The 72,089-nt window shown below is 37.0% G+C and overlaps 4 protein-coding genes across 6 annotated transcripts; 2 read left to right on the forward strand and 2 right to left on the reverse strand.

Annotated features, from left to right (window-relative positions):
• The first annotated feature begins 1,269 nt into the window (after positions 1–1,269).
• Positions 1,270–4,790, forward strand: LOC147858734 (coiled-coil protein). Of its 2 annotated transcripts, none has more exons than XM_087326226.1 (6): positions 1,270–1,715; positions 2,462–2,583; positions 3,191–3,282; positions 3,364–3,450; positions 4,194–4,298; positions 4,380–4,790. In XM_087326226.1, exons 1-6 carry the CDS (start codon positions 1,324–1,326, stop codon positions 4,389–4,391), a joined length of 810 nt encoding a protein of 269 aa, XP_087182352.1. In that variant the 5' UTR covers positions 1,270–1,323; the 3' UTR covers positions 4,392–4,790. The 2 variants fall into 2 exon arrangements, with proteins under 2 accessions (XP_087182352.1, XP_087182353.1); XM_087326227.1 differs by having other exon boundaries at positions 4,386–4,790.
• A 1,089-nt stretch (positions 4,791–5,879) lies between these two features.
• On the reverse strand, positions 5,880–15,916 carry EMB3144 (AAA-type ATPase family protein). Of its 2 annotated transcripts, none has more exons than XM_087325605.1 (17): positions 15,666–15,916; positions 14,698–14,953; positions 13,491–13,866; positions 13,148–13,406; positions 12,663–12,794; positions 12,493–12,567; positions 12,263–12,388; positions 10,718–10,827; positions 10,539–10,617; positions 8,569–8,706; positions 8,382–8,493; positions 8,031–8,194; positions 7,837–7,942; positions 7,682–7,758; positions 6,549–6,692; positions 6,218–6,445; positions 5,880–6,140 (listed from the first exon to the last, which is right to left on the reverse strand). In XM_087325605.1, exons 1-16 carry the CDS (start codon positions 15,846–15,848, stop codon positions 6,311–6,313), a joined length of 2,472 nt encoding a protein of 823 aa, XP_087181731.1. In that variant the 5' UTR covers positions 15,849–15,916; the 3' UTR covers positions 5,880–6,140; positions 6,218–6,310. The 2 variants fall into 2 exon arrangements, with proteins under 2 accessions (XP_087181731.1, XP_087181732.1); XM_087325606.1 differs by having other exon boundaries at positions 5,880–6,178; positions 15,666–15,915.
• A 13,780-nt stretch (positions 15,917–29,696) lies between these two features.
• On the forward strand, positions 29,697–32,099 carry LOC147858736 (small COPII coat GTPase SAR1A). Its single transcript, XM_087325847.1, has 3 exons — positions 29,697–30,052; positions 31,037–31,168; positions 31,621–32,099. The coding sequence occupies exons 1-3, from the start codon at positions 29,924–29,926 to the stop codon at positions 31,939–31,941; spliced, it is 582 nt and encodes a 193-aa protein (XP_087181973.1). The 5' UTR covers positions 29,697–29,923; the 3' UTR covers positions 31,942–32,099.
• An 11,627-nt stretch (positions 32,100–43,726) lies between these two features.
• On the reverse strand, positions 43,727–53,665 carry LOC147858737 (putative 2-carboxy-D-arabinitol-1-phosphatase). The gene is made up of 7 exons (XM_087325567.1): positions 53,428–53,665; positions 52,527–52,708; positions 52,070–52,189; positions 51,796–51,895; positions 51,571–51,710; positions 51,378–51,457; positions 43,727–44,007 (listed from the first exon to the last, which is right to left on the reverse strand). The coding sequence occupies exons 1-7, from the start codon at positions 53,579–53,581 to the stop codon at positions 43,884–43,886; spliced, it is 900 nt and encodes a 299-aa protein (XP_087181693.1). The 5' UTR covers positions 53,582–53,665; the 3' UTR covers positions 43,727–43,883.
• Positions 53,666–72,089: the final 18,424 nt, after the last annotated feature.

A 72,089-nucleotide genomic window follows, 5' to 3' on the forward strand; every position in this document is an offset into this window, starting at 1 on the left:
ATTGGTTCATCGGCTTATTGTCTCGCGCTTCTTGATGGTGTCAAAATCCATCTAGTTTTTCATGTAAATCGTCTAGAAGGACTACTTGGTTCTGACGACAATACAATTGCAACTGAAACTCTTGTTACTTCTGAAGATTTAGCTTCTAAACCACATGTACCAAAGAGAATTTTTGATGTTAAAACAAAACATTTGCGTTCTGAAATAATACGAGAATTTAAAATTAAATTGATGGATAAATCTATAAAAGATGCTACATGGGAAGGAGGAAATTTATTAAAACTAACTTTGATACCTTTTTATTGCAAGAATGCAATGGTTTAAAGAGGGGGGAGTATGTTACGGGCATGACCATAAATTATCCCGTGGTAAGATTGTATCGTAGTATTCTATACACGTGGATAAAGTGTGAGGGTTAAACAAGAGTGTAAAGAAGGGTGATTACTTTTAATCCTAGGAATTTAGACAACCCATAAGGGCCAAGTGTGAACTTGCTTGGGGGCCTTAGGTCTGACTATAAATATGAGGCCTAACTACCCTCATTTGACACATTATCGACTACGTTGAGACTTTGATCTTGTGGTGATCAACTATTGTAGAGAGCGCGCCAACACTAGGTATGACTCGATGACACAACGGTGGTATGGGACACCGATCGAGGCTCGAGTCCGTCTCGATCCCTTCGCTCGGGGGTGATCGGGTGGATCAACAACCTTCTTTCACTCTCTCCTCGATTTTTTTAAACTCATATTTCCTTTATCTATTGCTTACATTAGGACTAAGCTCTAACAAGTCAGGCCAGTCGTAACAAACCGAGAAAAGGGTGGTTGTTTGGGCAGGCATGATTGGAACGATCCGATAGAGTGTTTCGAGGATCGATACGCAAAAGCCAAGGGGCTAATCAATAGGAGTTTTGGGCGGAGCGGACATTCTGAGTGGACATTCATTTAGGGCAAATCAATAGGAGTTTTGGGCGGAGCGGACATTCCGAGAGGACATTCATTCAGGGCGGTTGTTTAAAAGAGTAGTTTCTACAGAATATGTACATACACGTATTATTGTTGTTGTTGTTAATTGGTCTATCTATGTGCATTAGACATAATATATATACATACATATATGTATGAACTCGCAATTATTATCATAATAATTTAGAGTTAAAAGACTTTTGGGGAGTAATGAATCCATTGCATTTGCAAGACTGCAGAGGAAGGAGGTCAGAGGTTCGATTCCTCCCATCTCCACTTTCACAATAACACACAGTCTATAGCCCAAACACACAGAAACAGAGAAGACAGAAGAAAGAAGAAGAAAGAAGACGATATGACGGGCTTCCTTCCAGCCCGATCCGCGGCTTCGGAAGGAGCCTTCTTCTATCAGACCTCCAAGCAAGCCATAGCCCGATTGAAGAAGCTGCAGAATCATCAGATCCCCCCATCCCAAGTATCCTCTCCTCCATCTCCATCTCCATCTCCATCTCCTCCACATGCCGATGTATTGCCCGAGATTCTTCGTCATTCTCTGCCCCTCTCCAGTGCTGGCCATGGCAGCGATGACTTCCTTCCATCGCCTTCCTCTCTTGCCTCCATATCCTCTTCTTCTTCATCTTCAACATCATCATATTCTTCCCTTTCACAGTCTCAACTGTTTAATTTAAGCAACCCTGTCGTTGGTTTCTTACCATCTCTTCCTCAGGCTTCTCTTGGCCGTCGCAGGTCTTCCTCTCTCTCTCTCTCTCTCTCTCTCTCTCTCTCTCTCTCTCTCTCTCTCTGTCATTATTGTTTTCATCTCATATTAACATTCTCTTTGAGAAGTTCGGTTTTCATTCAATATTCTTTTGAAATATCGAAGGCAATGGTCTTGATGAATCAACTTCTCTGCAATTCCATCTCATAAGAGAAATATTGGTTTAAGCATATTTCGTTTTGCTTAATCTTGGTTTTGAAATACCGAAGGGAATAGAAATAGAAAGTTGTACTGATGGGGTGGAACGTCTCTAATATCCCTCTCATAAGCGACACAAAAATCTCATTCTGTTTGAGATTCATTCGAAATATCAAAGAAAATGATGATAGAAATAGCGTAATGGCATTGAACTTTTTCCATTGTTCCAATAGACCTTGTTTAGCGGAACAATTAATGAAATTGTCTGTCTATTGGACTCTATTGTATCATAGGAACCTCATTATTGACTTCTGTTGATAAATCAAGCATGACTGTGTTGACTTCTGTTAGCTGCATAAGAAAACGCCGACTAATAACATAACATAGTCCCTGCTATATAAGAATGATCCTTTTGTTAGACAGGAATAGGGATTCTACATCTTGTATCTTTCTCTATTTTCGTGCTTTTCATAAACATTTTGTGAGAGAACTTATTCAATTTCTCAGCATCTTCAGTTGATGAAGAAAGCTGTCCATTTGTTTCAATCTATTGATGCAGAAAATGATGTTTTTGCAGATGGCAGCTTTCAGGCGACGATGTAAGTGTCCTCCCATCCACTGCCAATGAAATGAGGCCAAAAGGTCACCCCACAATTAGCGATGCTAATGCAAAAGCTTTAATGGAAGGTTACTCTGCAGGTATATCAGATCATGAACTTTAACTAACTGGTTTGTATTAATTTTATGAGTAACCTCTCGTCGAGATAAGAATGGTTGGCGGATACACCTTTTATACCATCATTACAGTACAAATAGAAGCTCATCCATTATTCAAGAACAGTGTTGCGCTTAATGGTTTCATGGATTCATTGTAAGAGTGATGATACATAGATGTTAAGCCTGGTCACTGTGGAACATGCATATTGATGATACCAAGTATGGTGAAGAAACTGGGATAGTTAGCACGATAAAAGATGTGGAGTACCCTTTTTACTGTCATAAAAGTGTACAATTGATCAAAGTTATTGCAGTTGTGCGTTCAAGACACTGTGCATGGGCTCAGGATTAGGCAACGTTATTCATTTTGCCTCAACAATGTTCATCAGCTTTATACCAACAATAAAACATTTCTCACAAAATACATTGGTATATTTGTGAACCTTGCCATGTGATCACGTCTTCATACATACAATCCTTATACTACACAATATTCATTGTTTATCTTCAGAGGAATAAGTTCAATTTGTTTTGTTTTGTGATTAGTTATATCTTGGTTGCTGATTGATTGTTCTGTTCCTTCTCACAGTTTTGAAGTCATTCTTGGTCGCTACAGCGCTCCTAATGGGAGGTACAACGCTGGCAGCTGGAATTGTAGCTACAAAACTTGAAATTCATTCGGTAATGCATATTTCCTTTTGTATTCTGGGCATTGTTTTCTGCGCATTGTTATGGACCTTTAAATTTTCAGTTGGTCTACAGATTGATGATATTCGTATAAAAGGCCAGGAATTTATGCGATCCCAAGTTGAAGGGATCCAACGGAGCGTTGAACCTTGGAAGCGATGGGTTTGTAGACTTCTTTGTTTGCTATATAATTAATGTCAGTGTTTTAGTACGAAATAATAGATTCTAGTTGCTCAATGAACATTCCATCTATGTGATTCCATGTGCAAATGGAAGTTCATTGAAATACTGGAATTTGTGGCTATATCAGTTCTTTTATGTTATATGGACCCTTGGCTGTTATGCCTATATTGCATCATTTGGGCAAAACCTGTATTTTTGTTACACCGATCCTTTTCACAGGAGTTGTGACATGATGCTACTTGTACTCAAGAAATCCATCATGTGACATGTTTCTTGTTACTAAAGATAACTAAGACATAATGGTAAGGGTTAATTTAAGGAAACCACATTTCTTAGATACTGCGATACAAAGGTCATATAAGTATAGAGAGTATTGGATATGCAGGGGCAAGTTGGTGGCATTAATCTTGTATCTTAGATACTGCTATACGAAATCCATAACACTATAGTGTATTGGACATGTAGAGACAAGTTGGTGGCATTAATCTTTTGATATTGTAGTCTAGTTTCATATAGTTTTTCTTGCTGAAGCATGATTCTAGTCATAAATCCTACATCATGCAAAACATGCAATAGTGTGATGAAGATGCTCAACTTTTTTACTTCTTAAGGTCAGTCTATTTCATTATTCAGATATGGACAGGGTAAGGTTTCATTTGAATGTTTGTACTTCGATATTTTGTGAATAGGACCTGAATATAAGTAACCTGAACATAATGCAGGCTCAGGTTAAGAATGAACAGTGGAACATGGATGATAATAAACGGAATGTAATTAGTGCACCTTTCGTTGAAAACTTGGGATTGAAACAGCTACTCAAAGATGAGGTTAATTTCTTTCAGCTATTAAAGTAAATAGGTAAAAGATCGATATTTTGATGATACTAATGTTTATGGTCATTTTGCTAGAGTCAGGAATGAAGATTGTGAAAACTGGCCCCAGTAACTTGATATGATGACCTGACCTTGATAACGACAAAAATTTGGCTAAAAGTAATAAAAAAATCTGTTATTTACAATGCCAATGTAAATATAAAGTCAATATAGAGAGGTATTTATATAGTTAAAAACTTGTACCATTGTGATCTAGAAATGGTGTGGGTGGTTTCAGAATTTGTAATGTAATCCTCACAGCTCAGTGATTTCACTTGAAGTGCTATGATATCTGATTTCAGTAGAAATCTCATGTTATTGGTTTTAACTTGTGATCTTCATGCTAGATAGGTGTTTGGAGAGTTTAACACATTAACCAGTGTAAATATAAAAGTCAACATTTATGTAGGTATTTTTATGGAATTGAACATTTTTTATTCATTGTAATGGTTGGTGTATTGTTTCTCATATATTCAGAATATATTTTCATTGTTATATAATGTCCAATTTGAGTTGAAGGTTTTGGTTTTCTTAAATTATATATTTGTATAAAGAGTTTATGTGTAAATTTTACATGTTGCAAATAAACTCGTTTAATAAAATCTGAGAATTGTTCTGTATGGTTAGAAAAGACGTGTCATTTGTACGCGTTTCACATGATATTGAAATCCTGGAGTACAACATTCCAGAACCTGGATAATTTCACGTGATGTAGAAATTAAATATTTATATTATACTTCAAGAATAGAAATAAGTAAAAGTAAGATTAGGTCTGCTACACGTTTTCAACATTAATGACATTTCCGAATTGTGGATAAGCATTAGATCCTGTTGTATACATTGGTCAGTCGTGTAGCATTTAGGGTTACTTTACACCATTCAACAAACCATTTGCCTATAGGCTATAACCATCATGTACAAAACATTTTGGGATCATATTCACTTTGATTGAGTTCAAGAATGGAAATCTCATTTTTTGTAGGTCTTTGGGTTCTATATAAGCTTTACTTCTCTGGATTCCCACCCATACAAGGATTCAATGACTTGCAAGAGAAGGAACACCAACCAGAAGAATATTTTAGTCAAATTTTGCTTAGAGAAATATCCAGATGACTTGCACGAAAAGGAACACCAACCAGTAGAATAGTTTAGTCAAATTTTGCTTAGAGAAATGTGGATATTTCAACACTGACCATTGAATCAATTGAATATTTCAACCAATTGAATATTTCAGCTTAAGAAGTCGTTTTGACAGGACAAGCAAAATGTTCACCCAAGGCCAATATTTTGTTTTTGAAGGCTTAGCTTTCTGATCTTCCACAGGCCAAAGGAAAAATCATGACTTGCAATAGAGATGGAATAAAACAAGAACACGTTACCGTAGCGATTCTTACATTTATTCTGCTCAAAGTTGCATCATTGAGAACTAAGAACTTGATTCCGTAATATTTTCATCAATCATAATTGGTTTGTGAGCCACAATAACACAACCATTGCATAACATGCAGGAGGATATGAATATAATGGAAAGCAATATAGAGATCAAAATATCACTTCCGAATACCTTAAATAACTCAGAAAAATATATAGCTGGTGCACTTGCATTCATTACAATATATAAACACATGCAAGGAAAACAGCTTTCATTTTTCTCATGAACATTGAATCATGAGTTAGTTTTCCGAGATTCGCCATGTAGTTCATCCTAGAAGTAACATAAAACAGTGAATCTACTATTCTTCATTGTAGTTTACAAGCACCACCGGTCTTAGGATTCTTATTGAGTCCACAGAAACCCTAGAAAAGAGGATCACTATACAAGGGTCAGTTTCATCCTTCTTTAAAGTATGAGAAACAGAACATAGAAAACTAACCTTCGCTATATGGATGATGGGTGCTGGATTGAAAGAATTGAGGATAGGATGGAACCAAAACATTTAAAACATTGCAGAACCTATTCGGAAGTTTCACAAGAAGTGCTGTGTGCTCACAACTTCTGGGATTTCTTCTTCGGCCTCTATATTCTTCTGCCTGAATCCTTCTACTCTCTTGGCGCGAAAAGCATCCATCTTTTTCCACATTTCCTCGTTTATAACCCTAGTCTGCAAGGTTTAAAATACATGATTTTGAATCAATTTAATCCCAAGAAAAACAGATCATTGTCAATATGGAAACTCCACTTTCATCATTATTCAAAACTCATACATGCATCGGCCTTGGAGCTCCATATGTCACAAAACCATTGTTTCCTGGCATGAAAGTAACTCTCCCTGGAAGTGAAGCTCCATAAACACCCCATCTTCCCACATAAACTAGTGGTGCATATTCATCAACTGGAAGAGGCTCAGGCTGAAAAGAAAGGAAAATCCAATGTTCTCATTGAGGTATGACTGTAGACCAACAAGCATCTTAGCACATTATTCTTCTTATATTTTTCTCCAGACAAACCTTCCACCCCAAGTCTATATATGCATATCACGCTAAATAGCTACCACTAAACGCAAGAAAATGTCACAAGAAAACCTTCCACTCCAAGTCCATTGTTTCACAAGTTTTGTGAAATATCATATAAATTGAAAATACTTAGTATATTTATATGCTTGTTTAGCATATTCGTGCATGTAGTATATATGTATATTGCATGCTACATGCTACAGAAAAATCAAATCTATTGATTTCGTAAAAAAGAGATAATCGAGAATTGTTAAAAATTGTGAGCTTCTGAATTGGTTAAGAAAGATGCAAATTAACATGTCGTGAACATCAGATCATGCCAGCAAGAAATAAAGAAATATAGGGGTGTCGGACAGTTATCTGAGACGAATCTTACCTGCATTGTGAAAAATGTCCAAAGCAATGTGAATTACCAAATGACTGAAATGTAGGAGACCTAATCCTAGCACTATTATGGCTGATGCTATCAGGTCTACAATCCTGAAATATAATAGTACCTAGATCTAGTTAGTAAGTGGGAGTGGGTCAAGAGTATAAAAGTAATTGTGATCTATTCAGAGGGGTTTCAGTCCAAAATGTGTCATCATCTGGCCCTTAATCACTCTGAGTTCTCTCACACAAAAACAGACTAAAAACCTCACATTATTATTTTAGGATTGTATTCGCTTTGCAGCTATTGTCGATGCAGAAGTTCAATAATCAATTTAGAGTTTGGCAATGAAAAACAAAGAGAGGCTTCAAACTGAATATTTGAGCAATCTGTAAATAAAATAAACGCAGCCACTATGCAAAGAAGTTTTTTATTCATCAACCGATAAGTTACGTAACCATAACTTAGACATGTGAAAAAGTTGCTCAAGGAGAAATGATATATACTCATTGACCTGAGGAATGCGTGGAGCAGCATTGAAGATATTCCATATTTCATCAGCCTTAATATCAAGGTTCTCCAAAAGATACTCTGCAACATCTCAAGTCCAACTTTATAATCACCCAGTACTTAATTAGGACAAAAATCCTTATCCAAGATAAAATGAACCTGCAATAGTTTCCACAGCTGAGCGATATTCCCTCAGTACAGCATCACACTTCTCAAATGCGTACCGCATGTATTCATCTCTCAATGCTTGAACTTTCTGACCAAGCTGAGTTTCAAAATACCCGTGTTTAAACATTGGAAAAAGATCAAAATATCTCTTTTTAGAGTGTATTTACAATAATTCTTTCACTCACATGTGTCACAAGATCTCGTTCTGTCCTATAGTGAAGTTTTCCTAGGGACGTCATACCAGTTTGAAGAATCAGGTAATCAGCCATTGATCCTGCTTCTTCAAGAGCAGTGCCTGATATCCATGATACATTTTCTTTGCCAAAAATTTGCTCCTCAATTACTCTAGCTGGATGACAACCATGTGAACATAACTACATTATTATTGGAATTCTCTCTCTTGCATCCATCCATCCTAGATGGATATTATTATAGTGAAAGGTGAAAGAAACATACTAATAACCCACAAGTTACATATAATGTACCTGCCTAGTTGGTCAATTCAAAACGGAGAAGGAAAAGATAGAAGCACTCACAAGCATATGCTCTAACTATTGAACTCACGATATCTGCCTTCTTCACATACACTGAGCGACGTGGTTGTGCATAAACCATGTTGGGAGTGGTGTCAAAGAAGCGAACTGATGTCTACAAAATATAGCAAGATGTCAAAAAATGTAGACTAGTATTTGAATATAAAAAGGAAACATGGCTGAAAATCACCTCCAAGAAAGGTCTGTTCTTATTTGGGAAATAGCATTCTAACACAGCTATAGCAGCCTCTCTATATGCCACTCTGATTCTTGCTTCAGGTGAGACACCAAGCTCATCTTCTTCACCAGTCTTGAACTGACCTCCTTGCTGAATTGAAGACAACAGAATTTACCACATAGACTATAAATTTGACCAGTGTGCAAAAACTAAAAAGACTGGTGATATCAATGGTAATTCCTGATTCTTCTTAGAACAGAAAATGAACTGCAAAAAGTATTCAATTGATGTTGCACAAACATGTAAAAATCCAATCGCAATGTTAATTGATAAACAGATAGATTTATTAGAGCCTCTGAGGCCAAATATGGCTTATAGGATGAAGTTAGAAAGAGAGACCTGAGATGAAATGTTATATTAAAGTCAAAATGACATATCCTCAGGAGGTATGCCATTTTATCTCCCTGTCTCAATTTTAACTTATGGGAATTACGTTTTTACATCTGACCAGTGGCATGTCTACTCCATGGGATAGATGAGTATCCATGTAGCAGGGTCATAGTGTATGAAGCCAGCCTTTGTCCTACACATATTATGTTCTCAACAAAAGCCAGCTCTGATCAAGTCATGATCAGGCTATTGGATATAACGTAATGTGCAGGTAGGGCATGGACGTGGGGATATCCAACCACATGTTCGTGATCAGGGATGCCACAGTATCAGATGTGATAAAGAGACTCCAACTCATGCTTTTATCGTATTATCTGTGATATTATGTCTGTACCAGGGTCAAGTGAACCGTATTTGCCCTGATGTCCTTGAATTTCAGGGTGACATGCACATCATGGGCAGGGGCACTCCTGTTGCAATACATGTGTGGCATGCACTTCAACCATGGTCACCTCTGGCTCGCAGTCTACCTTGCTTCAGAGATTTCTCCACCTTGGATGACCCACGTTGGAGATCTTTTCAAGGAAGAAATTTCAGTCCATCTGAACTCAGATTGTGAAGTCCTTAGCTAGTGAGAATATATGGAACCTTGGGCTCTGTGGTTCTCAAAAGATGAGACAACAGTTTAAGATGTTATCTTTCATTCAGTATCTTAGGCCATTTGGCCTCTTTCTTCCTTTCTCTTGATATAACCAGACTGATCAGTATAGAGTCTAAATGGAGTTGAAAAAACTGGGCGCCCTTGCTCCGCCCCTATGGTTGAGTGAGCTTGTTGTAGTAAATCCCAAGAGAGATGATTATGATCATTTATGATCATCTATTGAGGCCAGAATGATCCATGGAACCATTTTACAAAGTACTCTCCCAGAACTAAGGGGGTAAACTAGAAACTGAGAAGAAATGAAAAAAAAAAACTATTAAAGTTTCACTAGACATCAGATTTGCCAGCCATAAAAGTGAAATCTGCTCAAATTTGTAGCAACCATGCAAAAAAAACACCGAAGTCATGGGTTGGTTAAGGGACAGTCCCATGTATGAATCCTTGAAGAAGTAACTCACGAAAGACCTCTCCAATTTCAGAATATGTCAAGCGCTCATGTATTGACACATTAAAGGCCTCCTTAATTTCAGGCCAAGCACAGCAGCGCCACATGTGCTTCTGTTTCAAGCTAGTTAACACTCACTCAATGGGTCACACATTCTCTTTTTCCTTCAATATTTTGCCAGCCATCCATTTCTATTTTCAGCATGGGAAAAGACCTATACATCAGCGTGATGTCAAAATTCCAATCTGGAGAGAGAGCAAAAGATTTTATTATCACCCAAGCAGTTCAAAATATGACCCACAGGGCCAAAGTGAAATATTTTCAGTGTGTATGGAATTTGTGAATCTCAATCTTTGAGAATTTTATTAATGAATGTTGCAAGTGATGTGCACATTGTGGCACAGATAAATACATAGGGATAGATGAGGATTGAACATGCGGGGAAAGCAAACTTGAATGTGATCGTTTGGTGGGGAGGGAATTTACCCTTAGCAATGCCTCTGTCAGTTCCTCCTTCTCAATATACATTTTATCCTTTCTGACAGCCAATATGGATGCCTCATTCCTGCATTACAACCCCATATTTTATCATCATAAAACTAACACCTCCTACATTAAAAAAAAACTGCTAAAAAAATATAGAAGTACAAAGCTTGTGCACTTACAGAACATTCTGTAGTTCTGCTCCACTAAACTCTGGAGTCAATCCAGCAACCTCTTTCAAATGCCTCTCCTTCTCATCCTCAGATCTCCAACTTTTATTTTTGGCGTGAACCTTAATGCAATAAAAGAAAACACATTCCACTGGATTAGATTCTCAAAAAAGGAATGGGATTATTATTCTAAATGTTCAAAAGAATCCTAAACAAATTTATTTATGCAACATTCACATAACCCTTTCCATCTCAAAGCAACAAACTTAAAGCAGCAACAATGTTATCTTTCCATCCCAAACTCCCTTAAGCAGCAAAAAAGTTTCTTCAAATGTTATTGCATCCACGAACATTTTGTCCTAATATCAGTCTCAGATCTCAAAGTTTCATATCAAACATCTTTGGGCTCTTCTTAGCTGTTTCCAAACCCTTTGATTGTTGGCAAACCTGGCCCCAGTCCCTAATTCCCATCTCAATCTATCTCTTTGCTCAACGTTTTAAAATCTCCCACCTACACATCTGGAGAGAGTGCTTGTACTGATTGTTCGTTCCATGGGGCATATTGAGACCTCACCAACGTTAACATATCTTCTGATAGCTGATTCTACCCATGCATTCAATCAATGGCTACTTAAGAATTAGTTTACACTTTTCTAGCCAAAAACCAAAAACTCAAGTTTATAAAAGCAGGAAAACAAAAATACATGAATAATTGCAGAGAAAGAAAGAACCAACAGGAGAGGAAAAGTAGTCCTAGGGCATTTATGATTCCAAGGATGCCAAGCTGTCAATCCATGAAACTGTGAACTTCCTGTGAGCTAACTCCTGGGAAGATATATATTCTTCAAATTTGAGTAGCATTGCTTAGGATAAATTCAAAAGGCTCAAATCCAAAAGCGTGTACTTAGAGCTACAAATAGAGGGTCAATGTAATATATTGCCAAACTAGGTCCAAATTCACAGTAACAGCATGTGTGTAACTTTACCACATGGGCCAACGAACTAGAGTGACATGCAAGGTCAAGCATGGAAAAGGCTGAGACAAAGTTTTCGCAGATGGGGGTCCTTTGAAATAACTATAGAAGATCCTATAGGCGTAGACAAGCGTCATCTACTACTTACCTGTTCTCCTCTTTGTTCCTATTATACAATAGTCAACAGCCAGGAATTTCTTCATCATCTGGCGCCCCACTAAAGAAGTAATGAGATTTTCCTCCCAAGTATTGTCATCCTTGGCATTTCTCTTCTTTGCTCCTATTATCCAATATTCTACAGCCAAGAAATTCTTCCTCACCTAGCGTTCCTCTAATGGAGTGATGGAACCTTTGTTCCAAGTATTCCCATCCTACTTCAACACATTGCTAGAAAGTAATGGCATTCATCAATAATATAGAAATCTATCTATCGTCTAGTCCTCATTGAAATTTTCCCTCCATGCTAGATATTTAGCTGCAATTGAGTATTCTCATTGGTCTAAATGCATAAACCAAAACAAGTGTTGTCTATTTCTCTGTTATCACACAGAAAGAAAACCAACAAAGGGACAGAAGTACAAACCCGCAAAATGGAAAGTCTCCCTTCTTCTGTTGGAAGGCCAACACTGATTACTTTATCAAATCGCCCCTTACGCAAAAGTGCTGGATCAAGCATGTCAAGTCTATTTGTTGCACCAACAATCAATACCTGAAAAACATTCACATACACATACAGAAGCAGAAAACACCTTTTTTATGGCAGGTTTGGCATTATTTTCTTTATAACCACTTCATACGTTATCAAAGCTTCACCTGTGCATTTGTTGTCTGGAAACCATCAAGTTCTGTCAGAATTTGAATTAACCCTTGCTCTCTTTCCACTCCACCCTATTTTGACGATCATAAGAATGTCACTATTATTTGAAACTCTGAGACATGAATGTTTAACAATGTAATAAATTTGTCAAACCAAAAAAACATACCCCGCCTACATCTGGTCCTCCACGTTTTGCACCAATGGCATCAATCTCATCAATAAATATGATAGATGGTGCAAATTGACGAGCCCGACTGAAAAGATCCCTGACACGAGCTGCAGCAACACCTACAAACATCTAGAAGGCAAATTTGTGTAAGTCCATTGATATGCAACCTAATGCATAGAAATGATAATGGACACTTAGGATGTTGCAAGCATGCATTTGTATTGTGGACAATAGTGAAACCTCTAAACCCCAGTTTTAAAATAGCCACATAAAATAGAGTCAACGCATTCATAAATATCCTTACATAAATATCCTATTTTATGTGGCTATTTTAAAACTGGGGTTGACTCTATTTCATAAAGGCCTTTATGAAATAGAGTCAACGCATAAAATATAAAGGCACTGCATTCATAAATATCCTTACATCAATCCATGAAGGAAGAAGAGAGGGAAGATGCATCACATGAATTCTCCAAACTAACCTCTACAAACTCTGAACCGCTGGCAGAGAAGAAAGGGACACCCGCTTCCCCAGCTATAGCTTTTGCCAGCAATGTTTTGCCTGTTCCTGGTGGACCATATAAAAGAACACCTTTGGGGCAATAAACACCTAGCCCAGCAAATTCTTTGGCTCCCTTTAATATGCTTACAACCTCTTGAAGCTCACGCTTCACATAATCTTGGCCCGCAAAATCATCAAAAGTTATACCAGTGCTTTCTTCTGCTGAAATAAACCTTGCCCTGTTACAACAGTTCATTTAGGTAACAATTTAGATGACATAAAAATAGTAACAAAAACATTGGATTCAAACCTGGTACACTTACCGACTCTGACCGAGAGAACCTAGGTTATCATCACTCAAACCAAGATTAAGCCTCTTTATTTTTGGTCTATCATTGGGATCTCTCAGCTTGTATATGGGGTATAGCAATTTTTTTAGCCATTTATATATGACATATGCAAGAAACACCCGCATTGACCACACAACAAGAATGATGAAGGTCGGCTGAATCTCTGCTATCATTGACTTGTTGTTGATGATATTTACATCAACCAATTGTTGATGTAGCTCTTTCCAAACATCACTCCAAGCATCTAATGGCATCTTCTCAATTTTATGGCGCTTAAATACAACATTATACCCAGTTTTATTTAGTGTTGTAGAAAGTTGTGTATCTTCGCTGACATGTGGAAGTATAACTACAAACAATACAAATGAACCACAAAATCTTCTTAGACTTTCACTGTAAGAAAAAGATAAACAAAAATATATGAGAACATTGTTTACCAAATGGGCATATGCTATTATTCTGCAAACACCCAATGATAAATCTTACATTATGAATATAAGTACAAACAAGAAATATCCACTACAATTGACTGCATGCAGAAAGTAAACTCCATTCAAGCAGTTAAATATACTCTCAATTTATTAGAAACAAGTCATATTATTGGATTCCAGCTGAACTAAGCAGCAGATTAAGGAAAGGGAAATAATTGCGAATAGTGTCACAACCCATGTACATTTTGACACTTGAATTGTGGCATAGTGAGATTATGCTGACGCATAACAAAAGCTCCATCTAAGTTTGTATCTGATATCCTTCTTTTGGATGCACCTTATACGAACAAAAATATATTATGAAGAAGGCTTGGTAATTGATGGAAGAAAGTACTTATACTATCATCAAATACTTGTTTCTCATGTTCTCTCGTTTATGTGATTACCATGAGGGAGAGACTGTAGAACTGGTTTAAATTTTGGTTATGAGGTCATTGAACCAAGTTTTCCTCCAGAACATATTCAATCTATGTGCATAAGAAAAAGAAATCCAAGGAAACAAAATCTTATCTTTGTAAAGGCTAATATGAGGCCATATCAGATTCATTTCAACAAATATGAGGGTAGTCGTAGGTATATAGCAAAGTCATTTTATAAAGAAAATGTGATAAAGATGAGGATAATGACTTCATTTTCATTGGCAACAAAAACATAACTAAATTAAGACTCTTCAGGGATGGAATTGTCACCTGCTACATCCTTTCCTGCATTGGCATATTCCATGAACTTGACTCGCTTGGCTTGTAGAAGTTTTACAAAGTCACTAAACATGATGTCTTCAGCTGGCTCGGGCTCCCAATAAGTACCCTTCCCCTTGCCTTGAAGTTTTGATAGAAACACTCCCCATTCGCTGGCTTGGACAACCTCCAATTCATATTGTTGGTCCTCCCTTTCTTGCAGCTTTTTCAAGTGTCTGATATGTTCTACTTCCTTCTTCTTAATAGCCTGAAAAATGATGAAAAATTGCAGCATTGGCTATGTCTGATTTCATAAGTTCTTTAGATTTGATTTCAGCTGTCATTCTCTCTAAAGAATCTTATATTTATTTACATATGGCGTTCAAGGGCAAGGGACTTGACATCCACCCATGTGGAACATCCTCAGACTGTCCCACTAAACATGCATTTCATACTTGTATACCTGAAGCAAGCACATTCTTTGGAATTAGAGCATTCATGCCCCCATTCTCGTATTATTCACCTTAAATTGTGTATCCTTTCCTATTATCACCTCTCTTCTACTCCACTCTATCTACATTGCGGAGTCTCAATTGTAACACTCAAGAGTAACATTATAGAGCCTTTGCAGACATGTTCAATTGAAAAAGTTTATTTTGGCACTCAAGTTAAATTTTGACCTATGATGAAAAAGCCATCAAATATAACTTCATAAACCAAATGAAACACCGCATATTTCCCAGCGAGTCTAATGCTGGTGTATTCATGTTTTAGGACCTTTTTAGTTTCTTTTTGTGTCTTTTGGCACCTGGACGTGGAATGTAATGGATACAGGGTACTCAAAAGAGAGGACGTTAATCTCCCTCTCCTTCACACACACACACGCACACACACGCACACAAACAAACAATATACTAAATGAAGCAAATTTCATGTAGAATTTTTTCACAAAAGAAGAATATAAAAAAAGGGGGTTGCACCTCAAAGAATTTCCTAGTTTTCTCTGTATCTTTGCTACCCACACCGAGGCAAGCTCGTGCGGCTGAAGCTCGAGCACGGCGGAAGGGAAGCTTGGGACGAAGAAAAGACGCAGAGAAGCGTGTGGTTCCACAGAAGCATTCAGAGCTGAAGCTTGGGACACGGAGGGAGTCGCCACTCTGCATCTTTCTATCACTCTCTCTCTCTCTCTCTCTCTCTCTCTCTCTCTCTCTATATATATATATATATATATATATATATCAATTTCTTTCTTTCTCTCTCTCTCTCTCTCTCCACCCCCTTTCACGAAGACGCCATTAGAAAAGGGAAGAAAGAGAAGAGAGGAGCAGCAGCAGAGGAAGAAGAAGAAGAAGAAGAAGAAGAAGAAGAAAGAGATGAAGATAATGAATGAATACTTTGGTGAGAGAGAGAGAGAGAGAGAGAGAGAGAGTCTGTGAGAGGCTTGAAGAGAGAGACTATGGAAAATAATAATTACATGGAAATGCCCTTCCTCTTTCCTTCCTCCAAACAAAGTTTTTTACAAATTCCACAATTTGCCCCTCACCTTCCTTGCCTTCCTTTCCTTTCCTTTCCTTTCCCTTCCTTTCCTTCCCAATCCGGCCGCCACGTTCTGTACCCATCCACTCCAGGTGTCCGTCCGATCCGATCATCAAATGGGCGCCTTATCCATATATAGGCGGCCACCAATGCTCCGCTCCGTTTTCATACCCATCCCCGACTCGCCCTCCAAAAGCGAACCGCATCATGATTCGATTCGGTGCAACCTTGTCACGCGCTTCCCTGGGTCAAATCACTGCTGATAATGGACACCCTCGATTAGCAATAATATGACCGTGGATTTCATCACTAATGCGGGCTAAGAAATGACACGGATTAGGGCTCCGTTTATCTACATTTAATCTAAGATAGATGGAAATGTTTGGTCCAAAACTTAAACAAAAGCGTTGTGTCTACATACATCCGCAATTCAATGCCTGTCATGCCTTTGATTTACAAAATAAAACATCCAGTTTAGTTATTTATCTTTAAACCATACTAATTTACAACCAAGACATCTTAGCTTCGATAATAACCATAAATCCTCAAATCTACAAGCCTTCATAAAACAAATGCTTCTCGGAACAATACATATATTCTCTCAATCTCTCTTACATGGGCACTTTTTAGAAGTATCACATTCAAATAAACTTCACAAAAGAGAGGTTTTTTTTTATCTATACGTCGTATGAGCTTCAATTTGGGCAAGCTACGATAGGAATTGAATCTTGCAACAAGACAAATAATGTCATATAAAAACTAAACAACATGCATAAACATTTATAATAAAAAAATGTTTTTTGTAACTGGTTGCCAAAATGCTTTTATAATAAAAGTGATTCGTTCTTTGTCATCATGAGATGAAGTTGAGTGATTGTGTACATGTGATGTCAATACCAACAATATTAATGCAGATATATGATATCGACACAATCATGAGATTAATTTATGGTCGAAGATGAAGCAAGTGATAATTGAGCAACATTGGCGCACGCTTTTATGAAATTGTTCGCCATGCATTAAAAGATGTTGACATGATATGGCGTGTGCAAAGGGAGAAAAGCACCAAAAAGTCAAGTTTTACAATAGGTTGAGATTTTGGTCGAAGTGATCACCAAAAGAAAAAGAAGAAGAAGATTCAAATAACAACAAAGCATCGCGCAAATGGTAAGTGCCAGGTCAAGGGTTTAATTGTTGTTGAAGACAACAATGGTGAAAAGGTGATCTACAAAGCATAAGTGACGATCATGAAACGTACGATAGAAACAACATATTCATGAGCATTTTGTCGAAACAAGGTGTTGATGCAAGGATCTGAACAAGCACATGCTCAAAAGGAAAAGCTGCGATGCAGGTTAAAAATAGATAATATTATTTTAATCATACAAATGAGCTCATTGTTAGGTTGCCAAAGCGCCTAGGCTTGTTGACCAGGGTAGTGAATCACGAAAGTCCATGGGAGGCCTACATCAACCACGTGGCTTCGTTGTTGATCATTAACTCACCACACCAAAACTCAAGGATACCTCCCCACAAATCCTTCTCACACCAGGATGCCAAAACTGTTGGATACTCCCCAAGAAAGCCTTCTCTCACCATACGTAAAGGGAACTCATTTTCCCTCAACTAAAGAACTTCAAGGCTATTTGTCAATACTTTGGCAAGAGACAATATTCAAATTCCTACTTCCAAATAAATGGAGCCACTGTTGTTGTAGTCCTTACAAATTTGTTAGGGAAAATCAAAGCATCGAATTTTGTTTTTTTTTTCTTTTGAGGAAAAGTGAAGAAGGTTGGGCAACCCATTGAGGTTGGGATTTCAATTCATCTTTAAGCTAGCCCTCGCTTAATTGTATTTAGGCAAAACCCCTCAAATTCGCCTCTACGAATCCCTTATTTGTCCCTAGGTTGAGTCTCCTAAATCAAACCTAGGAACCCCCTTGAATCAATTGACGACCAATTTGGGACCGATCCTAAATCAATTGACATATTGCTACCATATCCCCTTAAAGTTGGCAAGTAATAGACAACTACTTGTCAATGAGAAAACAAAGGAGTAGGCAACGAGTCTATAACCTGTCGGTATGACACTTGTTGTCATAGCCATTTCTCATCGTCATTCCCCAACCCACGACGCTAAGCCTACCCCCCAACAAACCTTACCCACGACCCACCAGGTAGGAGAGGGAGGGAACTTTATGTTCTCAAAATATCCTATAATATCAATAAATTACAAGCTTCACTACACTTCCTCACCCCTAATTATCGAACAAACATTGAAAAAAACCACAAATGCGCATACACATTACATTCACCCCTATTTCTAACGCACGTAACCACCCAAATATTAGCACATTCATATGCATATAAGGAGCTAGGAGGAGTCTATAAGAGATAAGAATCATATAAACAAATAAGTATAGCTCAAGTAGTAAGAGCTAACCATTGGAATGGTAAATGGGATAAGGGTGATCTATAGTGCACAATATATGGGAATGAAGTACGTGGTAAAAACAAGAATGTGATAGTTGAGTGTCAAGGTGAATTGCTACAAAACTAGATGGAGATCGCGGGATTCAGGATTGGATGTTACAAAAAGGGAACATTGTTATTCCAATGCATAACATCACAACACATTCAGTGTATATGTTGTTGCAACCTGTCCCATAGTTTCACGAACATGCAAATGCATTATGGAACCTACACAAAACACAATCTTGGTGGAAAAACAAGCCTACAAGCTTATGGAGCTTTGGTCAAGCTTATGGAGCTTTGGTCAAGCTTATGGAGCTTTGGTCTTCCACTTAAACAATGGGTTTTCCTATGGAGATGCCTATTGGGTGTGCTCCCGACTGGGTTGAATATTCAAAAGAGATCGATAACCTCACCGCATGGTGCAAGATGTGGTGGACGATTGGAAACGGTCCCACACTTATTTTGGACATGCTCATTCACTACAACATTTGTACAAAGTCTAAGTAAGTGCATCTCTTTATCACAGATTTCCTGGCTGAAGGTTTGGTAAACACTTTTGGCTATTTGGACAAATTATGTGCCCTATCCAACAATGCCAATTTTCTCTAATGGACACAATTTTGGGCACTATGGACCATTTGGACAACCCGCAATAATAAGGTTTTTGATCAAAATCAACTGCATGAAGTTAGCTTCTTTAAGCAAACCCTCAGGCAATCTCTATTTAATTGTCTACAACTTGGAGACATCACACTGCAAATTTACAATCTTTACTTTGAGTGCTTTTAAGCTCTTTAGTGGCTAATCGACACTTGTATATTTTTCTTTATTCTTTGTGGGTTTTCACCTCACTTTGAGGTTTCCCACTAGTAATAAAAGTGTTACTGAAAAAAAAAAAATTGCTACAAAAAGAAAACTTGCTATTTTGGTAAAGGGAGAGTTTGAAGTCTATAAAAGGAGAGGAGAGCTCATTGCCAGGGATCAACATTTTGGGAAACATGCCCGCCCAAGTTTCGTCATTGAACTCTTATCCAAACATAACATGCATTAAACTTTTTTTTCTTCTTCAAAGATTTTCTTCAAAAAACACCCAAAGGCTACAACTTGAGCTTGTTTGCCCAGAAGCTTACAATTTTATTTATTTATTTATTTCCAAAACAAAATATACTTTTTATACCAAGCATCATATGCATGTGAATCATCACCATTGCTCCCAACATGTTAGGAATAACTAAAATCCAGCTCCCAAAGTGAGAGTTTCCCTTCCTTATCTCTCAAGAAAAACAATATTATGAGCAGTAGATCCACCATATTGTGATGCCAATGCATCTCCCATATTTTGATACATATCCATCAAAACATATGTTATACTGTTGTGTGAATCAATCCTTGGGAATATCTGACAGACCCAAGGAAAATAATTGATAACCTAAGGCAGCCAAGCCACAAGCATATTGAGCAACATCCTGATAAAAAAACAGGAAACCAGCTTCCTCAAGGCCACATCAACCATCTCGATGTCGCCGATTATCACCAAAATCTTGTACATCAATAGTCTCACCAGCTCGTCGATTACGACCAAAATCCTGTATTAACAACCACAAATGAGTCTAAAAAAACTTTTCCTCACCTCCTCATGATAATATGCTTCAAACCCCACACCGTCATCACTCATCCTGATCAAAAAATAGGAAATTAGGTTCCTCAAGTCCACATCAACCATCTCGTTGTCGCCGATTATCACCAAAATCTTGTACCTACAAAAACAACATGAGTGTACTCTCCACCTCTCCTCATGAAAATATGCTTCAACCCCCACCAACATCATCATTCATCCTTATCTAAACCAAAAATATGCTTCATTGTCCGCATTAACCATCTCGGAGATTACCGCGAAAATCGTCTTACATCAATAGTCTCACCATCTCGCCGATTACCACCCAAAACTTGTACTAATAACAAAAAATGAGTCTAAAAAAACTTTTCCTCACCTCCTCATGATAATATGCTTCAACCCCCACACCATCATTACTCATCCTAATAAAAAAACAAAAAATTAGTTTCCTCAAGTCCACATAACCATCTCACCATCGTCGATTATCACCAAAATCTTGTACCAACAAAAACAACATGAGTGTACTCTCTACCTCACCTCATGAAAATTTGTGTCAACCCCCACCAACATCATCACTCATCCTTCCCTAAACTAAAAAATATGTTTCATTGTATGCATCAACCATCTCGAAGATTACCGTGAAAATCGTCTTTCATCAATAGTCTCACCATCTCGCCGATTACCACCAAAATCCTGTACTGACAACAACAAATGAGTCTAAAAAAACTCTCTCACCTCCTCATGATAATATGCTTCAACCCCCACACCATCATTACTCATCCTAATCAAAAAACAAAAAATCAGCTTTCTCAAGTCTACATCAACCATCTCATCGTCGCCGATTATAATTTATCACCAAAATCTTGTACCTACAAAAACAACATGAGTGTACTCTCTACTTCTCCTCATGAAAATTTGTTTCAACCCCCGCCAACATCATCGCTCATCCTTATATAAACTAAAAAATATGCTTCATTGCCCGCATCAACCATCTCAGAGATTACTGCCAAAATCGTCTCCATTCCTATATGCCGCAACCACCTCCTCCATCTTAACTCATGTTCTTAACTACGTCCACTTAACATCAGCACATACTTCTAGCATGATATGAATGATGACTAGACTCATTGAATTCTCCTTCTTTTTCGATTAGCTTGCAATTTTTTATGTACAATGATGTACAGTAATCTTAAGACCAATGGTAAGACCAAAGATAGGACTTTGTAGAAGGTGTTATGATTTGTTGTTGCACACTGCCATGATTTACTGATATTCAAGAGGGTCCATGGAAGTCGATAGTGCCGTTAAGGCCCTTTAGTTGACTCCGTAAACAGGGGCAACTTTTTCCATGAGTGAAGAAGCTTCTTCCTTCTCTTATTCACAGTCTTTGGGGAACCATGCATATTGTCATACTAGCCACGGACTACGGCCAACAAGTTCTCCTACGTCTCAAGCAAGACATCTGAGAGATGTTGATATGCCGCATCATAAAGTTGGTTGCATCGACATTTCCATAATGCCCATAACGTTATCGTAGTCACTATTTTCCAAAGCTAGACAGATCGCACATGCTTTCGAGGTTGCTGAAAGGGGCTAACTAATATCAATCTTCTATTATGTACCATCATTGCCTTCTAAACACCGTCTGCCTCATACAACATCAAGCTAGAATGTATGCATTAAACATATTACACCCACACTCATGCACTAAGATACACCCTTTGACATATACATTCACATAAACACTATTACATATTTGTCACATGAACACAAATGAATGTGTCATCTCAAGGTGCACAACACCAAGATCATGTCTATTGGTTGACGAAGTTTTACCTCCACGTTGATGTTGTGAACCAAAGGATTCAGATCACAATTGTCACAAAATAATGCGCGTGTATGAATGTGAGGGGGGCCATTGGAGACCTAAACTAGAGAGGATGGGAATGTTGAGACTTCGAGGATAGAGTGTTCAATGATGTCAATGGTTTCTCAAAGAGTAAATTCATTTCATTGGACTTCTAATGAGAGTGTAAGCTTTCATGCAGGTGTATATAAATTTAATTATGAAAATATTTGTGACTGTGTATATGCATTGAGCTCAAACGTAAGGATGTGAATGCATATGTTGACGTGAGTAAGTGAATGTATTAGAGAAATGATTGACTAGGTGACATGGCAGGTGTGGTTAGTTCGTGCCGGGTGACGTCAGCTAATGTCACCTGCCAGCATGGCGTGGAGTACCAAGGATAAGGGAAGCATCGATGACTAGAATTACAACAACATAAGGTATAACGATGGATCAAAAAACAAGTAATGAACGGTCAAGGCATGGACATTGTATAACGTGCGTTAGTAGACAATACAACAAACCTTTGCAACCAATAGTAGACGTCGGCAACATGAGCGATTGGTGATCTAAGGAATCCTTCGATCAAAGGCAAACAAGAATCGAGCTTAGCCTTTGAATAAAGGTTAGAGTCAAGGGAAATTCTTCAATTGAAGGCTATCGTCTAGGATAACCCTTCCCTTTGAAGGCTAGACTCAAGGGTAGCCTTGAGTCGAAGGCTTAAGGTCTTCAAAAATTATAAATTTCTCCCTTCCTTTGTTTGAGGAAAAACTTTCCCCAAATTTGTGATTTTTCCTCCTCTTCGAACATCGTCCAATGAATGGGACACCGGATTTAGTTGGTGTAGCTTCGACTCTTATAGTTGGTGTAGCTTTGACTTCCTCGTAAAGAAATGGATCTTCTTGAGGTTGCCCTGGCCTTCTTTCAACGTTTTTGCCTCTCGAATGTAGCCAAGTATGTGATCATGAATGCATGATGCTAGGTAGTATAGTACACGACTCGCCACTTGCTCCTAAGCTGGGTAGTCGGCATGTGCCGGGTTGGGTTGATTTTCTTGAGTTCCTTCGACATAGCTCCAATATCCTTGGTTGACAAGGTATTGGTGCATTTTGTATTCCCAATATGCAAAGTTCGATGTGTCGAGTTTCTCGGTGGGAAGAGCGCTTCCCATCTAAGTGTTCATGGTGTCATTTTCTTCTCCGTTGTTGAATCGGTTCTGTTTGATTCTCAACATTCCTACTCAATAGTTGGAATCACGCTATCACAGATTTCCGTGAGCGTGTGTTGAAACGAGGTGGGACCACCGGGGTCTCGGACCAAGGAGCCGATGAGAAAAGATGGTTGTCCAAACCGGATTCCAGACGCATATCCGAACCGGTTCGATCCCCGGATGTCGGACAGTGAGCGCAGGGGCTCAGAGATGTATGTTGCTTCAGACCAGTTGACGGATAGCAACGAGGAGCTCACAAGCTCACGCACATGGAAACACGCGCTCAAACAAGAATAGAACATACACAAGAAGACGGAGAGACATTGCAAGATTAATGATTAACCGAGGGAAATAGGAAATTACAATTGGCTCGACCATCAGTAGAGCTTCAAACTCTTCATGTGTATGCACACACTCAGAACAACGGGCCTCCGGTCGGGAGCTCACGGGTTTCCTACGCGAGCAGATGACTCCGCCTTCTTCCGGGAATCAGCACAGAATAGAAAATGGAGGGAATGTCAGGGCTTGGATCTCAAACCAACAACACTTTGTTCTCCTCCAACGCGGATGCCTCTCTACATCTGGCTGTTAAGGCAACCACTTTTCTCTCAAATTTTCCCTTTATTCTCTCCCTTAAGTACCCTTTTATTCCTCTATTCGTGTGACCATAAAGTAACTATCAAATCCTTACTACCTAGTATTCCTCAACACTCAACTATTACTATGTTATTTACACACGTTTGTACACTAAAACCTATTTCATGTGCATCCGTGCACACCCCCATTCACACGCTCTCCGGCTCCCTTTTTCACAGTAGCCGGAATTCCCCACGACAACGCTCCGAAAATTCCCTCATGATCATTGCCACAAATGAGTTCATGATGAGTTTTCACAAATCTACTCTAAATTCGCATAAGTTTACACTTCACCTCAGATTTTTGAGCCAAATTTTTTGTCGTGTTTCTCGTTCGATCATGAATAAATTTCAAGAAAGGATTTGGACAAAATAATTACTTGTGAATAATAAAATAATATATTACATTAATGTTCCCCATTTGAATAGATACAATTAGGTAATTTTGATTCCATTACATGGAATAACTTATGAGGTAGAATGATGTAAGAGAATATTTATTTACGAGTAGAGCTTTGGTGCAACAAACGACAACAACTTCATTGCCTCTTGACATTGTTGGTCTTGCATCCCTCTTGCATGCCCTCTTGATTTGCAACCCTGAGTTTGTCTCGTGCCCTTTTGTCATACCTTTGCCCTATCCTTCAATTTTTTATATACTTTAAGACTAATGCATTTCTTGTTGTAGTTCCCCAAATCGCGGTCACACCATATACCCTATTGGTAGTAAACCAAGCAAGAGTGGTTCTCAATCACTCGTGAGCCTCTCGTTGTGCAACCCTAACATCACAAACTCTCAGTCACACTTCTTCTTTTTCTTTTTCTTTTTAAGAAGGTTCACCTTGGTATTAATGGAAAGATGTCGAAAGGCTACAACGAATTCATACAATATATTACAACCCTCATATCCACATCAACAACATGTCAAGTATCAAAAGCCCTCATGTAGGGTTGTTCCAAGATGGGGGGTTGGAAAAAGCCATCTTGGTGGAGCATATCTCCACTTCATTCTTTCTCCAAAAGAGGTGAAGACCTCAACGTTTTTCCAAAATTCTCGAAACTATTGTTGTTTACGAATCACAACCTTAGGCTCACCAGTTCTTGAAACTTCTTCAATGTTTACTTTTAATTAAGCTCTAAGAAGAGTTTAAAAGTACACATATACATATGAATAAAGACATACAATATAAGTGTTAATGTTGAACTTGTCTTGATTAATATAAGGGTTCTGAAAACACAAACAAAATGAGAGGTGATTAAGGTATGGGTCATTTTTTATTATGCTTAATCACTCTACTAAGTTAAGGGAAAGATTAAGGAAGGGGCATGATAGAGCTCAAGCTTAGGTTATACAAGGAGAGAAAAACTCAAGAGAGAACAAGAGCTCCAAAAGTCACCAAAAGTGACGTTTATAGCGTTTTATAATGAGGTTTGGTCTTTTTCACGTTGGGGACCGGGGTGATCCTTTAGCCTAGAGCTTTGAAGGGACTTTTGTTCTATTCTCTCTAATGTTTTGTTGAGCTCGGTACCTATGTTAATCTTGATGTCTTCATGAATCATGTTGCATAGAACGGTTATTTAACAACCAACAGATACAATTGATCGTTTTAAACCACTCATGTCTCTTAGGAACCTTTATTGACAAACTACTTTCCCTATTTCAAGTTCCTGGTGGTCCTTCTCACATTTTATACACATGCATGTAAGTTAACGACAATGTGTAAATGTGTACACACAAATTGGGAAGCTATAATTACACACAACCACACTACTTTACCCATATACGTGCATAGATGGATTTACATGATTAAGCACTTGGGTTAGCATGAATAATAAATAATTGAAGCATGATGTTCAACCCTTTGTATTTCTTTAGATTTAATTTTATGTGATCAAGACTATTTTATGACTTCGTTTGATTATAAGTTAAATTTTGAGGAGACTTAGGGTTAGAATTAAAAGTTTGGGCTAGTGGTGATTAACATTCCTCTCGTGACTAAAAAACCATTGACACTTAATCATTCTCATGATGCCGACAATATGATAGACATTGATGCATTCCCCATCTCACAATCTCAATGTAGAGAAAGAGCTCCACCATAAAAGATGTGTGTCTCAGGGAAATCTCTCTCTCTCTCTCTCTCTCCCACTCTTGTATTGGATGCGATTGTTTTCATTTAGTTAATAAGAGTTTGTTGGTGGTATGTAGTTTTCTTTTGGTATTCTTTACTTACTCAAGTGATTATTTAGTTTTGAGAATATAGATTAAGTCTCTTTGCAAGCATGTATAATTGGCTATTTAAGGTGCTTGAGTCAATGTGAGATTATAGTTCCCTAGGTGAACTAGTTCACCCCATTAGTACACACACAATTGACACCCATTATCATTTGTCTTGCCAATGATATGGTGTTTTGCCAATCTAAAATTCGTAGCATCAAATAGACAAGGCATAATTATCAACCCTTTTACTGCACATACGTATTCACCCCTAGCCACATTTGCTCATGCACAAAGCACATGTGAACATTACGAATGCTTGAACATCCTCCCTATCATTGTTGGTATCTTAAGAAAAATACTTTCAATCTATGCATATTTCTTGCAAATATTTGGGTTTAAGGAGAACCACACATCAATCTATTTTTTGCCTCCCTTAGAGCTACTGTTTGCTTTACAAAAACAACTTCAACATTAGGATTAATATTCGTCAACTATAAAAACATAAGCTGCCAAGAAATGGTGATTGAGTGCAATGAAAAGACTTTGAAAATATCCATCAACTATAAAAAAATTAAGATGCCAAGCAATGGTGATTGAGTGCAATGAATATCCTTTGAATTAGCAAACACTTTAAGTACATAGTGCCATGCATTTAACTACATGTTCGTGATTACATGTGTGTTATCTTCTCTAACTCTCAATGTTTGCTCTTCAAAATTAGCTCAATAAATAGCATTATTGCAGCTTGTTTCCTTTAACACATTGACTTCAAGAATGCATGTGTTTTCATCCACCGTCTCCAAACCCATTAGCAACCTTATTGTCACTTGATTTAGAAAATCCCAAACATAGAACATCCTAGCACGAGAAATATTCAAACTTCTCCACATTTGTTTGTTCAATTTCAACTTTGTGATCCACAAAATTGTTGATTGTGACATCTCCTAACTTTGATCCTCCCAAATATGTGTATGTTCTTCTTTTCTTTCTTTTTTCCAAAAAATATGTGTATGTTCTTCGGTTCAACATCTTTCAAATTGTAGTAATTCAATTTCATTGTCCATATAGACAATGTCCTCCGTATGAAAACGAAGCGTCGAGTGCAAAACTTGAATAAAAAACTCATAATAGAAGAAATTAAAATCCTTGTTGGAGATGTTTTAGAGCTTGCTCTCGAAATTGCTCAAATTCTTCCAACCATCTTTCTAAATCATCCACACCTTCATGCTAATGATGTTCTCCCTCACATGAAGTAGATGTGAGATCAAACCATCCATATTAATTGTTCATAGAAGTTGAAAAGAACTTTGAAATGGTTGGAGACAATATTTGATAAGGTAATCCACGATTCACTCGTAATCGTTGATGTAAATACCATCATGCGATCAATTAACAACTCTCATGTAATTTTGGATAGATTCTTGTACAGTTCAACAAAAGTTATTAGCATAATGAGCTTAATTTTGAGATCACAAGGCCTTGCTTAAAGTTAACACTAAAAGAAAATGAATTGATTACATCGATAAAAGAAAGGTAATAACTCGTAAAATGGAATGGAACAAGCATTGAAACATATTTAAAATATTTGAAAATACCAAGAGAAATGAGGACATGCATTGTGGAAGTTGCAAGAACCAAATATAACATGTCAACCATTACCATCTACACCACACACACTTTGTGTTGTGGCCCTCTTAATTAATTGTTCAATTGAAGAGGTTTTTTGTATGATGTTGATTTTCTCCTCCCTTATTTAATGTTTATATGTGAGTTGAAAAGTCTCTAAACCCATTATTAACATTTCTTCTTTATTAACATCTAAGTCTAAAGACAAGTAGTGGGTAATTGTGAATCCTCGAGTTGTGCTTTATATCTCGAAGGCACATGCATGTGCTCACATTCACACATGCCATCTATCAGACCTAGTAGCCCAACACACACAAACACATCGCTATATGCTTGCACATACATGCCACCTACTAACTTATATGGATCACATTGGTCATCTTAAAGCAAAGATGCATTGACAAATTAGAAAAAAGGAGGATGAGAAAAAATAAATTTATCAACTTTAAAGGGAAATGTTCTCTGCCATAAAAGAATAAGTTAGAGCATGGCATTGATGAAAGGCAAGTATGACTCGATGCATATGGTCGAGTAGTCACTCTCACAGTGACTTGACCGATGAAATCCTACTAGATACGGTCACGAGACATTATCTTCCTTGATTATGAGTTTCTCATAACTCTCACTCTTAACACTCAAAACCTGAACAATCACAGAGATAGACCTCTCTCATCTCACATATAGACAAAGCAAATTCCTTTGACAAATGACTCTTACAACACCATTCTCTCTCATTGTGCACATAAAATGCCACTTACGGTAAGAAATCTTATTAGGACGAAGGTTTACATCGAATTCCACGCGGAGAATGTCATTAACTTGGATATGTGCTCATAAGAGTTCATGGGAGGTTCAATGTGTTCTCACGAATGCCACTTAACAAGATAAGAAAACACATAAAATGCGAATCAGAATTGAGTATATGGGCAGAGCGAAATTGCTGTCGTTCAACTGGACAAGCAAGATTTCGAAAGGGGTTCACATCTTTGGATCACTTTTTGACCCTCCAAGCCCTTATTGAGGAGAGCATAGCCCCATAATAAGAGGATCGATTGTTTCTTTGTGGATTTCCGAATAGCCCTTGACACTATGCCACGTGCTCGACTTATGCAATGGTTAGAAGCCCTTGGTGTTCCTACACATATGCAATGGGAATCTATGCACTCTATGAATCAATGTCAAGAAAAGTGCGGTCCACTTGGACATCACACCAAGATTGGAGTTTATATTGAATGCCACACGGATCATATTGCTAACATGGATTTGCTTATGAGAGAACCTATGGGAGGTCCGATCCCGTGTTCAAGGATGCATCCGATCCCATGAAACGAATTGATCAACCATCGACGATTAGTGAGTCGTTTCAATTTCAAGTCGAGGTGGAGAGGCACACATGTTGTCCACTGGTTACATGCATGCAGTCCACACGAAAGATACAATACATGGTCATATTGTTCGATGGCCCATGTGTAGTCCAAGGCGAGCAAGTCGGGGCCGATGTCCAAGTGACAATAGGCCCCAATCAATACCAATGCATGCAGAGGTGTGTGGAGGGGGGGGGGGGGGTTCGGTTGGGTGAAAGGGTGTCGATTAGCCTGTCCGCCATACTGCCATATTGTATCGTATGGTACCGTACACAATTGGAACCATGTCCGCCTGCCCTGCCCTGCCCTGCTCTACCCGCCCGCCCGCCCGCCACGCCACGATATGTGTGTTTTTTTGTTGGCTCTGGTCCTTGAGACATTCAGCCACACAAAGAAGAAGAAGAAGAAGAAGAAGAAGAAGAAGAAGAAGAAGAGAAGAGAAGAAGAAGAAGAAGAGAAGAAGAAGAAGTGTATCCAAGAATAATGGTGGCTTCATTCTCATTCATTTTTTCTTACTTTTACTGAGAGAGAGAGAGAGAGAGAGAGCTATGGTGTCTTCTTCCATACAGTGAAGGAGACAGCAACAAAAATAAAGAAGAGAGAGCTATTTATATATTTATTTTCTCCCCTGCGGATCGATCCAGTAGATCAGATCTGTGCAGAGGTAACCCCAAAAGAGCAGTTTTGATCAGATCCCATCGCATCGATATGTTCCTCTTCGACTGGTTCTATGGCATCCTTGCCTCGCTCGGTCTGTGGCAGAAAGAAGGAAAAATCCTCTTCCTGGGCCTCGATAACGCAGGCAAGACCACTTTGCTTCATATGCTGAAAGATGAGGTACGAGATTCATTCCCATGGCGAAACTTTGCTTGTTGGTTTCGTTTCTTGTTCTCATCTTCACTGTTTAGGGTTCTCGGATTGGCGGAGCAGCTTTAGATCCTTTAATTTAGGCTTCTCTGCTTGTCTAGTAGCTTTTAGGGCTATTTGCTATTTCTAGCATCATGCAGATCGTTCGATTAAGTTTTTTTTCTGCTAATTCTAGCAGCACTTTCGGGGTTTTCTGCCATTTCGAGCAGGATTTATATCGTTTCGGTAATGGTTTTTCGAGAGCATCCAGATAATTTATGTTAGTGTTTGCCTGGAAGTGGCTTAGGTTTTTTCGGGCATTTTATTTAGTGTTTTCAGCTATGCCAAGGAACATTGTAGGAGGTTTTCTGCAACGTCTAGAGATAAAGATAAATTTTGGCTGGGGTTGAGATCGTCTATTTTAGGATTTTGTGGACCATTTCGATTGCTTTGGTCAGCTTTATGTCTAGGGTCTTTTGTGGTAGCATTTAGATCGTTCACGTTAGTGGTCTCTGCTTTGTGTGGCAGCATTAAAATAGTCTAGTGTAGGGGTTTTCTGCTATATCTAGAGCATTTAGCCTGTTTGAATAAGACTTTCTTGTCATGTGTATAGCGTTTCAGGGCTTTAGAGCATCGAAACAGTTCAGTTTTGGGTTTTATCTATCATTTAGACTGTCAACTTTTCTGTTGCATTTAGATCTGCCAGTTTGTTTTCTAATGTGGCTGGAGCATTTAGTTTAGGGGTTTTTGGTTATGCTATTCCTAGAACACTTGTTTAGGGTTTTCTTAGAATTCTAGAGCATAGATATTGCGAGAGTATTTTGGTTTATGGTTTTGGACAATGTCTAGAGCATTTAGATTGTTTTAGGGTTTTCTGCTCTTTCTACCATTTGAATCTGTTGCCTTAAGATAGCCACATCTTTTTACCTGGTCCTTCATTTGTCATTTGTCTTTGTGTGATGTATTTTCTTGCAGAGACTCGTTCAGCACCAGCCCACACAATACCCCACATCAGAAGAGCTGAGCATTGGTAAAATCAAGTTTAAAGCCTTTGATTTGGGCGGACACCAAATTGCTCGGCGTGTTTGGAAAGATTATTACGCCAAGGTAAATTAGTGTTTGCACTTGGTTTTTTGAAAATTTTCAAAATTGCCATTCATTTAGGATGAAAAGTACTAGTGAAGGTTTTCGAATTATGAAATCATACCCTTGGTAATAATATTAGTTGACTCCACATAAAAGTTAATAAAGTGATGGTAAACACATAAGCATAATTTTGGCTGTGGGTAATCATGAATGGAAAAATCCACATTCTGTCTTGTACAAATTAGCATTTTATATGTATATTATCTTTCTTTCATTCCGTTTACTAGTGCAAAGTGGTTTGCAAATATGCATTAATTACGACATTATAGTTAATATTTTTCTTGCATTGTTTCATGTTATTGAATATGCTTATAGTCATGCTGGTAACTAAATTGTTAATCCAACCTTTGTAATGGTCTGCGTGATTTATATGGGTATAATTTGACATTTCTGATACTCTGGGTATATTTTAGGTTGATGGTATTGTGTATCTTGTGGATGCTGCTGATAAGGAGAGATTTGCCGAATCCAAGAAAGAGCTTGATGGCCTCCTCTCTGATGATTCATTGTCAATGGTTCCTTTCTTAATTCTCGGAAATAAGATCGACATACCTATTGCTGCCTCAGAGGAAGAGTTGAGATACTTTTTAGGACTGTCCAATTATACCACCGGCAAAGGAAAGGTGAATCTCGGAGATACAAATGTGCGACCTATAGAGGTGTTCATGTGCAGCATTGTTCGGAAGATGGGCTATGGAGATGGCTTCAAGTGGCTCTCACAGTACATTAAGTGAAAATTTGGTGGTTATGTGTGCTCCCACATGTTTAAATGTTTTCGTATGTAGAAGCGTTTTTTTTCTTAGGAATTGACTATATATTTTGCAAGCTAGAGCGATGAATGCTCTACAAATATAAAACACGTTTTCAAAAATTCTAAGTCCTATTTGTGCAATGATCTGCATTGAAAAGTCTAAGGGCTTTGAATGGTGCAATTGTGGTTGTCTCTTTATCACATGGCTCTCTTGTACTGCATATCTTTAGGATAGGAAATGGCAAGTGATATATGATGTTGAGTTATATGTCTTATTATGTTGTTCCTTACTGGCATTGGGGCTATGTATTGTGTTTTGTGAGGGTAATTTTAAAAGTAAATACATTATTATATCATTTGCCAATGGCAGTAAAGATAGGAAATGGTTAGTGATATATGATGTTGAGTTATGTGTCTTATGATGTTGTTCCTTATTGGCATTGGCGCTATGTATTGTGTTTTGTGAGGGTAATTTTAAAAGTAAATACATGAATATAGTTAGAAAAGAAAATTACGAGCGATATATGATGTTGATCCATGTGTGTTAGTGCATTGCTATTTATCTGCGCTGTAAATTATGCATCGTCTTTTGTAGCCCTAGTTTTGAATGTAAATACATTTATTTAGGCTTATCTGCGCTGTTGGTTATATATTGTCTTTTGTAGCCCTAGTTTTGAATGTAAAGACATTTATTTGGGCCTAAAACTAGTATAGAAAAAGCTCAGTACTTGAAAGTTTTCCTTTACGTTCTTATTGTAATCAATCTATAGCTTTATGAAAGTTGCATGCTATTTACAGCTCTTCTCAATATTTATTACTTATTGTTAGATTCTCTCTCAGTATTCTTTGCTTTTGAAACTGGTTCCTAAACGTCAATTCATCGTTTACTAACAAATTAAAGCCAATGCATTCTGCATTACATGTGATGCTTTGATTTCCTAGTAATGTTCTTGGTCTCGATTACTCTCATTGAAATAGGGTTAGCATTTGATTGTAGCCAATAATATATATATCAAAGGGAGATTTCATGCCTTAAAATTAGTTACTGGGTGTTGTGAACCCAATCTTTTTCTTCCTTCTTAAGACACTCTACCGTATTGTATGCACTCTTTGAAGAAATAAGCATTTAATTTATTACCTGATGACTCTTTTTGTCTCATTCTGGGAACTTAAATTGTTCCCCCCCTACTGTTGCCCCTTTTGCAACAACCTAGATTAATAATCTAAACATCTCTTCCCTCATAGACTATGTTGATTACACCTGGTTTAGTCAAGCAATTAAGAATTGAAGGGACTTCTTGCAGTCTTGGATCTGAATTCAAGCATATGCAGATCCATTGTCTAAGGACCTTCTTTATGATCAATTTCTTGATTAAGTAGTCCAACTGTGTTTGGATTGTGGGATGGCCAACACAAATACTCTACTCTCACCATGATCACAAAGTATAGAAAAGAACAAAATTCTTAAAACATTTTAGGATTTGTGAAATGAATCAAGCTTCTTAGAAGCTATAAATATGTGTGATTACAGATTGAAGCAGTTCTGACATGGTGGATGAATGAATTTGGCTTTTAAGAGAGAATTTAAATACAAAAAGGATTGGTAGTAATTACGTAATGAATGAGCCTTCTAATGAGAAGTTGAAAATGGGTTGATATACAGAAATTGTGGTGATATATGGGGAGGGGCAAAAGAATCAATTGGCTTTGACATGAAAATCGCGGGTTTGGTAATCTCGTGTGGCGGAGGAAGCATTTTGTTGAAGATAAGGATGAAGACGATGGGCGGTCCGATGGTCGAGACAAGGTGTGGTCGAAGTCGGCGAATCACAAGCCAACGAGCTATACTCAATAGATCGAGTATCTACACCATCTCCATTGTTGTTATGTTTGCCCACGATTGCACGCAACAATAGGGGCACCAAGCCTTCCATGAATATGTGTATGAGGTGCTATTAATGTCCACCAAGATAGATAGATAGATAGATAGATAGATAGATAGATAGATAGATAGATTCTGTTATCGTCTTCGGAGGTCAAATATGACCTATGAGATCAATATACGATGTGGGAGAGGGTGACAACTGGTAAGGTTGATTGGTTTGTTTTGTCCCCTTTTAGCCAAGACACCCTTATATATGTGATCGCCACAAGTTGTTCGGTTTGGATTCAAATGTCAAGCACCATTATTATGACCTTTTCTTTAAATTGCACGTTTCGGCTTCGCATCAATACCTTTTTTTTTGTTGTTGCCACCAATAGGGCACTTGTTCCGGTCACTGCTGATGTTTCTTCTTTTTAACAATCACTCATTTTTATTTCTCCACCTTTTGTGCACCATTTGTTGTGACGAAGCCATTTACATCACTGACTCATACCTTTACACATCACATCCTACATTACCTATTGCTACAAGTTGCCTACTCTCCTACATTGCACTCCTCACCCAATTCTTTATGATCTCTAAGGGTTTGATATTCTCTACCTCGTGTTTTTTGTTTTTGCATTCATTGACACTAAGACCCCACATCTCAATTTTTTGGTCCTAAATTACAGTGAGAATCAATTATGTGTCGTGTGTGTACATGAGTGCGAAGTTGTTATGACGCTCATTAGATTTACTTCAAATCTCCCCTGCATTGGTTTATGGACCATTGTTTGTCCTATTTGCAAATGTTTTCAATGGGTTTTTATCATCATGCTGATTTTGAAAGTAATTCATGCCTCATCTCATCACCATCAACCAATTTTATAAGAAGATGATCTATTATTTATTGTCATTTAGTGGGAGCACACAGTTTTCTCCATATCTTGATGTTTAAGTAACTCATGTATCACCTCACCACCATCCACACATTTGATAAGATGATCTATTATTTGTCATAATTTAGTGGGTGCACATAGTTTTCTCCACATTTTGATGTTTCTACTTGTTATGTTTTTCTTCTATATTCAAAAGGAGGGACTTCTCGATAGTTGACTGATCCTAACAACATTCTCTATTATGTTGTTCAAACTTCGTTTATATTGAATAGAACTTGAACTATCCAGTTCATTGTTGCCTTGAGAGCATGGTAAGAAATAGTTAATTATAAAGAAACAATGACCTATCTATCCACTTCATTGTTGCCTTGATGGTCTGCTAATTTATTATAAATATAGCATTGCCTATCTTTAAACTAGAACTTTAGTGCACTATCATCACGTGATCAACAATGTTATATCTTGTGAAGCAAAATTGTCAACCTACATGATATTAAAGTCATAAACTTAATTGTAATGCCATTGTAAATAACCCCAGACTTTAGTGTTCATCCAATTTCTCATATTAGTTGGTTGGAAAACAATTTACATCAGGTGGTAAATTGGTAATGTGGTGCCCTTCTCTCATTTCACAAACTTTGCATCTTTAATCTAACAAAACCCTAGATTCTCATAGTTGTTAAAAAACGCGTATTCTACATTTAGAGTACGTTTTAGAATACTCTGAAGTATTCTACATGTATTCTACGTTTTAGAACAGCCGTTTTTAAAATTTTGACATATTCTACGCATTCTAAAAATTTGACCTATTCGACATATTTAAAAAGTATTTATCATTTCAAAAACAATTTAAATATTTTTTTGAAAAAAAATCTTTAGATTTTAAGAAGTATTCTAAACATATTCTAAGTATTTTATACATATTCTAAGTATTTTTAAAACGAAGTTAGAATACTTGTAGAATACTTAGAATATGTATTCTACGCGTATTTTATGCTAAGTATTTTACAACAATGATTCTCACAAGAGGGCTTTGACACAATTTGTAGCAAAGTGTTTCTGTGAGGTGGAAATACATTCATGTTTGTTCTAGAGTCTTTAACTAGTCTTCATGGTGGCTTGACACTACCCTAAAGAACAAATTTTATACATACAACCTCAAAACCTAAAGAACATTCTTGAATAGTGCAAGTATGGTTCTTTTCTTGACACTACCCTTAGTTGATGTAGGAGGTCCAAACCCAAACTACACATTCATGAAGTACACTTCTCGATTTGTAAGGAACATTTAAGAGCACGCTAGGCATCAAAGGCATATGCTCTTCAAAATGTTAATAGTTCGACATTCACCTCATCATGACTCCACATATGAGACCCAAACAACCATTCCATCTAGAGCCATTTTGTGATCTTTCATCACCAAGATTCCTATGGTCTTCTCTCTCTCGCTCTCTCTACATATAAACGTATGCTATGAAATTGACAATAATAAAGTATTGCGTTTCTTTAAAATTCGTGGAGCTCCCTTTAGAGATGCCTTGGGCATAATGGATTAATCGTCCAATATTCACAACAATTTAGTGTGTGGAGTCACCAATGTTAATTGTTGTTGTCTACCATTGACCCATTCTCCATCACCATTTATGATATTATTTTTAGGAATATGTCCCTCCTCTGGGAGAAATCGACTGTTGGTGTCTATGAGGGAAGTCGGTAGGTGAACAAAGACAAGCTGAACACTGGATGGTCTGTCAGATCGACTAGCAAGTTGATAGGGTTGTCGACTGCTCTAAAGGAGATATATAGAGTCGACTACATCATGAATTCTCTAGGTTAAGGAGAAGGCCAACTAGTCGTGTCGACTGGATAGCCGACATGGGAGTCGATTAGTCAGCTGATAAGCTGAGATTAATAATAATAATAATAATAATAATGAAAGCTATGTTTGTAAATAGCCCATACGGTGTATGAGTATAAATACACCTAGGGCAAACATAGTGAGTGGAGCGTAGAACATAAGGAAATGTTGTACAGAGCGTAATAGAATGCAAAAGACAGAGAGAACTTGTGAGTAAGCATCGCAATAGCTGTGTAACAGTAGACGCTAAGAGCCTTGTGTGGTTGATACACTCTATACAAAGAGTGCTGTAATATTTTCTCCATTGTACATCTCTGATATAGTGATTCTCTGTTGCCTGTGGTTTTCCCCGTTTTAGGGTTTCCACGTTAAAACTGTGTGTACTGTGTATTTTTTGTGCATTCGCTATTTTTTCTTGTTTCTGCATGGTGCATTTCAACATATCCTTTACAGATTGACAATCCCTTTCCTCACAAACTGGTGTCAGAGCTTGAAGTGCAAAAATGGAAGGAGGTGTGAGTGGCTTTCCAGGAATGATGTTGTTGAACTCACACAACTATCATAACTGGATTATCAAAATGGAAGATCTTCTCATTGTCAAAGATCTGTATGAGCCCATCGACAAAGAAGAAATACCCACAGGGGTATTAGAGTCTGAATGGAAACTCCTGAACAGGAAGGCAGTGGCCATCATTAGACAATGGGTAAATGTGAGCGTCCTTCAGCATGTGGCTAACGACACTAATGCCTACGAGATGTGACAGAAGTTGTCAGGGTTGTACGAGAGGAAGAATGCCCTCAACAAAACATCTTTGATGAGAAAGATTGTGAGACTGAAGTATAAACACCAAGAAAGCATAGTTGTACACATCAACACATTCATGCGGATAGTAAACCAACTTGTTGTAGCCAAGTTTCCCCTTGATGATCCTATGTAGGCCCTTCTACTGGTGTGTACCCTGCCAGATAGTTGGGAGAACCTGGTGGTGACTCTCAACACCTCGTGTCAAGAAGAGAACTTGTCCCTACTAGTGATAAAGACAAGTATCTTGAACGAGGAGACAAGATTCAAGGAAGGACAAGGGTGTCCTGTCCCAATCGGAGTCAAATTTGGCTCAACATCCGGGCAAAGGAAGATATAAGCAGAGAAGTCCATAGAGAAGAGAAAAATGCCATGTTAGGACCAAGTCGAGAGGTAAGCTTACATGCGTTTATTGTGGAAAACCTGGACATTTCCAGAAGGACTGTGGACACCTTAAGAAGGACAAAGGTGTCTCAAATGATGTCGAACCCAGAAAGATCTCCGATAAAAAGAGCACTTTAGTCGTGTCTACAAGCAAAGAGGAGCTTCTATTCATTTGTGAACAGGCCAGTGCAAACCTTACAAATGAAGAGTGCACATGGGTGATTGATTCTGGTGCATCATTCCACATAACTCCTTCGAGAGAGTGGTTCTAGTCTTACACAACTGGTGACTATGGCTATGTAAAGATGGGGGATAATAGAGAGTGCAAGATAGGTGGCGTCAAAGTGTATGTTTGATAATATCGACTCATTGTCGGCTGACTTTGAGGGATGTTCGACATGTTCATGATATCAGGTTGGATCTAATATCAACTAGAAGGTTGGACGATGAAGGCTAGGAGTTTTCGAAATGGCAAGTGGAAGTTTTGTCGGGGAAATCATATAGTGGCCCGAGCACAGAAACATGGCACCTTGTATATGATGCAAGCCAAAGTGTGCAAGAATGAAGCAAATGTGGCAACCAACACGAGTGGAGAGATATGGCATAAGAAGCTTGGCCATATGAACAAGAGGGGAATGCATATCCTAGCCGATCAGAAACTCCTTTTAGAAGTAAAAGGAGTGCACTTGGAGAAATGTGTCGACTGTCTGGTCGGAAAGCAGAACAAAGCAGTATTCCACTCGAGACCACCAAGGAGAAGAGAAACTGCACTGGAAATAGTACACACAGACGTGTGCTGTGTTGATGCTCCATCACATTGTGGTGGATAGTACCTTGTAACGTTCATTGATGACTACAGGCGAAAATTGTGGTCTTTCATACTAATGTCGAAGGATCAAGTATTGTCGGTATTCAAAGAGTTCCAGGCCAGAGCTGAAAGGGAGTCGGGTTGGAAGTTGAAGGCTGCGCGAATCGACAATGGTGGCGAATACAGAGGACAGTTCGAGGAGTACTGCAAGTCCCAAGGTATTCGAGTCCAATACACAATACCTAAGACTCCTGACCTGAATGGACTTGTAGAGAGGATGAATCAGACGATAATGGAAAGAGTGAGGAGCATGTTATGCAAAGCTGTCGAAATCATATTGGGATGAGGCAATATACACGACTGTTTATCTTATCAACAAGTTTCCCTCAATACCTCTAAAAGGTGATGTTCCACAAAGGGTGTGGTCAGGTAAAGATGTTTCCTATCAACACTTGAAGGTGTTCAGATGCCTGGTATTAGAGGTCAAATCTCGACAACAAGTCGAAACCATGCATATTCTTGGGATACTCGGAGGATGAATCCGGCTACAGGCTGTGGGACCTTCTTGATAAAAAGGTGGTGAGGAGTAGGGATATTGTGTTCATGGAAGGCAAGACAATTGAGGATTGGAAACAACAGAAGTTGGGACAGACTTCCCAGTTGACTCCCACCAACTTGAACTTAGGACCGGTGGACCCGACACAGTCGGCTGCGAGGAGACAACCAGTTGAAATAGCTGAATCCAAGTCAATCGACTCGAACTAACCGACAAACACATAATATGAGTCGGAGTCGACTGATCTACTAAAGTCGACTGAGGCATATGAGTTACAGTCAGTAGAACTCCAACAACCGACCAACATGCATGAACTCAAGCTGAATGAGGAGTCGGCAAAGACATTCAAACCTGAGCCGACAATGGGAGGCAAGCGATATCCACTCAGAGAAAGGATAGCACCCACACGATACGCTAGTCAATATGTCCTCTTGACTGATGAAGGTGGGGCGGAATGTTATGATGAAGCCATAGCCGATGAGCACAAAGAGAAATGGTTGACTGCAATGCAAGACGAAATGGACTCCTTGCATGAAAATTACACATACGATCTGGTTGAGATGCCGAAACGGAAGAGAGCACTAAGAAACAAATAGGTCTACAAGGTGAAAACTGGAGAAGTCGACAACGCATCCAGATATAAAGCCCACATTGTGGTGAAGGGATTTCACCAAAAAAAGGGTGTCGACTTTGACGAAATATTCGCCCTAGTTGTGAAGATGACATCCATCCGAACTGTTCTGAGCATAGCTACCAGTATGGAACTGGAGATGGAACAATTGGATGTCAAAACAACATTCTTGCATGGGGAGTTAGATGAAGAAATTTACATGCAACAACCCAAAGGCTTTGTGGAGAAAGGAAAAGAAAACCCGGTGTGTCGACTGAAGAAAAGCTTGTATGGTTTGAAACAAGCTCCACACCAATGGTACAAAAAGTTCGAATCCTTCATGCTGGAACATGGGTTCCATAAAACACAACTTGATCATTGTATGTTTGTAAAAAGGTATGATGAAGGCGACTTCTTGATTCTCCTATTATATGTGGATGACATGTTAATAGTCGGACAAGAAAGAAGGCCCTAGGCAAATCGTTTGCCATTAAAGATCTTGGACCGACCAAACAAATCTTGGGGATGCACATAGTTCGGGATAGAACTAAGAAGTGTTATGGTTGTCACAAGAAAAAGATGTGACAAAGACCTTGGAAAGAATCAACATGTCAGACGCAAAGCCAGACGGTTTTGTGTTGTCGATAAAACTACAAGCTAAATGCCAAGCAATGCCCCAAAGGGGATAAGGAAAAGGCCCAGATGAGGAAAGCACCATATATCTCGACCATCGACAGTTTAATGTAGGCTATGGTTTGTACGAGGCCAAACATAATATTTGTTGTGGGAGCAGTAAAACAATACATGAGTAATCCAGGAAAAGAATACTTGGCAACAGTGAAATGGATACTCAGGTATTTGGAAGGCACCTCAAGGGTATGCCTAAGGTATGGTTTCGGAAAACCTATGGTCAAAGGTTTTTCTGATTCATACATGTCGGGGGATGTAGACTCCAATCGATCCACATAAGGTTAAGTGATGATCTATGTAGGGGGAGCAATGTCGTGGCAGTCAAGACTACAAAAGACTGTGGCTTTGTCAACCACAGATGCAGAGTATATGGCCACGGTAGAGGCTGGTAAAGAGCTTATTTGGATGAAGAACTTTCTTAATGAACTGGGAATGAAGCAAAGTGATTTCTTACTTTATTATGACAATCAGAGTGCCATACATCTAGCAAAAAACGTTGCTTACCACTCATGGACCAAACAGATACAAAGACGGTATCACTGGTTGCAAAAGAAAGTGGATGAAGGAGAGTTTACCCTCATGAAGATCCATACTGACGATAATGGATCTGACATGCTCACGAAGAACCTACCTATGGACAGACTCAAAGTTTGTCGACAAAAGACTCGAAAGACCGACTCCTCCCCATAGGAGTGAAGGGGGAGTTTGTTAGGAATATGTCCCTCCTCTGGGAGAAGTCGACAATTAGTGTCTATGAGAGAAGTCGGCAATCGAATAGAGACAAGTCAAACACTAGATGGTCGATCGGATCGACTAGCGAGTCGACTGCTCTGAAGGAGATAGAGAGAGTCGACTATAATAGTCGATTACATCATGAATGCTCCAGGTCAAGGAGAAGGCTAATTAGTCGAGTCGACTGGATAGCCAACATGGGAGTCGGTTAGTCGGGCTGAGTGGAAAATCGACATAGGAGTCGATTAGTCAGCTGATCAATTATGATTAATAATAATAATAATAACGAAAGTTATATTTGTAAATAGCCCATACTATGTATGAGTACAAATACATCGAGGGCAAACATAGTGAGTGGAGCGTAGAACATAACAAAGTGTTGTATAGAGCGTAACAAAGTGTAGAAAAGAGAGAGAGCGTGAGTGAGCGACGCCATAGTTGTGTAACAGGAGACACCAAGAGCCTTGTGTGGCTGATACACTCTATACAAACAATGTTGTAATCTATTCTCCCTTGTACATCTCTGATATAGTGATTCTTTGTTGCCCGTGGTTCTCCCCATTTTAGGGTTTCCACGTTAAAATTGTGTATATTGTGTATTTTCTATATATTCGTTATTTTTTCCTGTTTCGGCGCAGTGCATTTCAGCATATCCTTCACAGATGAACGATCCCTTTCCTCACAATTATCATGTTGATGTGCAAGAAACATATACATTCATTATTAGTCAATCATTAACATGCCGCGATGTCTTTTTGCTGAAAAGTAAGTTCCATCATAGGTTTAAATGGCAAATTTTGCAAAAGAATTTGAACTCTCTTGTCAAGATTTGACCACTCTAAAGCACCATAGAGACATCAAGTACGTTGTCATGGAAATCTGCGCGTGTGTGTCGGATCGGCGAGACCACCAAGCTCACAGACCAAGGAGAGATGGTTGCCAGAAGGCCGATTTCTCTAGGGCCGGTTACATTAGTTGTGGCACCAACCAGGACGATTCCGAATGCGATCCAGAAGCAACCGAACCAAACAGATACGGATGCGACCGGATGTGCCCGGATGCGTTTCGGAAGCAACCAGGTTGAAGAGAGGGAGAGCACACGCACACACACCAACTCTTCACACCCTCTTATATACAAGAAGACGAGTCTCCAAACCAAAATAGGAGACACGCCACGACACAGAACAACTCAACACACACACACACACACACACACACACATCACAAATGCATCTTGATAGGACGAAAACCAAAGATACCGACACAGACATATGCACACCGATGTTTTCTCATATATATTTACAAGGGACACAAGTTACAATGCCGGTTTTGAGCCGATCCAATACCGAACAGATACAGTAGCTGTCTACATGCAAGTTCCGATTGGGGAGCACTCAGGCTCACCTACATGAGTGGAAGCCTTGTGCTGAAGAAGAGCCTTCTTACTGAAGCACATCGGTTGTCTGTCGCCAAGCCGCCAATCGGGGAGCACTCAGGCTCGCCTACGCAAGTGGGGTCTTGCACAGGAGACAGAGCTACCAACAGAAACCCTCAGAGCATACGAGCTCTAAACCGGACTAAACCCTAACAAAAGAAGAGAGATAAGAACTGAGAGAAACCCTAAACCTCCACTCCAAGAGAAACCCAACCCCCATAACGAAGAAGACCTCCAAGAAACCCTAGAAGAAAGTAAGAAGGTAAGAAGAAGAGAAAAACTACTATACCTTAGACCTAACGATATACCCTCCTAACTGAAAATGGGCAACCCATTCACAAGAGATAGTCCAAGGAGGGAAGGACGTTACAATGTGGGATAAATATCCCCTATTATTTTATATACATTTCCTAATGTACATGTGCACATGTTGCACATCGATGACTTTGCCCATTCCATCCAGTTTTCTCACCATAGCCAAAAAACTTCACGACAACGTCCGATATAAAATGCATACCCATTGTTTACTATAGTATTATATGACACGATTTTTATAGTGATGTATTTAATGTGTCATACAAACCTTGTTCTTTCTTCTTTGTATGCATATTACAGTAATTGTCTCGAATAAAAAGTTTGTATATTACATTAATGACAAGCGAGTTTAGATTATCATAAACACTATTTCAACTTTAGTGATCTTGCTTCTCCTTATTATCCTCCATTCATCTCACATTGGAAGTTGTCTAGCATCTATGACAAGATGATACACCACCAAATTCCATCCAAGTTCTTGTGGGAGTGACTTCGAGTAAACAAAAGTTCTAACTTAGAATCACCAACCTTTTGTGGACCCAATATGAGAGAGAGTTTTCTACAATGTATTGCATATCAAGCATGTGGAAGATGGTGAATTTGAACTATGACGCTACATATATATAGCTATGATGGCTTATATATGGCAATCCATCATTTCTTTTTAAAATGCTCGTTGGGTATTTAAACTTTCACAATGTCTCATTTGAACCTTCATAGTGATATTTATTAAGGCTCAATTTATAATAAAACAACATCAAGCCATTTTTATCGTTGACAATAAATGCATATCAAGGGAGTAACATAAGTTACGTCATAATAGAAGTTAATCATTTATATGGAGCAATAATGCTTGCTTGGTATACATATTTTACAAGAGGACTACCCAAATTTAATGCCAACATATGATACTAGTGTTACATAAATTTCTACAAACACAATGTATTAGTAGAATCAATAAATTTATGTATACTAGTATCGAACAGTATCCACATGTAAATGTGCTGTCATATTAAGACATTGTAACATAGGCTCTCCTTTTTCATTTACTTTAAATGAAGATATTCCTCCATTGTTTACATCAACGGCTCGAAACCTACACAAAATAGTCTCTCTCTCTCTCTCTCTCTCTCTCTCTACCCTAAACAAGTTCGAGAGTCTAAGCATCACACTTTGATACAATGCTCTGCCTTTGATCATATATTCGAAATGCTTTCTACACATCTTGCCCCAAATGCAATCCTTGCACGAATTTCTCTCACAATCACACAATGTGCACTCTCAATTGCAACATTCATTGGTAAGTTCTTGAACATCGAGAGTCACTACTCACTTTCACATGTATTATGTGAAATGTAACAATTTTGGTCTCATAGGTCATATTTGACCTCCAAAGACGATAGTAGAATCTATCTATCTATCTATTTCTCTTACACATACGCACACACATATTGATACAATACTCTTATCTTTCATTACATTCAACTATGCTTTCCACAAATCTTCAACCAAGCCCAATCCTCGCACAATCACAATGTGCACTCCCAAAAGAAAATTCCATTAATAAAGTGCATGAACATTGAGAGTGACTACTCACTGTCACGTGTATTATGTGAAAACATTATATTTTTAGTCTTATAGATCATATTTGACCTCCAAAGACGATAATAAAATCTCTCTCTCCCTTACTCTCTCATTTGCTTTCCACACATTATCAATATGGTCCATTGCTTACACACATTCCTCTCACAATCACAATGTGCAATCTCAATTGCAATGTTGAAGGAACGTCCTCCAACAAAGGAACTATTGATTGGCCACAAACTTGCCAAACTTTATACATTGATACTTGCCATCATGTTGTCATAGCATTCAGACAAAAAATTCGAGCCAAGTAGTTCAAGTAGTTCACGTGAAGGAACCCTATCTTTAAATGTGAACTTCTCCAAGTCTTCATGTTTCAAGAGCTTGTTTGGATTCACAAGACATTTGACATCTGTGGCAAACAAGTCAGAGTTTGTCTCAACAATAATAGTGTTCATCATTGAGCCATCCACAAGGAGGGTGTAGAGGTTTAAGAAGTGATTGCGCTTGCTCACCGTAGTTCTCATACTCTGGTCAAAGAGAAAATTCCATATGGCAAGAAAAGATGTCCTCTTTACCTTGCTAGAATCCTGATAAGAACAAGATTTCGAAGTCACACGGCATGGGCAGTACTCAGAACTCATATTGTCACATGAGGGCCTTGGTCAGAGTTGTTGATTCATTGAGATTGAACAAGAGATTCTCGACATCACTCTATAGTTCACAGTGGAAACAGTCAAGAAGTGCTTGCTTGTCCTAGTCAACATCACAAGCAAGTTAGCAAAACTTTGATGCATAAGTCACATTTATTCAAGACATGGGCAGTACTTGAACAACAGATTATCACACTGACAGTTTGAGGACGGTCTCATTCAGAGTAGTCAATTTTATTCTTGACGTCACTCTTGAATTCATGGTGAAACTGGTTAACGACTGGTTGCTCATCCAAGTTGACCTCACAAGCGAGTTAGCAAAAGTTTGATGCATAAATCAAAGTTGTCTGAGAGCCTAGTAGATCGTAAAGTTTGTTAACCGAGGTCCAACCTTCGTCAAAGTTACCAAAAATGGCTTCGAACTCCACGCAAATGCAGAGTAATCTTTAATTGGAGAGGACCGTGCAAACCAAGCTTGTGTTGATTCCATTGGATGTGCACAGGTTGGAGGAACCAAAGTTTCTGCACACCAAACATGGTGGATTGGAACTCGTATAAGGAATCTTGAGCAAATGTTGTATTTTTATGTTGTGAGTGTGGAAGATCGGCCATTATTTGGCTAACAAGGTTGCTTGTAGCTCAAGAATACCAAATTCTCAAAGACACCAGAGGATCCGGGGAGAGGATTAGGGCATATGGGTAGAGATCAATCAAGAGGATGACAAGATGAATGTACTAGAGGATGAACAGTGGTTCAAACAAGAGGATGAGTGGAATAGAAGATGGTGTGGGATAAGATGATAGATTGAGGGTATAGGTGGATGAGGATGAGTGGATTCATACGAGATGAATCAAAGGAGCAGACTTAATTAAATGCGTTGAATTGGATGAGATGAGGAACCTAAGTGCAGACCAAGAGCTTGACACAAAAGGCGAGAGGGAACAAGGGGAGATGAGAACTAAACAACACAATGAGACAAATGACAAAACAATGAATAGCGTCCGAAGACTAGTGTTAATCTACTTGAGATCAAGTGGGGGGGAACTCCCTTTTATAATAACTCATCGAGAATCGTACAGTTGTAAAGTCCAAAGAGGCTGCATGCATAGCTCATACATTGTACGTATGTAATGTATAAAACAGGATTCTCCCTTAATTCCTCTAAAGTAATCTACTTGAGATCAAGTGGGGGGAACTCCCTTTTATAATACCTCATCGAGAATCGTACAGTTGTAAAGTTCAAGGAGGCTGCATGCATAGCTCATACATTGTACATATGTAATGCATAAAACAGGATTCTCCCTTAATTCCTCTAAAGTAATCTACTTGAGATCAAGTGGGGGGAACTCCCTTTTATAATACCTCATCGAGAATCGTACAGTTGTAAAGTCCAAAGAGGCTGCATGCATAGCTCATACATTGTACATATGTAATGTATAAAACAGGATTCTCCCTTAATTCCTCTAAAGTAGATCAACACCAGTCCTAGGATGTTCTCATTGTTTGCCTTCTATCTTGTTGCTTTGTCTAGATCTCTTCACCCATTGTGTTGCCTCTCATCTCTCACCTCAGGCCCTTCAAGTGTACTTAGACCCTTTGCCTCTTTTGACTCTACTTGTCCAATTCTGTTGCTCCAATTCTTTTGGTCTAAATCCTCCCAATCAATTCCACCCATCCGCTCATTCCTCAACTTCACCCATGAACCTTCTCATCTGATATCCCACTCATCCCCTCATCCGCATATCATCTAGTTTGGTCTTCCAAGATGGGACATGTCCAAGATTTTAAGGATTTATTAACCAGGAGTAATTTATCATCAAACTCCAACCTTGGTGTTACCTTGCTGCCTTCAAGCAGGATGTCTAATCAGCATCTTCATGAATGGGCTGTCGTAAGCTTGGTTTACAACATTGATAAAGATTTCCTCATTTATCACAGCAGATAATACACCTTTCTTGCCAAGTTTAAAGCCACTTTTGGTGGGTTTGGTAATTTTAAACCTCGGTTAACAATCTTTATAGCCTACAACAAGAATCTTCGGCACCTTCATTGTACATATGATGTTCTGCTAGCTTGTTTGTCATGTCAATTGGACAAGCACGCATTCCTTGATCAATTCCTCCATGAACTCTGAAGCATTGTGAGGAACCTTTTGCCCAATTCCAACTAACCTATCACTTTGAGCGAGGCCATCACCCAAATTATGTGTCTTGACATCTAGTTGTTCATGTTGTACCACGTGCAACATTTTGCTTAATAATATACTTATGTTCTCTTCTTTGCGGATGATCCCACCTTAGTCTGTAGTGATATGATAGAGATCGAGGCTCAAAACCATTGTGCTCTTAAATGAATACATAGCTCTTGTCGCAACTTTAATCTTAGCCATAGCTTGCCCAAATAGAAGTTTGTATGAGAGAATCATGATTGAAATTGTGGACAGCTCTCTCTCTCCCCATTGCTTTTTTAACCAAAACTTTGGCCCACTACAGAAGGTAATGGTAAATGATGACTATGGGTGCTTGGGGTTGTTGCTAGAGCTCAGGAGACACAGAGAAGTTGTTGAAGGAAAACAATACAACCACACAAGGTCATCAACAAATATTAATCACAACTTTCTTAGGCCCCATCATTCCTACTCACACAACTACCTAATCAAGGGGTGCACAACTAGGCTGCCAACCAGGATAGTACAAAGGGATTACAATAGCTATGAAAATAGCAATTTGATGTGCACTCAAGTATTGGCATTGTGGACCACAATCTCACTATTCTTATCATTCTTTCTTTCTCAAACACACTCTCTTACAAGTGTGCAAGAGTAGTTCAATCAGTATAAAGGCAGTACCCCCCATTCCAATAGAGTGACTATATTGAAAAAGAATAGAGTGATCAAATTGGAAAATGAAACAAAATGAATGGATTGCCCCACATCTCTTGGTAAGAAAAAGGTTCACATGAGACACTATTTTTACATATGTCACAACACAGTTTTATTACCAGGTCTTCTGACATGGAAATACATCTATCTCACACACTGAGTGTGACAGCGCCGCTCAGGACCTCTTCACATCAGTTAGAAAATTAAGATACGGAAATATGAATGCAAATCTATGGAAGAAAATTGTGCCATGGAGGGATGGAATCAAAAGAGCACGATGTCTACCATTGTGCTGTTTTTTTATTGCATAAAGATGTATATACCATTGGCTCCTCAAATAAGGCTTTGGCCCACTATGCAAGGTAATGGAATATGAAGACCAATGGTGCTTGGGACTACTCTTATTAGAATCAGAGAGAGTATTGAAGAAAAATAAACTGCAAAAGCTCGTCATGACTTGTTATTGCTCCATCACTCATTCTACAAGTCAATCGAGGGCTACATAAGGCAGTGTCTCAAACAGAACACTTGAAACAGGTAACAATAGATCAGAAAATACCAATGCATTGTTCACATATGCCACAGCCATCTGGTTGATGGCCTGTCACCCTACTCGTCGACAAATAAAGGCTATTATCACCCAGGACAAAGGAGGCGCTTCCCTCACTTCAGACATCTCTCTTTATGGACGATAAAAATTTTAATTCTATATTGGACCAGCCCATGTTGGATTTTTTAGGGTAGAAGTTCCAATCTATCTAACTTTAGAATCTTAAGTGCTTAGACAACTAGAGTCTATGATACCCTATGTTTAATTATATTTATTTTGGTCTCGTTTTTCTCAAAAATGAGACAACATTTTAAGATATAATCTTCAGTTTGGTCTTATGGGCCATTTTGATGCAAAAACAATGGACTCAACATTGAGAACTTGCCATCCTTTCAATATTGTGAACCGCTCCAAAATGACAAACAGGACAAAGTATTGCAGCAAGATAGCAGCTCTATACCCAAAAGACTTGGATCACACCAAGGAAAATTGTTTCCCCATAGATGGCCTCCTAAAAATATCATTTTATGAACTTCTCAGAGACTGGATTCATACACCACATTTGAGACATTGCAAGTGCTATCATCTCTCACCATCACAGGTGCTTCCCTCGTTACAGCTATCTATACGTTTTGGATCAACCAATGCTAGAGATCCTTCAAACACAAAAATCACAATCTACCTGACTTGAGAATCGTACCTGTATAGTTGAAATGATTCTTTATTCACTTTCATTTTATGTACTATTCACTTAGTTACATTTATTTTGGTTCGTTGTCCTCAAAGACAAGGTTATCTCTTGTTTGGTCTCATAGGCCATTATGGCCTCTTAAAAGACATTATCTATCTTTCTTTCTTTCTACACATATTCCACCACCATTTGACAAATGGTGGAGAACACTGGCCCACAACACTTTGGCCAAATCTTGCTCAACCTTCAAAATCTAGGGAACAATACTTATATTAGCACGCAGGAAGCAACAACAATCGCACATTGCTGATTTTTCCCACAGCTCCACAAATCCTCTGAGAACATGTTGAGGTGTTACTGTAGACTTTGTTGAAGAATGCCAACAATAATTTAAACTGTGAGTACTAGGATATAAGGCAGACGGGCTATACCATCACAAGATCTAAGAGATCATTGAATGGCATGTTCGATCCCCACAAGGACAGCCAAATGCACTTGCTGAACTTTGTCAGAACCTTGTACCACTGCACCAATCAACCTCAGGCAAGATGTTCTATCATCACTACTCAACCCATATGTATTACTTATGTACTTCTTGCTTGTAAACCATCTCTCAAATCATGGTCATGGAGCTTTAGGAGACCTAGAGTTTTTATTTTTGTTTCAGCATGGATATCATTAATTTACAATATTTGTAGTCATGGTTTGTCTCATAGGATGACTTTCGTTGTAGTGAGCTTACCATAGTGGTAGACTGTTAGACTATCAACACAATGTCAATGGTTCATCTTTATTTTCACACGTCTTCTGCTGTACTAGCAATGGGCCCGGTTTCGGCTCAAACTGAACCGAACAGAAAAACCGTGGCTTAATGGTTTATAGGTTCAAAGATAAATAAACGGTTTGGTTTGGTTTCAAATGTTACTAATCGGTTTCAGTTTGGTTCGGTTTTGAATTGACCGGTTTATCGGCTTATCGGTTTCTGTTTATGTGGTTCGGTTTATAGGTTTATAGGTTAAAAAATACTCATAAATATTCTCTATAGGCTCTAATTTTCAACTTTTAATTTTAAACTCTTGTTTTAACTTATTAAATTTTATATGTATTAGATATAGAGTCTCCTTTTCATTTATGATGATCAATTATGATAAGTATGATGATCAAATTTATGATAAGTATAATGATCAAATTTATGATTAGTATGATGACAAAATTTATGATAAGTATGATGACAAAATTTATGATAAGTATGATGACAAAATTTATGATGAGTATGATAAATAAATTTAAGATGATTTTCTCACACAAATTTATAATAAGTATGATGATTAATATCAATAAAAAATGGTTTGGTTTGGTTTTAAATTTTTCGTAAACGGTTTGGTTTCTCCTATTCTTTAAACGGTTCGGTTTAACGGTTCGATTTAAATGGCTTCATAAATTTTAAAACAGTTTCGTTCGGTTTTTATTATTAATAAATGGTTTGGTTTGGTTTGGTTTGGTTTCAAGGCCAAGAAACCGAACCGAACCGAAACCAAACTGGGCCCATTGCTATGATGTACTATACTTCAGTACTCTTGAACTACATGCCCTCCCTCTCTCTATCTTTTTCCCTCGCTTCAGAGATCTCTCCATTCTGGATCAACCTATGCTATAGAGATCTTTTGAAGACAAAAAATACAATCTATCATCCATGTATAGGTAACAGGATTCTTTAGTCATTTTTATTTTTATTTACTTAGTTACAGTTATTTTGGGTTGCTGTTTTCGAAGACGAGACAACATTCTAAAATGTAATCTCTTGTTTGGCTTATAGGCCATTTTGGTCTCTTAAAAGAGGTTAATATATCTTTCTTTCTTTCTCCCTCGCCTTGGTTCGATTAGTCTTTTGCCACTATATCCAAGTCTGCCAAATGATTTGCATGTCAGTATCGCTACGAGCCTCCACCAGAGTTTCCTTTGGCTTCGCCCTACTCCCACCCCCACCCCGCTCTCTTCGCTTCCCCCTCCCCCTCCCCCAATGAGCTAGAGAATTTTCCCTCTTACATATGATAGATAAAACAATAGCCTATGACCAAAGGACTAAAACTTCAGACCATTTTTTACCTGTATGGTTCCATACCAAGGGCAGTACATATCAGAGCTCGCAATATGGACTTGTGTGTGACGACTAGAATTGATTTCCCCTTCAAGACATCACGATAATATTTAAGTGAACAACTTCAACATTCCAATCATTAAGAAGAAAGAATAACATAACCATATATAAATGTCAAAGTCCAGAAATGTTTTTCTTTACCTTTGCACTAAGTATTTCATCCCAAGCCTTTCTTGCTGTATCCCACAAATCAACCACTGGACGCACTCCTTCAACACAGAAGTTGCTTGGGTCTTCCCTCCAACTATTATAAAGATCTGGATATTGCATCTTCGCGTCCTCTACATGGAAAAAAAGCCAATTGTATATAGATTTAACATATGCAATTAGACAGTATTCCATGAATCCAAACACATATCCACAAACCATTTTTCATTCCTTCCAAAAAATGTAGATGTGCTTCCTTAAGTGTATCCAGAAACACCAACTGTCCTTCTCTACCAGCCCAAATCAGCTCAGCAGTTGACTGCCAATCATTTGAATCCAGTAGATAATCCATAGTTGCTTTTTTTATAATTCAATAGCCATTCCCTACTCCATGGTTTTTTGTCTGCTCGGTCCTTTTTATATATTCTCACTTGAAATTTTAAGAACATAAGCATATTCTTTTCTAAGAAGTAAATTCAACACAAGTGCATACCTTTGCTCGCGATATGGGACTTGCAAAGCATTGATCAAACTCAATATTTTCTAAAGCCTGCTTACACTTAAGTGCTTGCACAATTCCTTGGTCAGACAAAATTGATAAATCAGAGCTACCCTACAGAAGGAGGAAAAAAAGCACAATCTCAAAGCATTACCTTTGTACAATTTATTTACATAATTCTCAAATTCACAACTTGATGGCATAGTGGTGAATATTGTGCTTTATAACTTTGACATTACAGAATATTTGAAGTCTCAAGCAATGGATTTTGATGTTGAGTTCAATATAAAACCTCTTAAGAAAAATAGTTTTCAAAGATACACACTAGCAGTTTGCTCCTAAACAAATGGCATTTCGACATTGACATTGACACATTTTCTAAAATATAAAAAGTGGAAAAGACAGCATTGCCCTTGAAAAGACAATGTTAATGGAACAAATAAACTCATACCTGAATCCTGCTATCTGCATTCCAAGTACTAAGACCGTGTCTCACAAGCACTATGTTTTTAACATTCCCTATATGTCTTTGCACAAGGGGTTCAGTTGCACCATAGAAATCGAAGGCACCTCCAGTTAATGACGGTAGTTCCAAGGACTCTTTCACACTTATGAAACCTCGACCATTGCTTCCTTTAAAAAACATGGTTCTCTCTCTCTCTCTCTCTCTCTCTCTCTCTCTCTCTCTCTCTCTCTCTCTCTCTCTCTCTCTCTCTCTCTCTCTGTGTGTATGTATATGCACGTATATATATATATATATATATATATATATATATATATATATATATATATATATATGTAAAGGGTATGATGGGCAAATATAAAATGGGAAAAACACCAAAACAACCAAAAATTGCAGACGATTAGCATATTAGCCCTCAAGGTTTTGAATTGACCAACCCTAAGGTTAAATTTATGAGAATATCCTATGTAATTTTCAAAATATCCGTAAGTTGAAAAAACCCTTAAATTGGAAGGTATTTATCACCAATTATTGTTTTTCATAATTGACCAGAACCCTAAAAAATTCACCCAAATGCCCCTAAGTTGGAGAAACCTCGAAACACACCAAACTTGTCCAGTAATTTTTAGAATGCTGTTTCAGAATACACAGGAACATATCTTAGCTGGCTTTCAAAATTTTACAAGAATACCCCTAACTTTCCAAATTTGATCAGAACGGCCCCTCTGTTAGTATAAAACTAAATACTTATTAAGCTTGGGGTATAAAAAAAACTATACAAAGCATAAGGTCAAATTACCTAACTAACTGCGCAGGAAAAGACAGAGAAAACGCTCATTCTGCACATATACAACATAAACATAGCGTATATATGAACTCAGAATCAAACCTGATGCTGTGGGTTTGTCGATGTGGTTAATGGCTAAGCTCATCTTCTGTTTTCTTCTGGTTGTTCTGGTTTTACTTGCTCTTGTTGCTCTTGTTGTTCTTGTGAACCCATTATAGAAGGGAAGAACACAGGAAGAATCGATATGCAGAGCCATTGATGGAGCATCAATCACATAAACTCTGACTGACTGATTGAGACTGTCTCTAACATGTGTATATGTTCATCATCTGGTCCACATGGCACCATATCCTGAGCTTCCCCTGTTTCCTCCTCCCCACATACTCTACATACATAGGATGTGTCACAAGTCCTATGCATATGGATTGAGTATTGTGTTAGTTTCACATTCGCTAGGCCGGTAGGCCTCCGATAACAGGGCCAGAGTGAGTGTTTCCCCAGACACAGAGACACGTATCGGCTCGCGACCAGTGGCCATAACCCCGTTACGTTCCCCCGAATTACCATTTCTTTGTCCTCCTCCTACTTCCATCGCCCCCGCCCATCTGCTTACCACCCTTGCCCCTGCTCGCGTTTCTATGCGAAAGTTCTGAGGGGAAAACACACTTGTGGTTCTTCGTAATTAGGACGCATCGACTCTTATTCTCCTTCATGAGTCTGAGTACGAAGCATCCCCTACTCATGGGTGTTTGGGGGTCTTTTGTTGGCGAGAAAGTTGGGTATTGTCAAGACGAGCAGGTAAAACCATGGATGTACAATGCCTTCTCCCTTTTGTTTCCTGTTTTCTTTAAAAATAGCTTTGGAACAGCCTATACGATAACAAATATTATAATATAGAGTGCATTCACTACCTCCCAACCTTTCTACTTAATTAAGCGAAGTCCTGATTATATTTACTACAGATATATACTCATTGTGATTTTCAAGCCTTGGTTGTAGGATAGAGGAAACAAAGAAACAACAATATTAAATGAGAAAATCATTAAAAAGTCCCTTTATCTCATGATAGTTGAGTGACTCGTTCCATTTTATTGGGGATGTTTATGTAAAGGATAAAGTATATTATATCCATATAATTGCACTTTGAGCTCTTTTGACTGTTAATCCTAGCTACTTAGTGTTTGCTCTCCATTATGTACATGAGCATAAAATTTCGTGTGTATGTTAACCAGACTATGCCACTCCCTACACATGCTATCCCTCTTACCATTGACTACTCAAGTGGCATTTTTCATGTGATCTTAGCGGCATCCCCATGTTTGAGTTAAGTTCATCAGCCCACCAATAAATGTGAATCAACCGTTTGTTCAAAGATAAGCATTATTGTAGTGAGAGTTGAATCAAATGCTTGGCGATATTCCCTACAAACCCCACGAATAACATTGGTAATAATGATGCACCATTGCTATCATAGCTAGTTAACATAATGTCTCATTGTTTCATTTATTTAGATTCTAGGTGCATTACACTAGAGATCGAAGGTAAAGAATATCTATTTTGAGTGGTTACCTTATTCAAGCCTCACTAAACCACAATCAACCTAAGAGAGCCATCCTTTTGTTTATGAAAATTATGGGTGCCCAGTTGGGGATCTAGAATGTTGAATGAACCCATTTGCCACCATTCTCGTTGATGTAAGCTTGAAGAACTCCAAGTTTCAATGGTGACAAGTTGTAGATTGGCCCCCATGGTGGTTCTCTTTCTCGGTTGTATCTCAATGAACAATTGTAAGGCCGATGTTAAGGTAGTGCATCAGCTTTCAATGTATCAAACACATATGCAAATTCTTGATACTTAGTAGTTGGAAGTTGAGCTTCTGAAATTTGAGTGACTTGGAAGGTTGTGTTGTCGCAAAAAATAAAAACATCTCTTCTTTTCGCCATTCCTTGCAATAATTCTTGAAGTGAAATGGTTGAATTTTTATATTGTAACCTCACATATCTAGCATTGGACTTGATTACTCATGTTTGCAAATCAATTCTTGATTTGTGAAACTGAAACTACCATGGTAAACCTAGTACAATCGGGTGTTTTAGACTACTAATTATGTTGAAGGATACAACACATGCCAAAATACCCATAACAACGCATACAAGCTCAAACTCTTCAACTATATTCCTAGAAACAATAGGTTGTTCATCAATTATCATTACAAGGACTAAACAAGAAAGTTTATGCAATAATATTCCATGTACTTAGGCAAAGTCTGAAACAAGAATTAGCTCCAGTATGTAAGAGCACTTGGACAATGAACCTTTGACCACTGGATGCACACTCAATTTTTGCTATAAAAACCTTACCATTCCCATAGATGAAGTGGAACCAACGCTAAGGACAAATTTATGACTTTTGGAATGTCCAACCAAATGGCTCCAATTTTGCTCGGACTTACAAATTTATCTCTTCATTTAATTGGCTAATAATTTCAAATTTATTAGCTAAGTTAGGATTGCTAGAATGACAGATGTCCATAATGAGCTAGAATCTCATTTATCACAAGAAATAATTTGATTTACCTAATGCCTTCGTCTATGAGGGAAATTTACAGCAATATGTCATGAACCACCACAATATAAACATAGTTCATTTGCTTGACGTCGTTGCTTTTCCTCATGCGATAAAGGCCCTCACCTATGAGCTACATCAATTTCCATTCGTGTTGGAGAATCCTGTGGAATGGAGTTGTATGTTTTCCTTGGATACGGCTTCAATGTAACCAAAGCATAACCATGCTCTGACCTACTAGATCGTGTGATTTGTTATCATTCACTACGTCATTCAAATAGCTTATCATCACATTGTACTGCTCAACTAATCGCTTCAATTACCGATTTTGGACCATCTCCTTGTTGTAGCCAATGAATTTTATTGAATGTTGGGCTTATGCTATCTTTGTCACCAAAACAAGGCTTGAATATTTTACAAAATCTTCAAAAGGACTTAACACTAGAGATGTTTTTTTAGGAAGTGATGCAAACCATCCTAATGTGGGCTCCATAGTGTACTCACTCATCCAACTCTAGATGCATCAAATGGGTATATGGTTGAATATATTTAAATTATTAAATGTGCCTTGATGAGAACAAACATATAGTACAATTACCTTAATGGTTTGTGCTTCATAGTGTGATTTATGAGGTCATTGCCTCAAGCCTCCCAAATGACAAGTAGACAATGATAGGATCTTGCCTAACAACATTATAGTGATTCTCATGTAGAATGTTTTTTAAGTATGATGTAGGATTTAGTAAAGTATCGAAAGATGATACAACATTATATTTTTTTCTTTGTTTCACAAAGTTACATTATGTAGTTGTTGATGAATGCTTGGGCAATCACCCAAGCTTCATCCTTCTATGTGAAACCAACATCCTTCACATTGTCAGCGAGTTCAAAAGACTCTGGTGGGATTTAGTTCGTAATTTTGTTTTGAACTTGCCTATTTGTAGACAACCTATATTTTTTGAAAGTTTCATGTGATGCTTAACATCAATTTTTTGTCATTCTAGATCATTACCCGTAGCTTTTATTATCTTGTAGAATCTTTCTATGGTGCACCTCCAACAACATTGTAGCCATGATGACAATCTGGCATTGAAAATGTTGCATATGACCATGTTAGATCATATTAGCATACAATCAATGAAGTTTTTGAAAAGAAAGAAGTATTGGATGTGAGTTGGTGAGTCCCAACATGGAGTTGGTCTAACAAAGAAGAATGAAGTACGCCAAATGGACAGAGATGTCTAGATTGTACAACAATGCACATTATTCGTGAAGATCATACATATGTCTCTCTTGAATTTGGTAAGTCGTGATTGAAGTGGAATTTTATTCAGATGATAATAGCAAGTTGTAATTTAGATGGATAAACATGAATTATATATGGTAATGTCATATGAGTATGTTGCATTACCATAAATGAAAATGTGTGGTTTTAATTGTTGTTTTAGTTTTTTCGCAGTTCTAGGATAACCTTACATGTCTTTGTTTTCAATAAGTTAACATTAATAGCCAACAAATGTTGTGAGATTACTAGCCATGAGTGGGAAAGCTAATATGCGGCCATGTTTGAAAACGTAAAATCTTTAATGATTTATTAAGTTTCACAAGGGACTTGGAGTGCACCACTATGATTACAATTCCAAATTATATACACAACATAAACTACAAATTCTAAGCAATGCATTAAATGTAATCATAATGATTACAAATGTACATGAAGAGCTTACAGAATCCTAAAGCTCCAACTTACAAATGTCATCATTTTCTAATGTAAATGAAGGGGGAAAGTGGTAAGAACATTAACTTCCGAATTCAATTTCAATACGTCCATGAGTGAGACACATGTGAACTTTGAAGGTTTATATATATGCATATATAAGATCGAATTGAAGAAAAAGCAATGAAACCTTAGATTCGGTTGTGGCCAAATCTCTAACAGTCAATAATTACCTTTGACTTAACATTAAATTGGTCATGGGGTAGGACCAAGAATGTAGGGATCATGCAACGAGAGGAAGGAATCAAAGTAGTGGAAATTTTAATTTCAATTGATTTATTCTTGTAATGATGATGGTGATGATGATTATGGCCATGTTAAGAGTTGATTAGACTTTAAGAAATTCCTACATTTGTTTTTATAAAGGGGGAAAGTGGAATGGAAAAGCAACCTTAGGACGGCAACATAAATAAAGAACAAGGAAAAAGGACAAAGTGGAAAAAGTGAACTATAATTTCCTCACTTCCCCAAGGACTAGAAAACACCATTGGAATTCTATCCAGGAATCTATACATTTTGGCACAACAAACCCTTCATGTGAAAAGAGATCCTTTTTGGGAAAGCAAATAATATCACCATTTGCCATACTTTCATTCAATTATCTAGGGCAATCTAGACCAACAAAAATAATAAAGTTTTCAACAATGTAAATGGAACTCTAATCCATGATTTTAGATGTTTACCATTGAATCAAGGTATTCTCTAAGTGGCCTTAAAACAAAACAAGAAGGAAAGTGGAGATGCTCATCACTTGTAGCTTGTAGGAAAGAAAAGTGTGTTGCCACACATGATTCAAAAAGAACCTAGAAAGAAGAAATGGAAACTTGGTTAGAGATGTTGGTTCCGACAAATGAGGTTGATGTCTACCTCAATGCATCCTTGGTTCACCAATTGTGATGTAATAAGAAATTTTCATCATGATTAGGTTTTGAATTCCATGGGATAGGGAGGGTGTCACTTTCAGAGAAAAAAGTTGTGTGGGCATGGCACATTTTCAATCTTGTTACCAATATGTATCATATTTGTTTTTGAACCTCAATCTTCCTATGGTACAAGGGAAAGTTCCGATCATCTTTCCTCTCTTAATGGTGGTACACTATCTAAAAGCAAATTCTTCGTTACTTTTGATGGAGGATTTCTGGAGAGAAAGAGTCGTTACGAATCTTTGGACGATTCGGATTCTTAGTACCACGTTCACATTACATTCTCCCTCTTCCTTTTTATCATTTCAAATTTTAGATAATATTGGTTGACACTCCCCCCCCCCCCAAAAGAGGTCATTCTTGTGTATCTATTATCATGATTCCAAATGGCCTTCGATCCTTCCATTCTAATGGGCTACGGAGTCAAATATAGATGCATCATATATACACATATATTCATTCCAAGCTTTAATTTTGAAGTCCAAATTTGTTGAAGGGAACCCTAGTGATTTTTCTAAAGTATTTTGAAGGGTAACTTCCCAAAATCTTTTACATCATGTAGTTTTTTCTATGTAAAACTAAATGAAAGCAATAACCAATCATGATTAATATTTATGCAAGTATATGTTGTGTATAGTTTTAGTATATGTACATGTATACATATTTTGATTTTTGATGGACAAGGATTAACCAAATCGAAACACTAGGTTAAACATCTCGAGTACATTTGATTTTTATACATCTAATAATGTGTGGTGTATTTCTGTATGTGTGCATATATGCATTGTGAAAGTGCACTGACATGCCCAAACGACATTTCCCTATGTAGAGTTTAAAGTTGGGAAGTTTTTGAAGTTGGTTTGAGGGAGAAAATGGTTGGTGGAAAGGTCAATTCGTTTCATTTCCATGGAAGAGGAGGGTACAAGTGGAGTTCTCTAGCCTAGGCAAAGCATCCGATATACGTTTCGCTATCCATTAACAACAGTGAAAGCGTAAATCTTTTTCTTTAATGCAACAATGTTTTTTCTTCGTGATCCATCCTTAGTAAATTCCTTTGTTAATTATACATGAATATTATACAATTTGAGTTAGATATACCAATTGATTATATGCAACGTAAATGTGTGTCGTTGACATTGTTGAATTTAATTAGAAGTTAATGAGCGAGGGAGAACGTGCTATGGTAATCTAAGACATGGTGAAAACACTTATATAAGCACAATACCATTGAATCATGGTTTTATTTGATGAAAGAATCTCTCAAAGCTTGCATTTGAAATGTCTAGAGTGGGTAACAAATGGAAGACGTTATGGTTATCATAGACAAGTTATACATATTGGGTTGTGATCATAGTTTGTGTTTTTTTTTTATGGCACCACGATGTTTAACAACACAACCATCCGCACTAATTAATTGCCTTTATGTTGCCAATATATTCTGTTGTATATAACGAGCATTGCATCTCAAATACAATAAATAGTACTTCTCTTAGATGTGATACATATTAGCACTTTTAACGCATTTGTTTTGATGAATATGCAACAGTGTAGTACACTCACTTTTCCCGTTGAAGAGGGGTATAAATGCAGATAAATTCTCGCACATGGGTTGCTTAGACATGATGAGCCAATACCATTCAAAACCTAAACTACCTTCATTAATTATTTGCTTCTGCACATTGGGAAAGAGAACCATTGAATAAATTGCTTAGGTAATAACAAACCAACCACCTCTCCTAAGATGTAATCTACTTATGTTAGATTTTCGTAGTGTAGTAAAACATAGTGCCAAGTTGTTCTCTCTATAAAGCTCATACATATACCTAGATTTTGCTATCTTCACAAGTAATAAGTATTATGGATTTTAAGAGCATCTAAACAAGCAAATTTGTCACATTTAGATTTTTCGTAAACATCAAAACTTGAGTCTATTATACTCCATTTCTTATGCGAAATGATAGGAAATGAAGAGAAAATGTCATGGCAAAGCAAGCCAACCCAAGAAAATATTTTAGAGGTTAATGTTTAATCGACATTTTTTAGAGGCAAGGCTTTCCAAGGAGAAGTATGAAAACAATAATGTGTTAAATAAGTGAGTAACTCGAAGAATGTAAAGTCACGATGTGTTAAGGAGATAAACTTGATTGTTACTACTATTATGAAATCAAAGTGTATGGAGGTGACATGCCGAGGAGATAAACGTGACTATTAGTGCTATTTGGAAGTCAAAGTAACTATATTTGGGCATGATTTGTTGAGAAGACAAACCCGAGGCCTATTACTACGATTACGAAGTCAACGTGTATGGAGCACATAGTCTCGAGGAAATAAAACCCGACTTCTACAACACTACTACTATGATGATAGATAACTAGCATGTAAGGGCAAGCACATCTAGATGGCAAACGTGGGCGATTGATTATAGCCAAAGTAAATGAAGTTACACAAGGATAAAATATTATAGAGCCTAAGAAAGGTTGTATCAATAAATGAATGGATGAAATCTTACTCTTCTAGAGTTAGTGGTACTACTACTACTACTACTACTACTAGTGGTAGTAGTTGGATGTTTTTTTGTTTTGCTTTTGTTGTTCCTTCCTTGCACGTTACTCCATATCCATGTGTAATAATGAATTCATATCACATTTCATGCATGCCATACAAACACACACACATACATACATTCATACATTCTCTACATGTGTGGGTGGACTCCCATACATATATTACATGACATGACATACTTATGTACATACATAACATAACATAACATGACATACATACATAAATAACATAACATAACATAACATAACATAACATAACATAACATGACATACATACATAAATAACATAACATAACATAACATAACATAACATAACATAACATAACATAACATAACATAACATAACATAACATAACATAACATAACATAACATAACATAACATAACATAACATAACATAACATAACATAACATAACATAACATAACATAACATAACATAACATAACATAACATAACATAACATAACATAACATAACATAACATAACATAACATAACATAACATAACATAACATAACATAACATAACATAACATAACATAACATAACATAACATAACATACATCCTCTACATGCGCGGGTGGACTCATATACATGTATTAATGTACAACATGCATACATACACATATACATACATACTTGACATGCATGCATACACAACATATATAGTCCATATTACATAAAACAATATACACATACACATGCATGCATCATACAATGCATGTATTATTCTTAGACACTAGGTAATGTGGAAATTGAGGTACAAAGGGTGTTGATGCAGTCAATATATGTAGATGGATTTGTTTTTTGTCTTTTAAAGAAATTTTAATCCCATTTTAATTAAAAAATTTCTTGTGGAATATGCTGTATAATTATGATTAGCTACTACTATAAATCTCATGATGGTAAGTGGGTCTAAAAATGCTGAGGTTTTCTGCTTTTTGCCTTCTTTGTTTCCACAAAATAATGATTGTCTTCCTAATAATAATAATAATGTTACCACTATACATAGTGTATGCTTTGCTTTCTGTTTTTTGCTTTTGCTTTCCCATGGATTTATAAAAAGAAGAAGGAGGAGGAGGAGGCAGTAAAAGATTGAATACAAATAAAATACCATAAAATCAAGAGGAAATACATCAAATAAATAAAAATTTAAAAAAAACTAAATAGAGTGGGAAAATTAATTCAAAAATTGCTGTTTCAGAGGGGGGGGGGGGGTCATTGAATGAGAGGAAAGAAGGAAAAAAAGGTCTCATTTATATTATTAGTTCATAATTTTTGGGTATAAATAGAGAAGTAGCAAACTCCCCTGTTCTGCCACCACCCTCTTCTTCTTCCCCCCCACATACAAATCATTCACAAAAAATAGCCCTCTCCATATATCCTTCATTCCATAGATTGTGCTTAATTTAGTTCCTATATAATTTAGCAGTTTAAAATCTCCTCCTCATCCTCTCAATACCTTGCTTGCTTGTTACTTGCCTCCATAGTAAGCAATCTGAGCTTCCATAGCATATAAAGTTAAGCAAGTAGTACATAACTAGTTGTAAGTTATAGTAATAGTAAATCAGTAGTAGTAGTAGTAGTAGCAATAATAATTTATGATGCTCTATATCTTGCCTCAATTAGTAGTGTTTTGTGCCTTCAATCTTTGGCAATGCATTTCTTTTAGCAATGCTTTTATTTGGCCCCTCTTTTTTAATCACATCATTATCTCATATGACTACTTACCCCCGACAATTAATCGATCGGAGTTCTCGCCTATTTTTCCACGACTTCCTTGAACTTTCGACTAATGCGATCCGAATGAATACTACATACTATCGATCCATTCATTATATATTTACCTATCATGTATCCATTGATTTATATGTATATGGTAAAATAGGATTGAATTCTCTATTGGAACATTAGTGCTAAGCTCAAGAAAGCTGTGGGAAAACATGCCAGCAATTCTGCAATTCTGCTCTTCCCTCTCATGAATGAATTGAATACATACATTACATGTAATCAAAATGCTTTTCATTCACATGAGGGGTTCAATGCATCACATTGGTAAGACAAACAAATATATAATCGATCATACATGTATATGATATTAATTCTCTTATAATGATTAACATTACTAATTGTATATATATGCTATAAAGTTTAATAGCAAAACCTAAAATTTAATCTAATTTACTTCATATTTTTAAAATCCCCCCCCCTTTTAACATAATCATTAGACATAAGCTCACAAATCAGAATGAAATAAAATTAGATCAATTTCAATTAACCAGATTTGTGGCTAATTTTGAAGGAAGTAAATTTGAGTAATTCTCTGTTCTTAAAGTTGTACAGTAACTTGTACTATATTCCCATACATCTATAAATTAATATTAAAGTAATATTCTTGAATACTTGATATTGAAAAAGGATTAATCAGACATTAAAAGAAGAAAAGGGCCAAAATAAATAAAGAAACGTATGAGAACAAAAAAAAAAAACCCTAATAAAAAAACAATTATATACAAATAAATGATTTTGTTATCTACATATTTAAAACTTTCAATGAATAAAATAAATGGTTTAATAACTATAATAATCCGTGCAAAGTCCACCAAATGCACTGTTTCCGATTTATAAATGGTGTCCATATATTATTTGTCCCACCCCATTAAGTTTCTGAGCTCATTTTTCTCAGCCCATTAATAATGACTAATTTTATTATTGAACAGAATAAATACTCACTTTTCTTTCCTCTTCAATGACCACACCACAATTCAATACATAAAAAAGCATTAATAACAGTAAAGATAGCCTTTATTATACAATTGTAAAATTTTGTGATCTGTTGTGACAGGTATTTTATGATCATCATAATACTAATAGTAATAATAGTAATAATAATAACAGTAACAATAACACTACTAACTATTATTTTACTTATGATTATAATATTATTGTTAATTAAATAATTAATTTATGCAGATTTTCTTCTCGATTAATTAATTAATAATTATCTTTTGTTTTTATTATTTTGTTTCAAGTAAAAGAAAAAGGCCAATTTTGATTTTTAACTTTTCCTGCATTTTTATTATTTAGTTTGACTAGTTTCATTTTATAATGATTTTATTTATGTATGCAAACCTAGAGAATTTTGGAGATTTTATTTTATAATTATTTATGTGTGTCAAGTAGTCTTTGGGCTGATTTATTAATTTATGAAAATGCTAGAGAATAATGGAATTTTTAAATATAGATTTTTTTATTTATGTGAAGGTAGAAAACATTGTGTTTTTTAAAGTACATTCTTACTCAATTGATGTAAAATGTTAATGTACGAACTTTATAGGGCTCTACCTATTTATAACTAATGGAAGGAGCTTTTTTTTAATGTAAAAAATAGAAAAAAGATTGGGCTCTACCTAAGAAGAGTTTCCAATTTTTGATTTAAAGTTTTAATGCATGTTTATGTTCTGATGAATATCATGATTCATGAGTAGTTTGATATGCTCACAAATATGTGGTGCTTAGTTCAATTTTTTTATATGCCGTTGTATAGTTTGAACATTATCCAATTGTATATAACTCTAATTATAAGACAGTGTCTGCAATGCCATTCTTATTTTGAAACTCTTTTGTTTTAGGGTTTACCAGTTAAAATACACGATGTGATTTCTGACATGGATTTTGTACACCGAATAATAGATTGGATGAATTCAAATTATAACATATGCATTTGCTATTGTGCTCAAAAATCAATCCCTAGTTTTCAACCCATGTCATTAGGTTGCATCCTTCTATGGTGGTGTCTTACATGTACGACATGTATCAAGACTTGAAGATATATTTGGGGGCATCAATTGTCCATTTGAAAATGCTACCTCTGCACAAATCGAAGGCAATTGGTATGTTTGTAATGCAATGCTACATCACATGAAATAATATTCACTATAGCTAATTTGAGGGTTTTTTGTTAACACCTACAGGTTTGGTTTTGCTATTAACTATAAGCATCATTAGACCTTAAAATTTGGTTTCCTCTTTGAACATAATGGGATTCATGACGTGTGGACATGATATATTATTCATGTTAATCACATGTTACCAAGTTTAGTTTGAATCGGGTTGTAATAAAAAGCTAGTGTTTGAATCGGGTTATAGATTTGCAATAAAAACAAGTCTATTACAATGAATGTTTGAAGATGATTGTTTAAAATCATATATTACAATGAATGAATGGATTGGACCTTGATAATATGATTTAGGGGTTTGTATTTGTCTTTTGTTTATATCACCCAAAGCCAAAGTCCACATAAATCCACATCTTTCTATGAGGGTCAAGATGTCCTTGATGTGGCCTTTATTTGGACATAATGGTCATTATTTAGTCTACATAAATACTTAGAATTCCAATAGATGCATAATGCATTAATGTATGCTTGAAAATTCATCTTGTAAGGTACAATATCGCCTTCATGATTGTTCAAAATAAGAGCAATCCGCGAATGAGTTATTAGAAAATTCGTCGACCTTGAAGTACAAGATGTCTCTCGATTTGTTATCAACGTTAATTGTAAGGCAAATTATATATGTAGCTAACTAGATTGAAAACATAAGACTAGTAGAATGCTCAACATATTACTATAAGAACAACAGAACTCTTATTTTGCTATTTGTTTACTAGACATATATTTAATATAAATATGACAACAATTCACCTACATTATCATCAACTCGGCCTATACAATTACTGCATGGAGTCTCCATCTAAGCCATCTACCACAAAATTACAGTTGTCGTACCCAATGCCATGATGGTTGTGCCTTTAAACCAATTTATAGGCCCACAACAACTAACTTGCTTTTGTAGCCTCCTATTTCTTGCAATTAACATCTATAGCACATATATGCACACATGCCAATGCAAAAACTTTTATATCAAGTGTGTGAAACCAAGCAGATATGCTTCATTTTTCTTTGTTTTTCAAAGTGATCTTAACCATGTGCGCTATTTAATATATAAAAAAGCTATTAATCATATGCACAACAAACATGTTTGGTCAAAAACTTTAATCACATACACTATCATGTATTATGTATACATATGTATGTGTGTGTGTGTGTTTGATGGAAAAAATAAAGAAATTGGCACTAAATAGGCAACTAACTGCATCTATAAATTTTCTCCGCGTTCTTGCACGCTCTCAATCTATATTAAAACATCCATTTGAATGCATTTATTTGTTTATATTAATGAACAAGAATTTTTTGTGATTTAATGAAGTCATTATCACTCTTGTAATTTGTACTAAAACGACATCAATTTATAAATCTAAGGATAGTGATGATGAAAATTTTAACATGTCATTGTATTGATATCCATTGCAAATAGGGTCGATGTCCACCATGAGCATTTATATAATTGGTAAGTACATAACTCAACTAGACTTTCCATACTCTATCTCGGATGCCCATAAATGGGTTCATAGGTGGACTTGTGTCTTGTGTTGTCTAGATGTCCTTTACTTGAGCCACATACTCCATCCATGTGGATTTTGAATATCAGACACTATTTGATAGGCTTCACCCATGCTTTCAGGATCATCATTGAGTAGAGAAAGCTATCTTGAGCCAAGATGGCGTCATAGTAATGTTTTTCATACTTCTCATTGTTGTTATCCTTCCCCCCTAAACATCTATCTCGTAGTAAGACTTAGATTACAAATGAATTAGAATATTTGGTCTTTCTCTACCATTTGCGAAGGTTATTAAGATTGCATTTATTTGATTCAAAGAAATGGTAGGTGGTCCAATAGTCTTTCAACTGAGGTTTTATGGCATCCAATTATAGTTGATGGAGACATCAATGCTAATTAGTAGTTGAAAGAGCTCAAAAATTTGATAACACCACCTTAGTAAGTGAGGAATGGGTTAACAATTAATGTTTTAGTTGTCATTATTATATACTTGGTTTCCTTACATTCATAGATTTGTTGCTCTCTTTACAAAATCATTCAATGATATGATCTAAGAATCGAAGAGTGTTGAAATCCATAAGAAGATCATCACAATTAAGAGAGCTAACATACCTAAATATTTTCCTAAGTTTAGTATTGCCATTTGTTCAATTCTTGCTTATTGTATGATCGAATTATCTAAGTGGCTTAGGTTGCTTTAGCCTTGAATTGCCTCAAAGTTAATTTTGAAACATATGAATAACTTATGAAGTTCTATCCATGATCATTATTCAATGCAATGGAGATAATAGAAAGTTGTGTGCGTGCGTGAGTGACTGAGAGAGAGATTCTTCTCGATTATTGCATTGAAGTTAAGCTCTTAATTCAATCATTTGTTTTAATGGTGGGTTGAAGAATTCAGGGATGTGGTTTATATTGAATCTCAAAGGTTGTCAAAATTTGAAGATGCTTAATGATGGTTGTGTATTCCCCAAATTATGGATTTATTTGGTAGAAATTACAAGATACACAATTGTTGCATGGATCTTTACCAATGAAAGCAAATGGTGCTCCTTGGGTGCATTGGTGGTTAAAAGATGCTAATTGCCCATTACAAGTCACCACAAATATATTGTGTAATCATGCAATGTCATCATTGTCTTGGTTATCTCCTAAAGTAGAAAAAGGTGTTGAATGTATGCGAGTCAAATGCAAGGTGGTGGCGTATATGCAACGTGGTTGGCATTCCCATTTTCCATCTTGTGCAAAGGTATTCATATGGGAGACATGATTGGTGGATTGGCAACAAGTTCAACCTTAAGGATATAAGGATTAGGTCATGTACATGCTTGTTTTGCACCATTCCATTGGAAGATAGTATGTATAGGTTCATTAAATGCCCTATAGCTCAAATAATTTGGTTTAAATGATGAGTTAGAGATCTTGTTCCAATTTTTATGGTATTGGGGGTTTTAGCACAATGGGATTATGCGTAATGCATTCATGTTTTATGATAGACATAGGGTGCAAGCCTATCTTAAAGGCATTCTCATGTGGAATTTTTGGATGTTGGATCACGTGGGGATCATTTTCTGAAATTCATATTTAAGTTTTTAGTGGTTTTATAGGATTTCCGTCTACTTACATAGATAGAGAAGGCTAAGAAGTTGTAATAGAGGTTTTCAAATAAAATTAATAATTGTGTGCTTTTACGAGAGAGAGAGCGAGAGAAAGAGAGAGAGAGAGAGAGAGAGAGCCCAGATGGATGTAGCTCAGTTGGTAAGGTTGCCCAATGGAGACTAGGTGGTCATGGGTTCAACCCTACATTCCACAGTGGCATCTAGTGAATCAAGAGATATATATGAAGTATATAATAGAGAGAAGTGAGAAAATTGGGTTTCGAACCCAAAACGTAGTGCTTGTAGTGTTAACAATTTACCACTAGAGTAAGTTAATTACAAGAAAAGAGAGAGAGAAAGAGCGAGACGGATGTAGCTCAGTTGGTAAGGTTGCCCAATGGAGACCGGGTGGTCATGGGTTCAACCCCTACATTCCACAATGGCATCTAGTGAATTACGATATATAGGTTAAAGCATGCTACGATGTACCAAAGAGAGAGAGAGAGAGATTTATTTTCAATGTCCAGATGAGATTGATTGTGATCTATGAGATAGGGTATAGCCCATGGTGAGGATAAAACCTGCCGCTCTCTCAATTTTAAGAATTTGATACAAAGAATCTATTGTATATACTTATAAGATAAATGCAATTTCATACATGTTCTATAATGAACAAGTTAATCTCTTAATTGAGCCATGCAATCATTTATTCCCCTAAGCTTGATCTTGCACTCCCCCAAGCTTGATCTTGCACTCCCCCAAGCTTGATGGATCAAACATATGTTGGGCATGTGCCTTTGGAAATTGTCCTAAAATCACATGTCGTTTGATGATCGGTGATGATATGTTGAATCCACATCCTCTATAAAGATTAGTTCACATTGTAGTGATAGTTCATGCCAACTTGCTTTGTGTAGGCATGTAACCTAGATTCTACACAAGTTGACAGATGTGGCAACCACAACACCCCTATCTTCCAATTGACATCCATATATACTTGTGGGTGCATTAGTACATGCCCTTCATAAAATATATTGCAATATGTGGTTCCTTTGGCATATTGCAAATATTTTTTGGCATAGTCCAAGCATGCATCATGTGGCGTTTATAGTATTTGCCCGTGGATTTCAATCATATGATTATGGTCAATGTATGTTAAATTCAAGTATATCAAATAATTGTTGATAATATGGTGTTTATAGTATTTGCCCATGGATTTCGATCGTATGATTATGGTCAATGTATGTTAAATTCAAGTATATCAAATAGTTGTTGATAATATGGCGTTTATAGTATTTGCTTGTGGATTTCGATCATATGATTATGGTCAATGCATGTTAAATTCAAGTATATCAACTAGTTGTTGATAATATGGTCATATTCTAGACTTTCAAGCATATTTTTCTAACAACAAGAGATAGAGATTAAGATGAAGTGGCCCAGATGGATGTAGCTCAGTTAGTAAGGTTGCCCAATGGAGACCAGGTGATCATGGGTTCAACCCTTACATTCCACATCGGCATCTAGTGAGTTTGGAGATATGTATGGAGTATATAATACAGAGGTGAGTAAAATTTGGTATTGAACCCGAGACATAGTGGCTTGTAGTGTAACAACTTACCAATAAGGTAAGCTAATTATGGTAAAAAAAAGATTAAGATGAAATGTAATTTTATTAATTTGATTGAGATCACAGATAGACCAAGATGTTGATAATATTGCTTGTCATACAATAGGGTGGTTTTCATACTACAAAATCCCCAACTCGAAACTTTGGGTCCTTGGGTGAGGAGTCGAGATGGTGCCATTGTTATTTGCCACGTGTGTTTCTTGGGCCTTATGGAAATTTTGGATTTTAATTTCTTGGAATTAAAATAGAAGATCCTCAATAATGGGATTCTTCAAGGGTTTTCACTGGAAGAATGAACTGAATTATAGTATACAAACTCCAGAAAATGCAAGAAGTCAACCCAATCATCCCGTTAACAATTGATGAAACAAGAAGATGAAATTTCAATACTAAAGTTGAGGTTGGATAATGTTGTTCTAACATTATGTAAATCTCCCAATGATGCTTGAATCTATTAATAAAGCCCTAATAAAGCCATTAAAGTTCTCTATTAATGGTGCAAAGCATGATAACACAATCCTTATTAACGATGTTTCAACATTGATTAGATTTGTGGAAGTAGAGTGCATTTGAATAATAAAGTATGCCATGAAATGACTCAATAATGATAATAGAATAACTTTAAGTGACTCAAGAATCAAAGAATAAGTTGTATTTAATGTAAAGATGATATTACACAACAATAAAGAATGAGATAAAGCAAGAGTTGGCATTGGGCAAATAAAGGACTTATGAATGGCTGAACTTAAACCAGCTAAGAGTGTACTCAAGGAATCAAGGAATAAGATGTATTTTAATATACAAATGATATTACAAGAAGATGACGAACCATAATGATCCAATGAGAGCGTGAAGCTTCAGTTTATAAAGGTTGCAACACAAGTGTGTGATTTCTAGAATTATCTTTAATACCTTGATAATAGTAACTCATGTAGCTTATATCATATGCTATAAAGTTATCCTTTAATATCTTGATAATAGTTACACATGTAACTTATATCATATGCTATTAAGTTATCTTTAATATCTTGATAATAGTTACACATGGAACTTATATCATATGCTATAAGGTAATAAACTTAACCACGCTAAATTGATCTCTATAATGTCACAAGTTTATGTCTCGTGCTAAACTTGATTAAGAAATTATCAAAACTGCAAGTGAGAGCCATTGAATTTCATGGGGAGGCTAAACTTTTGTTCTTTTGAGGGTTTGGAGGTGCTTTCGAACCCTATCATTGTAGAGATAATAATGCTCCTTTTAGTAAGTAAACTCATCGAGGTAACTCTTGATATTGCGAAATGCATATAAAGAGATAAAAACCAACCTACTTAGCTTCTTACTTCTTGCTCAATTTATAGTTGATATAAAGGTGCCCATTTGGGTTGGCTTAGCTACATGCATGCTAAAAGGGTGTGCTAAAAGGATGGGTTGGCTTAGCTACATGCATGCTAAAAGGGTGTGCTAAAAGGATGGGTTGGCTTAGCTTAATCATCTTTGGCAATGGAATCCGTATGGACCCTACAAAGGAACACATGCACACCACAATATTGTAACTTCTCAATCTTTTGAGTACTCCGTTGTTATAACGAAACTTGCTAATAATAATAATTAATTAATAAACCCCTCCACATTCTTTTTCCCCACCTCAGCACCCCCACATCACAACATTTGCCACCCACCCTCGTACATCCCATACGTTGTTTCATCATAAAGACATTATGGCCATAACCATTCTTCTTAAGAAATATCTCTCAATGAAACACCCCATCACTAATTTTGCACATCATGGTAGACCATTGTTGCTCAACAAGAAAAGCCAAGTCATGTTGGAGAAACCAACGCACAACAATATAGACCCTTGGCAATGTTGTATAAAAATGTTCTACTAGCTTTCTTCTACAATGATGGGTGTGTAATGATAGTCTACACCATCATATCACATGAAGCAACTAGGGTGACAAGAGTGCTTAATATGTCAATACACTTGTACTAGGAACCTTCAATATTTTCCACAATAACGATTATGCCTTTTTGCCTTATAAAGCAACACATCTTTTTTTTATTAAACTTTTGTCTATATCTAGATGATTTGGTCTCGGTAACTAGCTATTGTAGCCTTTTATGTCTTATAAAAAAGTCAAGGAATCTCTTTCTCTCTCTCTCATATGGCTACGGCAATCACATGTCAATTTTAGGTAATTGTTGCACATTCTATGGTTAACTAAAAAGTTCATCCCAAAAC

The sequence above is a fragment of the Azolla caroliniana genome, unplaced genomic scaffold (genome assembly GCF_043228905.1).
Source record: "Azolla caroliniana isolate FFs.n. ecotype wild unplaced genomic scaffold, voAzoCaro1.0.p SCAF_10, whole genome shotgun sequence".
Taxonomy (NCBI): domain Eukaryota; kingdom Viridiplantae; phylum Streptophyta; class Polypodiopsida; order Salviniales; family Salviniaceae; genus Azolla; species Azolla caroliniana.

Coding starts and splice junctions, on each gene's coding strand:
- EMB3144 (XM_087325605.1), bottom strand. CDS start 15,848: ATGCAGAGTGGCGACTCCCTCCGTGTCCCAAGCTTCAGCTCTGAATGC. Junction 10,828..12,262: donor GGAGACTTTCCATTTTGCGG/GTTTGTACTTCT, acceptor TATTGCATTAAG/GTTCACGCCAAAAATAAAAG. Junction 10,618..10,717: donor GCAGAACTACAGAATGTTCT/GTAAGTGCACAA, acceptor GTTGTAATGCAG/GAATGAGGCATCCATATTGG.
- LOC147858734 (XM_087326226.1), top strand. CDS start 1,324: ATGACGGGCTTCCTTCCAGCCCGATCCGCGGCTTCGGAAGGAGCCTTC. Junction 2,584..3,190: donor AATGGAAGGTTACTCTGCAG/GTATATCAGATC, acceptor TCCTTCTCACAG/TTTTGAAGTCATTCTTGGTC. Junction 3,451..4,193: donor TTGAACCTTGGAAGCGATGG/GTTTGTAGACTT, acceptor AACATAATGCAG/GCTCAGGTTAAGAATGAACA.
- LOC147858736 (XM_087325847.1), top strand. CDS start 29,924: ATGTTCCTCTTCGACTGGTTCTATGGCATCCTTGCCTCGCTCGGTCTG. Junction 30,053..31,036: donor TTCATATGCTGAAAGATGAG/GTACGAGATTCA, acceptor ATTTTCTTGCAG/AGACTCGTTCAGCACCAGCC. Junction 31,169..31,620: donor GGAAAGATTATTACGCCAAG/GTAAATTAGTGT, acceptor GGTATATTTTAG/GTTGATGGTATTGTGTATCT.
- LOC147858737 (XM_087325567.1), bottom strand. CDS start 53,581: ATGGCTCTGCATATCGATTCTTCCTGTGTTCTTCCCTTCTATAATGGG. Junction 52,190..52,526: donor ATGCAGATAGCAGGATTCAG/GTATGAGTTTAT, acceptor CTCCTTCTGTAG/GGTAGCTCTGATTTATCAAT. Junction 51,896..52,069: donor GTCCCATATCGCGAGCAAAG/GTATGCACTTGT, acceptor AATGATTGGCAG/TCAACTGCTGAGCTGATTTG.